Source organism: Gossypium hirsutum, chromosome D06 (assembly GCF_007990345.1).
Source record: "Gossypium hirsutum isolate 1008001.06 chromosome D06, Gossypium_hirsutum_v2.1, whole genome shotgun sequence".
Taxonomy (NCBI): Eukaryota; Viridiplantae; Streptophyta; class Magnoliopsida; order Malvales; family Malvaceae; genus Gossypium; species Gossypium hirsutum.
In genome coordinates this window covers 59,229,727-59,301,815 of record NC_053442.1, presented here as the reverse complement: position 1 = coordinate 59,301,815, position 72,089 = coordinate 59,229,727, and the positions used below count along the sequence as shown (strand labels likewise).

Below are 72,089 nucleotides of genomic sequence, written 5' to 3'. Positions count from 1 at the left end.
ACAGTAAGGATGTTGAACATGCAACCGTATATTTAATAGAAATCAGTAGTCATCGGATTCCATGCTTTGCAGAACAGAAATCAAATACATGAATTGCTTAATCTTGATAACCTTAGTTTCTTACTTTTGATCTTGTTGTAAGTTTGCTTCTATTTTTTTCTTCAAAAAAATATAATTAAATATGAAACTAAGAGATTACCAAATTTTTTTAACCTTAAACATTGTATTACAATGTTAAAATAAAAAAAGGGAAATATTGTGTAACACCCCAAACTTGACCTGGTCGTTGGATTCGAATGTGTGATACCATATTTATAACAACCCTCGCCCGACCCATGATCTGCCATAATTTGATATGTCAAATTAGGCTCTCTATTACACTTAATGAGCTTATTCTCTAGCAAATTATATGTTTTTTCATGTTTTTACTTAGTTTTTTGCTTTAATGAGTGAATTAGTGCATTTTATGATACTTTTGATACCTGAATTGGCCAAATGCACCATAGGTATCCTAATGGTTGATTGAGTGTTGTAGGGGCTAATTGGAGGCCCGAACATTAGCGAAAGCATCACCTATAAAGGGCTATCACAACATCGAAGCCTAGAACTTGTGATACCCCTAACAGTGCTGAATTGAAAAAGATCGAGGCATTTCATAGTGATATCTCGATATCCAAGCATGGGTATTGACCTACCGCCAAATGTAATGGTAGTTTTGGTACGTTTCAGCCCTTAAAAAGCTTGTTTTCTAAGCATTTTAATATATTCTATTACGTTTCCGCATTTCTTAGTTTAGATTTAATTATTAGAAAAATAAGTGTTTTATGCAATAATTGATGTTAGTTGACCTATTAGGCCAATATGGGCCTTAGGTAGTGCTAATCAGTCTATTTAAGTGTGTAGGGTGTGTATTTCTAAGACCAAAAGCCTAAGGAATGATACCCAAGCTTCCCGAGATGTAACACGTGAAACTAGAACTCCAAACTCAAGAAATTGGTGTCGTGTCACGACACACCCCCTATGTTGAGACATAGCCTTCCCTGTGTTGAGACACAGGCTGGAATGTGGGGAGTAAGAAATGATGATGCCAGTAGTAATATCTTGGATAATGTTCTCGGATTTTATATATTACTTGCACCCAAAGTGCCAACGATATTTTAAGCATAAAGCACACCAAAATTAGCCTATATAAAGAGGTTCCTGTAACCCTAATAGTCAATCAATTTTAGACCTAGACATAGTTTTCTATAGTCGGAATTTTTTAGTTTTATTTTTCTATAGTCATAATTTTTTAGTTTCTGATATGAAGACAATTACGAATAGAGATTGCTCCAGAACCGCGCTTCAATATATTTATTCATTAGCATTCTCTTTACTCTTATATTTTATTCTTTTATTTATATTTCATTTATCTAGCCAATTAACGTTTGTATGAATATTGAAATAAATTATTATTCTTTATTTCATATATTGCATGTTTAAGTTTTGGAACTGATTAATAGAATAAGGAATTATTTATCCAAATTAGGTGTTTATTCAAGTGTACTAAGTATATTAGGGAGTGATGCCCCTAGTAGAATAAGCAGACAGGTGAGACCGAGTGGATATCTTATCGAGTATAACTTGTGTCAAGCGGTGAGACTGAAAGGGTATTCGTATGCGTAAGAAGAGACTAAAAAGGTGACTTAGGTGGTAATTCTTAGTGAATATGAGACCAAGAGGGTATTTGTAACACCCAAAAACCAGCCCAGAAGTTTTGGCCAAACTTCGGAGGTCACATTAATCACCGAAGTGATCGTAGAAAAATTAAAAATTTACCACTAGAAAATTTTACAGTATTTAATTGACATAAAATTCTCAGTTATAAAATCCTGATATTTCAAAAGAAAATATAGTTTCAATGACACTTACGTGCGTAAAACACAAAATTCAGTACCACAGTTTTCAAAACAGTACTTATAATTCAAAGTGTTTAATTATAAACTCAGAAATTATTAAAAACACTATTAAAGCCTATTTTTAACCGTGACTGTCTAAGACCTCCACATACCGAGTCCAGCGTCAGGATTTAAAAATGTACCTACAAGGGCAAAGGTTACGGGGGTGAGCTATACGAGCTCAGTGTGAGTTCAAAATGTATCTAACAACGGAATTACAAATCAGAAACCAAACAGTTGTTCAATAACGAGAAGTACTTATAGAGATACGCAGAAATAGAAAGCAAACTCGAAACCAACGTCCCAAACAAACATAACGATCAAAGCACACCAAATCACACACAAAATGCTCAACAGATAAACTCGTCAATAGGTCGATACAAAAATACTTATCATCACAATCCAAAATGACAGTACACTAACACCTTAATGCCCATAGAATCAGTCATAAATGTTATGACGAACTAACAGATTACAGATAAGCAGCTCACATCCAGATGCATATGAATGTAGTCAAGTATTAAAAACCCATCCATCTAGCCAAAACACTTCACCGTCCCCTGATCACACCCCAAAAGAGCTGTTTAAGCTCATCCAACCAAACACACCTTATAGGACCTCAAAAGGCCCATCCAACACTACACACCATGTATGTGGTATAAGCCACTCATATAATAATACGCAGCAAAGCTGACGTATATACAATATAGAGCATTTCGATAACCCATTGTACATATATATATTGCAGTTTAAACTGCCAGATCAAATAATATTACGCAGCAAAGATGATGTATATGCGGTACAGTGTGGTAAACCACTGTACCGATATGTTGCAGTATAAACTGCCAAATCAAATCAGATTCAGTCTTCCTTATCTTCACAACCAACCCAAAAATTACTTTATGCAAATGCATGTATGCCTATAACCTCATGGAAAGTGAACACATCGACAGACAGTCAGACCGAAATAGACACACACACACCTAACTAACTGGATTCAGATTCAGATTCAACTATCACATTCTTAATCATTAGGTCACATCACATTAACAAGTCATTATCTCGCACAACAATCACAAATAATACATAAATCGGAGCCCAGATCGGCGTCTTGACTACCTTCACTAAAGCCTAGCCAAGGGTCTGAACGTAGAGACACATTTTCAGATTAAAAACATACACGGAACTAAAATTGGTGACTCAGGGCCACACGACCGTGTGCTCTGGCCGTGTGGAAATGCCTAGGTCGTGTGGGGGTCAACACGCCCGTGCAGGAGAAGGCACACGCTCGTGTGAGCTAGGGACATGGTCGTGTGAATAGGTCGTGTAACTCTTTGTCCATTTGTGCTAAAATAGAGTACAGGGCAGACACAGTCGTGTGAGGGTCTCACACACCCATGTTCCCACCAGACACAGCCTTGTGTCCAAAACACACGCCCGTGTGGGATCCCCAAATCCCCAAATTAGTCACATGGTCGTGTGGCACAAATTCACCCAAACCCTAATTCCCAATCACACATGCTCATGTGCCTAAAGGGCACAACCGTGTGAATATCGACTAAAATCTCTAAATCGGCCACACGACCATGTGGCACCAAATTTTTCCCAAAAACTCTGATTCCTAACTGTAAACGACCGTGTGAACTTCTCATGTATGGCCACCCGTGTGGTCACAAAACCATATTGAAAATATCCCAAAAATCGTGCTTTCACACTCGAAACACTTCCCATCCCTTGATAACCTAAAATCAAACCAAATTGAACAAATTCTAAGCATAAAACATCAATGCAGCATCGCAAATAACCGGTTACAACACACACGTGAAATGCCAACTTTTATGGAATCGACTCAATAATTTCTAAACAAAATAGAAAATATTCGAAACCCACACCTGATTCACAATCAATGACGTCCAGACACCAACTCAACAACAAATTAGCGAAGCTCTCCGAAATCCGCAAGCGAAATTATTTCCCAAAAAAAGAAAAAGAAAAAATAAAAGCCAACGAAGGAGAGGGAGTGGGAGAGGAGAACGTGAAAAGAAAGAAAGTAATAACAATAAATCATAATAAAAATCATAAAAATAAATCAAATAATTATTTTTAAACTTAAAACAAGTCTACTATTTAACAAAATAAAAATATTTCTCCAAAACACACACACAAAGATTCAAACACATGACCTAGAGATACACTAACACACAGCTAACCACTAGACCAATAGGCCCATTTTGACATTAAAATGCACAACTAAACACAATAGCTCAACCTACTCACTGACCCTAACCACAAAGCTCAAAACTTCTAACCCCAAAATCCAGGGTGTTACAGTATTCTTAGCTAATGGTGGTAAATAACTTAATTGAGAGTAATTAGCAATTTAATTATTAATTACAGAGTTAATCGATCATAGGCTAAAGCCTCGCATTGTTAACACTAGGAATGGGAAATATCATTAGGTTAGTTTAAGTTAATTAATTTAATTTGGTTAATTAATACTTTAATAGGGTTCACACTACTAACTTGTGACTCGATTAGATTAATAATCATTTTTTGTAATTAATTTAATAATAAGATTCTCCAATCTGTAATCTCTTGGGTACGATCCTTGGAATACTTACCAGTGTTTCGTTATAACATTACTATACTATAATTTGACCTGTATAATTGTGGACGCCGTTGATTTAATTATATATTTTTGGTGTGGTATTTATACTCTAAACAATAACACGTTTATAGGCGATCAAGTTTTTGGCGTCGTTGCCAGGGATTGAAGCCTTTGGTTTTACCAACAAATTCGTAGTGAAAATTGGGTAAATCTCACAACTCTTAAAATGAGAATAATGAGAATCAAATTGTTTTTAATCTTTAGATCAAAATGAATAAATTTAACCCTTACATTTTGGATTTAATCCATCTCATTAAAATAAAGAGCACAACATCTAATCTTTTTTTTCTCCATGTAATACTAGTTTTAGGAACAAACAGATTTCGAGAATCTCTTACAACCAGATTTAATTTTCCTTTGAAGAAAAAAAATTGAAAGCAATTTTACAATGGAACGGAAAGTAAGAGATTAAGATTACCAAGACGAAGCAATTTGGGTATTCAATATTTGTTTTTCTTTCCTAAAAAAAATTGCAAAGAATTTCACTTTAAAATTTTGGGTATTCGGTATTCAATTGTATTTCTTGAAAGTCTTTGAGTGCTTTTCATCAACCAAGAAAAAAAACTAAAATAAAAAAACAAAAACAAATATCAAATACTTGAGTTGCTTAATCTTGATAACCCTAGTTTCTTACTTTCAATCCCGTTGTAAATCTACTTCTATTTTTTTATTCAAAAATAAATAGATAAATATGAAACTACTATAGATATGACTCAAATTCATGATAAAATAAAATACAAGTGTGCAAGAGAAGTTCGAATAAAAGTATACTTCTTCTGTTTAATGTTGATTTGAATAAGGTGTTTTAACCTTACTGTATTACTTCTATTTTATTTTGATTAGAATATGGTTTTACACACCTATAAATAGACATAGTCTACTCCACTTGTAATCATTCCAATTCGACATAATGAATTATCTTCTCCTCTGCCCGTGGTTTTTTTCCCGAAAGGGTTTCCACGTAAAAATCTGTGTCCTTTATTTTTTTTCTTTTTCTTTGCGATACATTATTATTATCAACGTTCTATTTTTTACAGAAACTAAGAGATTATCTAATTTTTAAGCTTAAAACTTGTATTACAATGTTAAACCCGACTCGATCGCCAGATCTGAATGTGTGATACAAGATTTGTAGAAACCTTCGCCTGCCCCGTGATTTGTGATAATTTAATATGTCAAATTAGGCTCTCCATTAAACTTAATGAGCTTATTCTCGAGCAAATTATATGTTTTTTTCGTGTTTTTACTTAGTTTTAGTTCTTTGCTTTAATAAGTGAATAAGTTCATTTTATGCTACTTTCAAGACCTGAATTGACCAAATGCACCATAGGGATCCTAATGGTTGATTGAGTGTTGAAGGGAGTCATTGGAGGCCCGAACATGAGCGAAAACATCACCTAGAAGAGGGTATAGCGACATCGACTTCTAGAACTCGTGATACCCTTAACAGTGTTAAATTGAAGAAGATTGAGGCACTTCATAGTGATATCGCAATATCCAAGCACGATATTAACCTACAGCCAAATGTAGTGGTAGTTTTGGTACATTTCAGCAAAAGAGCTTGTTTTCTAGGCATTTTAATATATTTTATTACGTTTCCGCACTTCTTAGTTTAGATTTAATTATTATAAAAATAAGTGTTTTATGCAATAATTGATGTTAGTTGACCTATTAGGCCAATATGGGCCTTAGGTAGTGCTAATCAGGCTATTTGAGTGTGTAGGGTGTGTATTTCTAAGCCCAAAAGCCTGAGGAATGATACTCAAGCTTACCGAGACGCAACACGTGAAACTAGAACTCCAAACTCAAGAAATCGATGTCATGTCGCGACACACCCCCGTGTTGAGACACAGGCTGAACATGGGGCGCAAGCAATGATGACATCAGCAACCATATCTTGGCAAATTTTCTTAGATTTTATTTATTGCTTGCACTCAAAGTATCAAGGGTATTTTAGGCATAAAGCACACCAAAATTAGCCTATATAAAAAGGTTCCTGTAACCCTAATAGACAATCAATTTTAGACCTAGCTACATAGTTTTCTTTCTTTAGTTTTTTGTTTTATTTTTTTGTAGTTGAAATTCTTTCTATTCCAATGTGAAGAAAATTGCGAGTAGAGATTGCTCCGTAACTGCGCTTCAATATATTTATTTATGAGCATTCTCTTTACTCTTTTATTTTATTCTTTTATTTTATATTTTGTTTATCTATCCAATTAACATTTATATGAATATTGGAATAAATTATTGTATTTTATTTCATATATTGCATGTTTTAGTTATGGAACTGATTAATCAATTAATGAATTATTTATCCAAATTTGGGTGTTTATTTTAGAGTATTGAGTATATTAGGGAGTGACGTCCCTAGTAGAATATCTAGATAGGTGAGATCGAGAGGGTATCCTATCGAGTATAACTTGTGCCAAGCGGTGAGACCGAAAGGGTATCCGTATGCCTAAGAAGAGACAGAAAGGGTGACTTAGGTGGTAATCCTTCGTGAGATGAGACCGAGAGGGTATTCTTAGCTAAGGGTGGTAAATAACTTAATTGAGGGTAATTAGCGACTTAATTTTTAATTAGGGATTTAATCGATGATGGGCTAGAGGCTTGTATTGTGAACACTAGGAATAGGAAATTCCATTAGGTTAGTTTAGGTTAATTAATTTAATTAGTCTAATTAATACTTTAATATGATTCACACTATTAACTTGTGACTCAATTAGATTAGTAATTATTTTCTATAATTAATTTAATAATAAGATTCTCCAATCTGCAATCTCTTGGATACAATCCTCGGAATACTTACCAGTGTTTCGTTGTAACACTACTATACTATAATTTAACTCGTATACTTGCAGACACAGCTGATTTAATTATATATTTTGGTGTGATATTTATACTCTAAACAATAACACATTTAGAGATGGTCAAGTTTTTGGGGTCGTTGCCAAAAACTAAAACCTTTGGTTTTACCAACAAATTCGTAGTCAAATATGGGTAAATCTCACAAGTCTTAAAATGAGAATAATGAGAATCAAATTGTTTTTAATCACTAGATCAAAATGAATAAATCTGAACATTACATTTAATATTTAATCTACCTTATCAAAGTAAAGAGCACAACATCTAATCTTCTTCTTTTTTTGCTGCATTCAATACAAGTGTTAGGAACAAAAAGATTTCAAGAATCTTTTACTTTCGTATTTAATTTTCTTTTGAAGAAAAAAATTGAAAGTAAACTTACAAGGGAATGGAAAGTAAGAGATTAGCATTAACAAGATTAAGCAATTTGGGTATTCGATATTTGTTTTTCTTTCCTAAAAAAAATTGCAGAGAATTTCACTTTAAAATTTTGGGTATTCGGTATTCAAATATATTTCTTGAAATTCTTTAAGTGCTTTTCATCAACCAAGAAAAAAAATCTCAAATAAAAAAAGAAAACAAATATCAAATACCCAAATTGCTTAATCTTGATAACCCTAGTTTCTTTCTTTTGATACCGTTGTAAGTCTGCTTCTATTTTTTTCTTCAAAAAAACATAATTAAATATGAAACTAAGAGACTACCCAATTTTTTAAGCTTAAAACTTGTATTACAATATTAAGAGGGAAAAAAGGGGAAATATTGTATAACACCCAAACCCAACCCAGTCGTCGGATCTGAATGTGTGATACCACATTTGTAACAACTCTTGCTTGACCTGTGATCTGCCATAATTTGATATGTCAAATCAGGCTCTCGATTACACTTAATGAGCTTATTCTCAAGCAAATTATATGTTTTTTTTGTCATGTTTTTACTTAATTTTAGTTCTTTGCTTTAATAAGTGAATTAATGCATTTTATGCTACTTTTGAGACCCGAATTGACCAAATGTGCCATAGGGATCCTAATGGTTGATTGAGTGTTGTAGGGAGTCATCGAAGGCCCAAACATGAGCGGAAACATCAACTAGAAGGGAGTATCGCAACATCAAAGCCTAAAACTCGTGATACCCCTAACAGTGCTGAATTGAAGAAGATCGAGGCACTTCACAATGATATCGCAATATCCAAGCATGGGTATTGACCTATTGCCAAATGTAGTGGTAGTTTTGGTACATTTCGACATTTAAAGATCTTTTTTTTCTAGGCATTTTAATATATTTTATAACGTTTTCCCATTTCTTAGTTTAGATTTAATTATTAGCAAAGTAAGCGCTTTTATGCAATAATTGATGTTAGTTTACCTATTAGTCCAATACGGGACTTAGGTAGTGCTAATCAATCTATTTGAGTGTGTAGAATATGTATTTCTAAGCCCAAAAGCCTGAGGAATGATATCCAAGCTTCCTGAGATGCAACACATGAAACCAAAAATCCAAACTAAAGAAATCGGTGTCGTGTCATGACACACCCCCTGTGTTGAGACACAACCTTCCTTGTGTTGAGACACAAGCTAAACGTGGGGCATAAGCAATGATGACGTCAGCAATTGTATCTTGGCAAATTTTCTCAGATTTTATTTATTACTTGTACCCAAAGTATCATAGGTATTTTAGGCATAAAGCACACAAAATTTAGCCTATATAAAGAGGTTCATATAACCCTAATAGACAATCAATTTTAGACCTAGCCACATAGTTTTCTTTGTTTAGTTTCTAGTTTTATTTTTCTATAATTGGAATTCTTTCTATTCCAATGTGAAGACAATTACGAGTAGAGATTACAAACTATATTTGTTCAAATATATTTGTTAAAATGAGAATAATGAGAATTAAATTGTTTTTAAACTTTAGATCAAAATGAATAAATCTAAGTTTTAGATTTAAGATTTAATCTACCTCAATAAAATAAAGAGCAGAACATCTAATTTTCTTTTGTTTTAGGAACAAAAAGATTTTAAGAATCTCTTACTTTTAGATTTCATTTTCTTTTGAAGAAAAAAATTGGAAGCAAATTTACAACGGAATGGAAAGTAAGAGATTAAGATTACCAAGATTAAGCAATTTGGGTATTCAATATTTGTTTTTCTTTCCTGATAAAAATTGCAAAGAATTTTACTTTAAAATTTTGGATATTCGATATTCAATTGTATTTCTTGAAATTCTTTGAGTGTTTTTCATGAACTAAGGAAAAAAATCTCAAATAAAAAAATAAAAACAAATATCAAATACCCAAATTAATCTTAATAACCCTAGTTTCTTACTTTTGATACTGTTGTAAGTCTGCTTCCATTTTTTTTCTTCAAAAAACCATAATTAAATATGAAACTAAGAGACTACCCAATTTTTTTAAGCTTAAAACTTGTATTACAATATTAAGAGGGAAAAAAGGGGAAATATTGTATAACGCCTCAAATCTGACCTAATTGCTTGATTCAAATATATTATACCACATTTGTAACAACCTTCGTTTCACAGCCACCTTAAAGTTCACGAGTTTTAGCAGCCAACTTAAATGGACAAAAGCTTAAAACTTGTATTACAATGTTAAAAGAAAAAAATGAGAAATATTGTGTAACACCCCAAATCTGACCCGGTTGCTGGATCCAAATGTGTTATACCACATTTGTAACAACCCTCGATTCCGCAGCCACCTTAAAGTTCACAAGTTTTAGCAGTCACCTTAAATGGACAAGATTTCGTGATTTATCGAGCAGTAGGAGACCTCCGATGATCATAAGAATGTACTCTCGAGAGTATTATTCTTTTTCAACTTCACTCAATTCAGCATCGAGCCCACCAAAATTTCTTTTCAACCAATTCATATATATTTGGGCTCCATAAATCGTGTTTGAAACCCTCCCTAAAAGTTGCTTGCATACATCTCTCCAATTGGCTGCGACAACTAACCCATTCACTACCGACCCATCCACCGGTAACTCGAGCTGTAACTACACATCCTCGAGTGTGATAGTACACTCGTCGCATCGAAGATGGAATGTGTGCGTCTTGGGTCTCCATCTTTCCGCCAATATGCTTACAAGTGTGGGGTCCAGTTACACCCCCTACCCATACGTGCCACATGCAAAAATCTCTCATCTCTCATGTATGGTTCAATTAAAGACGATGGAGGAACGAGTAGATTACGAATATATGTCTTCAAAATCCGATCTTCCTACTATATATAAAAATATATATACAAAATATTAAATTTCAGTATAACAACAAAATATTTAAATTAAATTAGATTAAATATAAAAAAATTTCTTATCATTTGCAATTGATCGATCGAAATGTGCTTGCCATCCAAACAAATAAGAGATTTTGTCATTCCTAATTGTAATAAATACGAAATAAATTGTAATACAAAATTAATTTTAAAAAACCTTAATACAATTTTAATAAAAAAAGTTGAGAGAGGAATAAAATTGAGTGAGAATTAAGTGAGAATTTAGATAAATTTGAAAGAGAATTGAGAATGTGTGAGAGAGAGTTGAGATGAGACTAAATTGAAAAAGAATAAGAATTAGGGGTTTGTGTAGGAAAAAAAAGGGGGGAACGTTGTGGGGGGGTTAAACGGCCTTTGAAATAATAGTCGAGGGTAGGGGGAGCTGTTGGGATTTTGACAATTAGGGTGCGGGGTAGCCATTATGAAAAATGTTTTTAGTTGGAAGCGTTTTCAGCGGATTGACAGAAAAGTGTGTCCAGTTTATGGAGCTAGAAGCGTTTTCCTACAAACTCGCTAAAAACGAGTTCAGCCAGAGGTATTTTCGTTTTTTTTTACTTAATCTAGTAATTTAAAAAGAAAAGGGCATTTTTCTATATTTCACCCATTAAAATGAGAGAGAAAAATATTAAATTAAATTAAATTAAAGCATTTTTGAAAAAAAAAAAAGAGTTTGTCTAAATTGGAACAGCATTATAGGTTTGGTAAGAAATGGAAACAAGGACAGGTTGGCCACTTTATTGAAAATGTATGGAAATATGCCACAGAACTTTTTCTTTTTCTTCTGTTTTCCCCGGAAAAGATATCTGAAGTTGATATTCAAAGTTGTTACGGCTTTCTTTTTCTTTTTGCTCGGCTGTTAGTATCAGAAGACATTGTTGCATATGCAAAGTGGCCAAAGATTTGGATTGAAAAACAATCATTTCTCAACTGAATCAAATGCAGACAACTTCAAAATCGCCTAGTCTTTCCAGGGAGTGGAACTGAACTACATCATAACAATTCAAAGGGGCAAACAACCTGGAACTATTAAAAACATATTTACAGACAGCACACAAAATTAATATCTAAGGATATCTCTTGTAAGAATAAAAGAATCAATGCTCTCTAGTGCCTATGCCTAATACATGAACACCCCCCTTTTTTCACTCGCTTGTTGAAGGAACTCCTCCAGCTCCATCATCACCAGAAGGTGCAGAGCTAGCAGGTGTCTCACTCTCTGGTCTAATCTCTTCTAGCTGCTGGAGAACCTGATGAACTTCGGGTCTTGCCGATGGCGATGGGTCCACGCAATGTAAACCCAGTTTCAAAGTGTTGAGCAACTCATCACCAATGGAAGATGCATCCCTCATTAACTCGAGATCAAACACTTCATTTGTCCACTCTTCTTTAACTATTGAGGCAACCCATTGTGGCAAATCCACTCCATTCATTGCCTCTCCGGGGGACTTCCCTGTTAGGAGTTCTAATATGATAACACCAAGGCTATAGGCATCAGTTTTTGTGTTGGCTTTCTTGAGCTTCGAAAGCTCCGGTGCTCGGTAACCTAACGCTCCTGCGGTCGCAATTACATTTGCATTTGCAGCAGCTGTCATTAGACGAGAAAGGCCAAAATCTGATATTTTAGCACTTGTGTCCTCATCAAGTAAGACATTGCTTGATGTAAGGTTCCCATGGATGATGTTTTCTTGAGTGTGAAGGTACATCAGACCTCTTGTAACACCCTTTGCTATTCTCATCCTTGTTGGCCAATCAATGGGTGTCTCAGGCCCTCGAGCTGCCACCGGGAGAATCCAGAATAGAACACATCATTAGCTGGATGAAAACTGCAATATATACTTAATTAATCAAAAAATTGTTTATTAGTTTGAATTTTACTTACCATGAAGGAATGTTGCAAGACTCCCTTTAGGCATGTAATCGAAAACAAGAAGCTTCTCTCCTTTAGGTCCTAAGTAATAAGCTCTCAAAGCCAGAAGATTGGGGTGCCGGATTTTGCCTAGCACATTGACCTCACTTTCAAATTCTTTTTGACCTTTGGTGATCTTTTCTCTCAATCTCTTCACTGCTACCTGGTTCCCATCCTCTAATGTGGCCTTATAAACAGTCCCATAGGTGCTTTTCCCCATAATCTCAGCAGTGGCACATAGAAGATCATCAGCAGTGAAAACCATGGGCCCATCAAAATGAACTAGTTTCCCCCCAGCTTCTCCACCTGCTTCAACTTCACCAGCTGAAGGTGGAATTCCCTTCTCACCTCTTGCAGCTGCTGAAGCAGCAGCAGTTCTGGTTGTTGTTTGACCCTCTTTGGCTTTTGATGTACCCCTTCTTCTGATCAAGAAGCAAAGCAAAATCAAGCAAACAACAAGGAGAACTATAAGAAGGGCTCCTGCAGCAATTAGGATTATATCTTTGGTACTCAGTTTTCCATGTTTATGTCTTGGTTCCTCAGAGGGTGATGAAGGTAGGTTTTGGGAAGGTGCTGGTGAAGGGCATAGAGATGACCCGCTATATCCACATAACTCAAGATTCCCCACAAAAGAGCTTGAGTTGAACTTTTGGGAAAGTGGAGCTGGAACAGGACCAGAGAGGTTGTTATATGAAACATTTAAGGTGTTAAGACCTTTAAGATTTGCAATAGAAAATGGGATTTGTCCACTGAGCTTGTTCTCTGACAAATCAAGTTGAGTCAAACTGGAAATGTTCCCAACAGATGCTGGAATTGGACCACTCAATTTGTTTCTCTTCAAAACAAGAACAGAAAGGTTATGCAAACCGGAAATAGATTCTGGGATTTGGTCTTCAAGACCATTGCCTTGCAGATTTAAAACAACAAGAGAGGAAAGATTTGAGAGACTAACTGGCAAACTTCCATTGATTGCATTGTTAGAAAGGTCTAGATTTCTAAGCCTAGAAAGCCTTGCTAAGTCATTTGGTAAGGGTCCAGTAATCTGATTGTGGCTAAGAGACACTTCTTGTAGCTCACTCAACATTCCCAAAGAGGCAGGCATGGTTCCAGAGAGGAAGTTATGGTCAAGGGTTAAGTATCGAAGTGGACAAAAGCGTTTCTTTTGGGTTGCATTTGAACCCCAAGAATCTGGGATTGAACCAGAAAGGTTGTTGTGTTGAAGGGCAAGAAAAATAAGAGAAGTAGAACGAGTGAAACTAACAGGGATCGATCCTGAAAAGGAATTGAAGCTAAGGTTGAGTCTATAAAGCTTAGTAGAGTTCACAAGACTCTCAGGGATTACCCCAGTGAGTGAATTATTACTAAGGTCAAGAGTTTGAAGCAAAGGGCATGAACCTAATGTAGCAGGGACCGAGCCTGAAAGCCTATTATTGAATAATTGAACACCTCTAAGATCAGGAATAATGCCTAATGCACGAGGGATAGAGCCTTCAATGAGATTATCATGGAGGCTAAGCTTACGAAGAGCTTGAAGCTGACCAATTTTCTCAGTGATTCTCCCACCTAATCCTTTCCATGGAAGTTGAATAACAATGACTTGACCTCGAGCACACTTGATACCAGCCCAACCACCAGAACAAGCACCATAGCCACTATCGTTCCAGCTTTTCAAGAACCCTTTGGGATCAATTAGCTCTTGCTTAAACGCTTGAAGTGCATGGAAATCCGCTGCCGTGACAACAACACCATCCCAACCCCCCTTATCACTGGAGACCGGTTGAATGAAGAAACAAACAAGAAAGAAAATGTGGGTAAAAAGAGAAATACCCTTCCATTTCTCCTTTGTATAATGTGAGCAACAATCTTGTTTTTGCGTTGCCATTAAGGAATGAGTGGCAAAGGAAGAAGAAGAAGAAAGAAAGAAAGAAAGATAGGGAATTATTAAGCAAAGGTGGTAGGCATGGAGAAGGGAATGAAACAGGGGAAATAGGTGAAGTTAGGGGTTTTTTTGTAGTAGAAGAAAGGAACGAAAAAGAGTTTCCAAGGGTGGGGTTTTTTTTTTAACTGTGAAAACACCACGTGAAGATCTGTGAAAGAAGAATCTTTTGGTATTGGGACAAAAATAAAAATAAAAATAAAAATAGGAGACAAAATGTCTGATGAATGTAATAAGGGAGCAGAGGCTCTTTAAGCCTAACGGCTAGTTTCTTTTCTTATGTTTTGGTTTCCCATTTATCAATGTTTTTTTTCAATACGTTTTGAACACAGTTGAAGTACGTGGGTTGTTTTATTGCTCTTACCGCTCCTTCTAACGGCTATCTTTCTTTTTTTTTTTTTTTTTGAAACCGGTCCTACACAACGGACACCTGACATTGGATTATAATTCTATTTTGGTCTTCTTCAATACCAACAAACATGGATGCATTAATTAATATTAATTATATTTTTTGCTAAATTTTAATTTTACAGAAAAGAAAATTCTAACTTTACAATGGTCATGATGTTGCATCCAACAATAATAATAACATTATCTTTTAAATTTGAAAATATATTGGATGATTTGATTTGTGTGTTAAAATTTGGAGGGAGGTGAGGATTTTGAGGAAGTGACTTTTGTTTGATACGAGGTTACGATATTGATTAAGATTTGATCTATTATGTTTATATGAGGGGTTCCGTATTTAATGTAAGAACCGTTAGATTTGAAGTCGATTTATGTGAGAAAAAGGACACCCATCACCATTTTTTTCGGTTTTGAAGTTAAAAGTAGAGAAAGTCCAACACAACTTTTAGACTTGTCCTTAACTTATCATCCTCCTCCTCAACATTCAAGATAAGTTCTTTTTTAGGGTTTTTCCTTTTTTCTTTTAAAAAAAAACCTTGTAAATAGGGGAGGACCTTTTAATTATAAAACAATATCGTGGAAAATACATTCTATGTGTGCTTTTTTTTTTGTTTGGTAAACTAAAATTTCAAAAATAAATTATATAAACAATTAAAAAGTTTTAAAAATTAAAAAATACAAATAATTTTAAATACTTTTAAAAATATAAGTTTTCTAAAAGTTCAAAAAGTGTGTTATTTATTCCATGGATGATAACAATATCTCTCTAAACTTTAAGTTTTGTTCGGTCCATATTATATCAAATTTGAACAATTTTTTATTTTACATCAAATTAATTATGTGTCAAAAATATTTTTATGTAAATTTAATTATCATATTAATATAAAATGATTTTTAAATAATGATATAAATTTTTACTCAATTCAAATTAAATTAATTATAAAGTATATAAAATATTAGTATAAAATAAATTTATTATTAATAGATTATACTTTTTTTTTTTTGCTCCAAGAAGAAACCATAAAGCATTACTAAACAAAAAGATCTCACTACATAATAATCCTAGCCACCTCAACACGTACAGTGGGAGGTACGAAGTTAAAAAAAAATTTTGAGTCGAAATTAAATTGTAATTTTTACGATAATAAAATTGTAATTTTATAATTTTAATAGTCTATATATTTATAAGTTTTAAAAGATTAAATTTATTTTTTATTATTTTTAAAAGAGTCAAAGTATAATTTTACCTTTATTAATTTTTAAAATTTTAAATAGTCTAAACAAAATTTTTTCTATTTTTAAGGATACCAAAGTCTCTGTCAGCCTCCTTAACTAGGACAAAATGAAGAACTAGAAGATAAAGATCCACATAGAAGGGATTTACAAAACCGCTCTACAAACCTAACGAGCATGTCTGCATATCGATTACCCTCCTTAAACGTGTGCTTCAATTGATAGTGATGAAAGCCATCAAGGAATGTCCTGCAATCATGTATCAGAGAATGGAGTAATGGGTTAGTCAACTTATGAATACGAATTAAGCTTGTAACTGAATAAGCATCAAATTCAACAATAATATGAGAGACGTTATTATCCCTTACAAGCATAAGACTATCTCTTATGCCCCAGAACATGGGATTTGCTTATATGCTCCAGCAATCCAATCCCCATTATTGTCCTGAATAATCATTCCCTTTCCAACTTTCTCCGGATTACTTAAAGTAGAGTCATGCATATTCAATTTAAGCCGTTAAAGGCAGTAGAACAATAATGGGAATTGAATTGTTGGAAACATAGTATTATCCCTAATCTCTATGTATTCCACCTATTACCTTGCTCATTTTTATAAACAAATATTTTTATTAATTTCAATACCCACTAATCTCTATACTAATAAAAAAACTTAAATGAGGAAAGTTTTGACATTGAGAATCTCTATTTTACCTTTTAAAAAATGTCTGTTTTTAGATATGAAAATTTATTTTTAAAAAAGTCACACATAACCACACAATTTAATGAATTAGAAAAGAAGAAAACAACTAATGCAAAGCCCCGATTGAAAAAAAAAACAAAATTATTCGATTTGAATCTCATGTGTTGGCCTGATAGTCAGGGTGTTCATTGCCCCAGGTGTAGTTTGAGTTCGAGTCGCGCTAGTCACGTTACTATTAGGACTTTACCCTCCTCTTATAATTCACCAAAAAATTCATTCGATTTAAGAAAATGCTTAAAATCAACTATATGCCTAAAGAAAGAAAAAATGAAAAAAAATCACATTTGCATACCATGTTAATCACATATTCTTTCAAAACCTTTCTTTTTCGATTCTCTCTAAGTGTTTTAAATAGTTTTGTAAATAAAACATTCTTAATGAGATTGTAACACCTCAAAAATCATAAGGCTAGAATTAATAAAACATTTAAGAAAGAAGCCTTAGTCTAGGGTAAATTCTCTAGAGAGCCAAAGTTCAAGACCTACTCTTTTCATTTTTCCTCTTTTATTTTTCAACAACTATGAAACAAACACAAATTGGTACATATATTAAAGGTGGTAGCGAATAACTAAGTATGGGCGTAACGCTTCTAATTTCCTCGTTGTGTCTATGTTTGATTCACACTAAAACTACTCCCCCACTTTTTATTTTTCAATGTCAGCAAAAAAGAGTATTTTACCATTTACCCCTTAAATTTTTAAACCCTAACAATTTAATCCATTTTCCTAATTACATGTGCATTTCTACTCCTTTTCAACCCTAATTAGAATTTCTTTTTTCTCCTCTTTAAATGCATCTTTTTCTGTTATTCCCTCATTTCTTTTTCATAAAAATCTTCATCTTCTTTTGCTGAAAATTTTAATTTGATCCCGAGTTTGAAACCGAGTCCCGTTCAATCCGTTCTTCGTATTGATTTCTCTTTTTTTTTCAATGTCAACAAAAAGGGGTATTTTACCATTCAACCCCTTAAATTTCTTAAACCCTAATATTTAATCCATTTTCCTAATTACATGTGGATTTCTACTTCTTTTCAACCCAAATTAGAAATTCTTTTTTCTCTTCTTTAAATACCTCTTTTTCTGTTATTCCTTCATTTCCTTTTCATAAAAATCTTCATATTCTTTTGTTGAAAATTTTAATTTGATCCCGAGTTTGAAACCAAGTCCCATTCAATTTGTTCCTCGTATCAATTTCTCTTTTTTTTTAATGTCGACAAAAATGAGTATTTTACCATTCAACCCTTTAAATTTCTGAAACCCTAACCATTTAATCTATTTTCTTAATTACATGTGGATTTTTACTTCTTTCCAACCTTAATTAAAATTTCTCTTTTCCCTTATTTAAATACATCTTTTTTTGTTATTCACTTATTTCCTTTTCATAAAATCTTCAACTTCTTTTGTTGGAAATTTTAATTTGATCCCGAGTTTGAAATTGAGTCCCGTTCAATGTGTTCCTCGTATCGATTTATCGTAACGTCATCAATCTCGTTTCTAACGTGCCAAGATCGGTAAGCATTATTGTTTCTAATTTATGGAACCCTAGAATTCTTCAATAACACCGTTCTTAACAATATTTCAAACCAATTTCGAATCTTTTACAAGTTCTCCAAAAAATCTTGATAATTTCAATAAATCTTAAACGTCGATATTAATTCTTGCATATTTTTTTATCGAAAGACCCATTGTAGGTGTCTCGAGCCAAACTTGGACGTGAGGATCATCGTGCGAAACCCTTAAAGTCAGGTGTGTGTTCTTTTATGAGAAAATCGAGCCAAAACCGAACCTAGCGCAGACCACACGGGCGTGTGGGCCGCTAGTGAGGACTACACAGCCCCATACACGACAATGTCACCCTTGAAAATCTAGAATGTTTGACTTTCACATGGCCTAAGACCCCCCACACGGCTTGCCACACGATCGTGTCTTGTAAGTTAATTTTGCAATTTTCACACAGCCTAGCCACATAGTTGTATACCCCTTCCACAAGATCCAAGGCTTCCTACACGATCTAGTCACACAGCCGTGTGTCCCCTGTAACTTAGAAATTATAGTTTTGACCCAAAATGTTATGTGTTGGTCAAATTAATCCCTGAATAGGTTCCAAATTATTTTTAGTGAATTAAATTATGCGAATAGGTCCCTGATGATATGAGACATGCTAGAATCCATGATTGATCGATTTAATGTGGTATTTATTTATATTTATAAATATTTGCATGAATTATGAATAGTATATATTACCTTTGTATATATATACTTGCGATCGTATGAATGACATGCCTATATTATTATTCATACTAAATACATGAATAGCTTGAATTGGTACTGATTGGTCATGAGTTAGATTATTTAATATGCCTTAACGCATTGCATGGGTTGAGTTGTTATGAATGGAGGAAGATCAAGCAATATATCTGCAAGAAAAATGGCAAGTTTAGAGCATAGTTGTGCGACAGTTCTTATCTGTAAATTGTTGTGTATTCACAGCCAAATGGAAAATTCCATTTATGGGTACTGTTGTGAATCCACAATCAAAGACTGATTCCAACGGCAGGTTTAAGCTATAGAATCTACATGCAAAAACCAAGTTTTATCTGCAAGACTTTTGCTGCGAACCTATAGCCAAATGCGAATTCCAATCGCGAGGACTTGTTATGTGTCCACAGCTAATGTAACCGTTGTTATCTGCGAACCAGTAGTGGTTTATCCACAATGTGGCGTAAGGAGTTCTGGGAACTCCTACTGTGGTGTGTAACGGTGAGGTACGAATTATTCTATTTAAAACCCAAAATTGTATGACATCATTTAAAACATGTGCATACAAATCTAAAAATTATGTTATGATACATATGCGTGAATCAATATACATATGTCTATACATGTATGAAATATGATTATTGTACAATTTTGATGATTTGATTACCTTGAAAACAGTTATTGTGATTTCTGATATATTAGAGATAGTTGCATTTGAAAAATCGATATTATGACCTAAATTGCTATATTTGATTATTCTATGCAATGTTAATAAATGTGTCCTAATGAGTGTTGAATTGATTTTGTTACAATGGACTCACATTGAGCATCAAAGCTCACTCCCCCTTTAATTTTGTCCTTATAGATAACCCACCAGGTTAGGATGCTAGCACGACATTTAGAGGGTCTCGGCACAATCCATTTTATCTTCAATTATTTTAGGCTTAATCTTTTGTTTATTTTATTATTCAAAGATTGTGATGCTTTATTTGATCAGTGGCATGAGATTTAAGACTCCGAATGTTTTTATTGTTGCATGACACTTAATTTTGATTTTAATTAGGACATTAAATTTTTACTATTAATTGAACCCCAGTTTCTATTAAAAACCCAAGTAAATATCATCTTTTCCGCAGCTAAAGGATAATTAAAAAGTTAAGCAATAATGGATTGACATCTAAATTAAGTTTTCTATTAAACTAAATAAATGTTTTAAATCAACTACTTTAAAAAATTACGATAACCCTGTTAGGCCATCTCGGTGGCTGATGTAGTCTTTCAAATTCGGGTCTAACGTCTAGGCCAAGTTGGGGAGCTTACAGGGATTGTTTTTATAATAGCTTCTTGTGTCATTATCAATTGTTTTTACAAACTAATTTTGCATTCGTACGATTAGTTAATTTTTTATTTTATTTAGTGTCACCAGTGTATCGATTCGGTTAAAAATTACAAAAATATCATTTTATAATTAAAATAAGTCATATTATTAGAGGGTAATTTAGTTTTTTTTCCGAAAACGTCAATAAAAAACTTACATATGGTGAGATTTGAACCCATATTGTTTACATCAATAAAATATTAATTTCACCACTAAATTAAATATTTATCTTGATATAATATTTACATTTTACTTGTATTATGCATATTTTATTAACTTCTAGTATTGATAATGTTGTTGATTGAGTTGGTGTCACTAATCAACTCGACACAAACTCAAGATTGATGACCACACAATAATAAACAATTTAATGCATTTAATATTCTTAATATGATATATTTATATGTTTAAACTTCATTTTACTCGCAATTTAATCTCTCTTTTTTCATTTTAATATCATACATATTTCATATATTTTTATTAATTAGTTTCAAACCATACGTTTTATTATTTATTGTATATTATTTTTAAATTAACATTCGTGCTTTAAATACATAGTTTCTGTACATATACCAATATGAAAGAATTTCTAGTATAAATAACAGTCCACTTTGTTTTTTACTAAAAGTAATGGTGCTTTTAGCTTTAGTGAACTTCTTTTTCACTGAAAGCAATGTTATTCTTAGTTTTAGTCCACTATGTTTTCTTTAAAATTTGTGTTGATTCTTGTTTTCTTTGTTTTCTTTGAAAGTGGTGGTGGTTTTAGTTTTTTTGCTTCTAATCATGTTTTAGTGTCACTAGTCGCGGATAAAAAACTATGATGAATTCACACAAAGCATTCCATGGAGGTTAACTAATTAAATGGGGCTAATTTAAATCACTCGAACTAGTTCAATTCGTGGAACACATGGAGATGCTCATCTACTTGAAGCCTTGGTGACCCAATGAAACACTCTAGTGAAACTAGAGTTACCAGGGTAATTGTTATAAATCTTAAGGGATAAAGATGTATAGAGTTTAAATCCATTAGGACTCACATATTGTAGATAGACATTGATCACCTTTGTTGATGTAATTCAATCTATATCATTGAATTTAGTGGAGCTCAACTATAAATAGAGACATTCTCCCTCATTTGTAATCATTTCATTCATATTTTTAAATATATTTGAGAGCATTTACTCAAACACTTGGTTTGCACTATTTTTATGTGGTTTTTCTATTTGTTCGTGGCTTATTTCTCTTTCAAGTTTACTTTCACTTTGCTTTTGTGCCTTGGAGAATTTCCCTTATGAATTCTCACTTTTCAAGAGTTAGGCTGACTTAGGCGAATTTGAAACAAAAAGAATCACCTAAGGCTGCACAATTTTCCAGACTAAAGTTCTAATCTCATGACAATTGGTATCAGAGCTAGTGTTCGAAGGTGTTGGTTGATATGACGGAAAGAGTAAACAAGCAGAATGTCACAATGGAAACTTGTGCTAAGAAGAACAGAAAAAATAGCAGATCGAGAGATATGTTGTTGGATTTTGAAAGTCGTGTAATCCATTTGATAAATCTATAGGTGAAGTGAAGGAAACACTCGAGGTAGTAGAGGGACGCATTGATGAGTTAGACCAGATGAAAGAGTAGTTCAAGGAATATATGACGGAGGCCCTTAATTCCAATATAGATGCATTGCAAGCGCTCTTCAATACTACTATAGGTAAGCTAACGAAAAAGAATGATGCTCTCGAAGCAAGGATGATAGCTATAAAGGAAGAAAATGAAGCCATAATGATGACTTTGAACACAAAAATTGAGGACCTTAAGGTAGAACTCGTTGTTTGTAGAGTGGTTGTGGGTAAATGAGTGTTGGGTGTGACACTGATCCATAAAATTGATGTCCCTAAACTGGAGAAGTTTAAGGGGGCAAGGTTCGCAAGGAAAGTGGACAACTTGTAGGAAATTAAACAATACTTCCGTGCCATGGGTATGAAGGATGATGATGGTAAGGTAAATATTGTTTCCATGTATTTTATTGATGTCGCTCTTTTGTGGTGGCGTTGTAGGTCCACAATTGAGAAGCGAGGTGAAATCGAAATTGAGACTTAGGAGGAGTTCTAGAAAGAGTTCAAGGATAGTTTTACCCACAATATGCCAAGAAGAAGGCTCGAACTAAGTTGCTTCAATTCTTGCAACAATACACAATTAAGGAGTATGTGAAGGAATTCAGTGAATTGATGCTCCAAATCACGAATCTGAGTGAAAATGACACATTTTTCTTCTTTATGGATGGGTTAAACAAGACTTCGAGCATCAAAGGGTCCAAGAATTATTAAAAGCCATGATCGTGGCATAATCCTTAATCGAGCTTGTTCTGAGAAAAGACAACTTTGAGTCTTCCAAGCCCAAAGATAAGGGCAATGGTGAGGGAGATGAAGAAGGAAAAATTGAGAATAGTGACGAAAATGGTGGTAAAGTGAAACCACATAATGGAAAGCAGAAACCCAACAACAAATCGAAAAAGTCGGTGAAATTCTTCCTTTATGGAAATTTACATATGGTAAGGCATTGTCCGAAACAACCTGTGTTTTTTTACATCAAAATGGATGATAATCTGGACAAAACATCGATGAGTCTTGGTTCGTTGAGTTTTGCCAAAGTTAATAGGGTTAGGCAGAATAAAAAGAAGCCAATGGCGTGTTTCTTATGTTGTGGCCCGTATAAGATGTGTGACTGTCCAGAACGATCCAAGATATCCGTGATCAGTAAAAAAGTTGAAGGGAAGCCAGAGAGTGAGAATTTAAAGCTTGGGTCAATGATACTCAATTCTGGAAGAGTGAAGAGAGATCATAGGTAGAAAGGGTTGATGTTTGTGAACATCGGCATCGTAGATCGTAAGAGGAGTGCTCTTGTTGATACGAGGGAATCAAACTTGTTCATATCAGAGAAAGCCATGGATAAACTTGGTCTTTCAGTTAGAAAATCGACCAAAAAGATCAAGACTATAAATTCCAAAGAGGTCCCAACTGTGGGAGTAGCACAATGAGTTTAGCTACAGATTGGTCAATAGAAAGGCAAGGAAGACTCCAAGGTAATTCATTTGATGATTACTGTTGGAAAAACGAGTTTCGAAAACGTAGCAAAAAATAAAATTAGGGAAAATATAGTTTTAAAAATTTTTCCAAAACAAGATCTTGGTTGTGATATCTAAAGTAATAAACACATAATCAAAATTGTACATTTTCAATTTGTCTATGATGAGCGCTTCAACTGAGTAGTCTTCTTCGCTTTCCTCAAGCTCACGTCTACTGAGTGTGAGCTCGCTTCGAATCAGAAAAATTTTCACAAAAATTGCCAATGGAGTAATTTTGCAATTTCTCTAAACTTTTGGGTCAAGTTGTAACTCAGAGAAATATATCTAGAAATTTTCTGAAATAATCTCTTCAAAGAATTTTCTCCCTACAACTTTCTCTTGAATTTATGTGTAAAATAATGATCCAAAACTCTCTTTATAAAAGAAAAGTTTAGAAAGCTCAACTATGATTAAACTTAATAACTTGAATATTAAATTAGTATAATGATAAATATTAGATTAAATTTAACATTAAATCTTATTAAAATAATAGAATATTTAACTACAAGATAAACATTAAATTAAATTTAATATTAAGATAATCACTTTAATATTAAATTAATAAAATACTATTAAGATAAATATTCAATTAAATTTAACATTAAACTACTAAAATAATATTATTTTTGGAATAGTTAATCTAAAATCATATTCTCTAGTAAAGTCTTAAAAGGAGTGTAACTATTACACTACTCAACCACCGAAGATCAACTACCGCTGGCCACTGGAACATCGTCGTTGTAGCCACCGACACTGCCATGTCCAGTGATGTAGGTGTGACACCTTTACGACATCCAAAGCCGGTTCGATTACTATAGGTTCAGTCCGAGTCAATGATGACCCAACCAGTTTGGTCTAGCCATCGGTTGGACCGTCAGCCCAGTTTCACATACACAGCCCAATTTGACTAAATTTTGGGTCTTGGTCTCGGTTTTAGGCTCCCGAGCCCAATTTATGATCTTTGGTCCAATTTTCAAGTTCAATTATCAATTGGGCCAATTCTCTGACTTGAAAATTAGTTTCCAAAAATATCATATTAATTTTAATTAATTTGATTAATTTAATTTTACTTGATCAAAATTAATTTTCCTAAAAATCACTTAGATTTTCCAAATTAATTTTCTAAGAAAATTCTTTAATCAAATTCTCTAATTGAACAATTCTCACAACCACCTAATTTAATTCCACATCGAATAAATAGACTCAATTAAATTATTTCCAAAGTCGTAAAATTTTCTTCTGATTCAAATGTAGTCTGATCAAGCTTTTGTTGAGCTAGCGGAGGGACCAATCAGACATATACAATTAGGCTCTAGTAATTTCAATTATGTCCAAAAGCATCATTCTTATCATTTACAATTTACTTAATGATGGAGTCAGTCCACAAGAAGTACCATGATTGAAAACTCATTAGTGTATACTCTTTACAAAAGAAATTCATCCAACTACTTTGCCCAATGACCTCGTCATGTGTGTGTTACCCTCATATGATATCCTTGATTCATTTGAGTTAAATCTGTTCACTTAATACAATCCTATTTTATCCCATTGTCACCATTGTGTCTTCTTAATGATTAATATGATCACTGTCAACGAATAACTGTGATAAATTGCTCGTTCGAGAATAAGCAACCCATGGCCACGTTTCATATTTATCAATCCACACAATGCCAATGAGAGGATATCATTAACTCTTTAATTGAGTTATGAATTCCACTATTGCTAGTAAAGCCACGTCATACACAAGTCATGTACCCAACATACCGGCTATGGGCTTAATCATCTTTAGAACATAAGCATCCACTTATATCAAAGCATATGAGTGGCATACACCTGGTCAGTGACTAACTCAAGATTACGAACTTACTTAGATTATCTACTAAAGTAAGTTGTATTTCTCCCAATGTAAATGTTCTTACAATGCCTCTTATCTTTAGTTTGAACTTAGACAATCAATGAACTAATATTTGCTTGTCACAATTTCTCTATGTATGCAAAATATAAAAGAAAAAAATACAAAAGACATAATAGTGAAATGTGAAATTAACTTTATTTATTTATTCATCGTTTAAATAAATAGAAAACAATTATATGTTTACTATAATATGGACACATTTTCCAATAATTACGACTTTGTTCTTAGCTTGACTTTTCTTGACCATATTAATGCTTTATTGGTTCCTTTTGTCGATTGTATATGTATCTTAGATACTCAACAACAACAATGTATTTGTGTCAGTGAGTCAAAACGTAAGAGGTGGGTGGAACCAAGGTATTTTCGGCAATCCAACTAGTCTAGGATGTTCATTGTGGTAAGAAACTTGAGTTGGTAGATCGGAGTGCTACAAAGACCCCCTTAGAAATGCTAGAGGGGCAGAAAACTGATATGAAGCCTGTTGAGTTATCAGTGAGGCTACCACCTATGAGAGAAGTGAGTTGTGCATTAGACTTTGTGGGAAAAGTAGTGATGCAATCTTGGTAGTTAAAATGAGAAAATGCAATGAGTGAGGTATATCTTAAACATTTTCCTAGTGTTTTTCATAATGACTTACCATTGGCTTGGCAAAGGCACAATGGTCCTTTCAGAGTTCTGAAGCAAGTAAGCCAAAGGACTTACAAACCAAAGTTGGCAGGAATACTCAAGGTTAACCCAATCTTCAATATGGGTGTGCCAAAGCTTATTTGTGCGGATAAAGGGGATTCCGATCAAGGCAAGTCATAATTTGGGCAAGCAAGAGCGACGAGCTTCTGCAAACAAAATGTACTAAGGGGAGGAATGGTTCAAGTTAGGAAAAGACGAAAGTGGAGGCAAATTTTTCAAGGGGCAGAACTAATTGACAAAAAAGCTAGTCAAGAATCATCTAAGGCATCAAGATAGTTTGAAGACGAGTCAAACTAGTGTCATTTCGAGTACGCAACGAAGGCATCACAAGAATGGGTGGGGAGAATGTCATGGGCATGGATCAAATCTTGTGACAGATTCACACAGAGTGTCTCATGGAGGTCAACTAATTAAATGGGGCTCACTTAACCCAATTGAATTGGCTCGATTCATGGAACACATGGAGAAACCCATCTACTTGAAGCCTTAGTAGCCTAATGAAACACTCTAATAAAACTAGAGTTACAAGGGTAATTATTATAAATCCTAAAGGATAAAGTTGTATAGAGTTTAAATCCCTTATGACTATCATCTTGTAGAAAGCACTAATCCATTTGTTGATGTAATTCAGTCTATACCGTCGGATCTGGGGAGCTCAACAATAAATAGATGCCTTTCCCCTCATTTGTTATCACTCTATTCATATTGTTGAATATATTTGAGAGCATTTACTCAAACACTTGGTGTGTGCTATTTCTTGTGGCTTTTTTGTTCCTTTGTTGCTTCTTTCTCTTTCGAGTTTGCTTTTGTTTTGCTTTGGTTCATTAGAGAATTTCCCTTGTGAATTCTCGCTTTATGAGAGTTAGGTTGACTTAGACGAATTTGAAGTGAAAGAATCGCCTAAGGCACGCAGTTTGCTAGACTAAAGTTCTAGCCTGGTGACATTAGCATATACATGAATTTGCCAACACTATGATGGTGTTCACAAAATATGACTCTAAGAAAGGGTGTAGCCAAGGAGGCAACGGCCTTTCCCCCTGACTAAGTGGTATAATTATGATTATATTGCATCCCAAATGCCAATTATTCAATTTAATCCCTTTTAGCTTTTATTTAAATGGAACAATTGTATTTTTAACCTTTTTTAAAAGTTTAAGATTTAATTTAAGTCATTTTAATACAATTTTTTTAACTTTGGCCTCCCAAATAATTTACTTTTATCTCTCCCCCAATCACATACCTCATGACTTTGCTCCTGACTCCTAGATGTTAAGGAGGATAGGCCATTTAAGACTTAACTCTTTGTGTAACATTAATGTGACAGGTCTCTTGGGGCTTTTGCCAGCAGTTTCTTAGTTGATTAGTGTTTATTATGAAAGTGGTTGTAACACCCTTAACCCGTATCCATCACCAGAATAGGGTTACAGAGTATTACCATAAAATCGTAAGCATTACCATAAAATCGTAACTTTAAAACATACATTTCAAACCTTAACATAAACATGTCATAAACCATATCGTCCCTTAAACGAGCCTTCGAGGCCTTAGAAACACATTAGAAACGATTCAAGACTAAATTAGAAACATTTGGAACATTTATGAAAAACTTAGAACAATTGAACTAAAAGGGTCACACGGTTGTGTGGCAGGCCATGTGACTCACACGGCTGAGACACACATCAGTGTCTCAGGTAGTGTAACAATCAAAATAAGGACACAGTCGTGTCCCAACCCGTGTCCATGCCTGTGTAACTCTTTGAGTTTGGTCAAACAGCCAAGCTACACGCTCGTGTGTCAGGCCGTGTAACGCTCGAAATGCCCTCACACGCTCGTTTGCCAAGCCGTGTGCTAGGTCGTGTAACTAGCTGACTTGGATGCCTTTGAAACTTACAAGGGACACACGGCCGTGTCACATGGTCATATGTCACACATGGCTGAGGCACACGCTCATGTCTTAGGTACTGTGGACACGAAATTTGCCAAAATGAAGCCATTTCCATCACCCATTCCAAACATGTACCTACAAGCAATTTGCAGTCATGACCAAATCACCAAAACACACAAAAACATATAGAATATGACCAATTCACTAGACCATTAATCCATTCAACCAATATGCTAATAAGGCACCTCAATCATAATCAATCAAACATACCTAAACATATACATAATTGACCATATTTCATTCATTTATACTCAACTAGTTCATTTCTATCTCAAAACATAACATAACTTGACCACATTGCAATTGTACCATCACTAACCAAATTGGCCATTGAAACATGCATCAACTTAATCATATTAACACACAACCACAAGGCACCAAAAGTTCCATAATCCAAAGTAACATTTACATGCCAAACATATCAACTAGTCATCAAACACAAATTCACATATACATGCCCTTATAACCTTGGCCAAAACATCAAAATCTACCGATATAATCGCTAGATAGTGTGATAGGTCTCCGACAAGCTTTTGAACCGATCGAGCTTCTGATAATCTATAAAAAAAGGAAAGAAAACTACGTAAGCATATAATGCTTAGTAAGGTCGTAAATCATGAACATAACTCACCATTTTAATGCATAACTTTATAATTTAAACATGATACAATTCAACCACAAGCTTGGCACAAGCCTAAGCATCATCAACAACACATGTTAGTGCATCAATTCATAATTCACTTGAATTAACATAAGATAAGTCATTATACATGAACAACATCACTTGAAATCATCAAATTCATGAACATAAACATACTTTCATTGAACATTTCATTTTCATTCCTATTCATAGTTTTCATGACATAAGTCATTGGAATACTTATCGTTCCTTCCCTTTTAATACCCATTAAACCATTTAGAATAACATCGGATACATAGGAAAGCTCACACAAAGTGTGCAAAACATATGGTCGTAACCTTTCCTTTTCCTCTTCCTTTACATTATAGCTCATACGAGCTGTAGAATGGGTCTGCTTACACAAGATGACGATTGGAATGTAAGCTATACAATGCATCTCACACAAGCTAATGAGCATCTGCAACAATTGCAGGACCTCAGCCATTGGTAGGACATTTAAGACTAGCACCCGAAACATGGTAACCCTAATGACATGTCATTTGTATCCTATATATTCCTAAGGTTCAAACAGGGCTCGATAATCATCGTAACATTGTTGGATTTCCACCATTTATTTATATGATAAGTAGAAAAATGAAATATGAATCAAAATAACATTAAAAGATTATTTAAACATACGAACTTACCTCGATTACAAAGACGTCGAAATAAGATCAATTAATCTAAGGCTTTAGCTTTTCCTCGATCTAGATCCGTACGAGGTTTATCTTGATCTATATCAGCAAATTCAATCTATTTAATACTCATACTATTTAATTCAGTCCAAAATTTATACTTTTGAAAAATTACACTTTTGCTCCTAATATTTTAACTTATTTACACTTAGTCATTATGCTCGTAAATTGAAACTTAAGCAATTTCATCCACATTTTATGCTAGCCGAATGCACTACAGACATCTACCAACACATATAAACCATCATTTTACAATTTCATCATGTACTTTTATCATTTTTACAAATAAGTCCTTAAATAACAATTTCATCAAAAATCACTTTCCAAAACTTGTTTATTTATCAACAAGGAATCATAATCTTTCATTAAACTTCAAAAATCATTCAAACATGTTCATGGAAAACCCTAAACTTTTAACAGTTTTACAAATTAGTCCCTAGGCTAGCTAGATTAAGCTACAACGATCCCAAAAACATAAAAATCATTAAAAACAGAATCGAAATTGTAATGCCCTGATTTATTTAACTTTTTTTTGTGAAATTTGTCACAAATGTGTATCTGATTCAGTGGCTAAATGTTGTCATTGTGTGTTTGAGGTCTTGAGTTCAAGTCCTACTTTTGGAAAATATGTTATTTTTAATCCTAGCCTATTCCTGGGCCGTTTGGCTTATATTTTATTTCTAGTCAAACCATATTAGAATGAGTCTGCTGGTTTAAGTGGTAAGGTGTTAGCTTGCCCAAAGGTTTCATGTTCGAATCCTCGTGTGAGCTTAGATGATAATTGTTGCTTCGATTGTCTGACAGAGGTTCGGTGGAGTTAAAATTCTGAGGTAGTTAGATGTAGATTGAGGTGTCGGATTTGGTGGGATTATGTTGTTAGTGGGGGAGTTAATAGATGATTTTAATTTTTTTTCCAAATTTTAATTAATTAATTTTGTTAATATTAAATTTTTTTCCAAAAAAAAAGTACCTTCTTGATTTCACGTTAGTTTTCTATTCTTTTTTCCTTTTCTACACAATTTCCTTTCTTTTTCTTCTTCCTTTCCTCTTGCGTTTCAAACCAAAAATCGGGGGTTACCCTTTTGTCGTTCAACCTCATCTTTTGTGCAAATCTCTATTTTGTTGGTTTTGGTAAGCTTGGGTAGGCGTGGTTTTACTATTTCTTAGTTAGTGTTTATTGGGGATTCTCGTTAAATCTCGTCAATTCTTGTTTAGGGGAAAGGAAAAATACAATTGGTGTTTCTTCAGCGAATTGAGTGCCGGGTGTTTCTGGTTCATTGTCAGTAAGTGTACGAATACATTTGACGCTATTGTAAGACTATGTTTTGGAATGGTTTCGTGTGTAAGTTTCGTAAATTTTACTAAAATTGGGGCGTTGTAATGCTGTTTTTAGGTGTCGGCGGTCTCTAGATTGCTTTTGCATCAGAATTGAGTCAAGTGTGTAACAAAAACGTGAGAAACTATCATTTGGCGAAAGTCGCAAAACTGGCCTATCGACGTAACACAAGATTGTGCCCGGCACGGCCGTGTGACGGGCGAGTGTGTGGCCGTGTGGGTCACATGGCCTAAGCTAATATGGGCGTATGGGCCGTGGGCCAAGCCATGTGGGTCACACGGGCAGGGCCAATTTGGGCGTATAGGCTACACGGGTTGGTGAGCCTAAAATTCAGTATTTTTCTCTAGGGTCGCACACGTCATTCCGATCTATTGTGGGCCTTTTGTAGGGTCGGTAAGGGCAAAATAAACCCTAATGCATGAAATCTGCTATTCTAATAGACTGGTTTGAATACTAAGAAGTACAATATGTATGATCTAACTGTTCTGTATAGACATATGTAACATCTGTATTCGAGCATGCGAGTCATGTTAATTCTGATATATCTATTGATTTGTTATCTATATCTGTGTATAGGGTGGAACATGTATATGTGGAAAAAGTATTCTGTGAGGTGACATTTCGCCAATATACTAGCAGCATGGATGCGATTTATTCTGATAAGTGTCTTGTGGACACTATGTTATATGTAGGGATGGTGGGTGTTTTATACCCTACGTGGTGTGTTGGGATGGTCGACGTTAGTGTATAAAGAATGGGGGTAGGACCTTGCATATCTACATGATTCTGTTATAATCTAATTCTGTTAAAGATTTAGGTCCGTATCTGTTTTGTTATGTGAGAAATCTGAGTTTACATGTATGTATGTTTCCATTGAGTTACACACTGAGTTTTTGAAAACTCGCATCTTTTTGTCTGTCTGATCAGGTAATCCTTAGGCATAGGCGGGTCGGAGTGACGAAGGCTTAGCAGTGACCACTAGTACGTGAACTGTTTTACCTAATAGTTAATTTAATTTTCTGGTTTTTCTCGAGAATTTTGTAAATATGGGACTCTCTGAACTTTTGGTTTTCTTTTATTTTTTGGATTTGATTAAGATTCATGCGATGCTCAACAAAACAACTATTTTACGCAATCGAATGTTTGAAAATACAAATTGGGTTTTCAAGATATAACGACTTCTGAAAAACTTCCGCTGCAAATTATCGTTTTACTTGAAAGAGAAAACAATTGATGGTCTTAATAATGAATATAACGACAGATTCTTTAAAGTAAAAAGGTACAATGTTTTAAAAGAAAAGACAGATTTCTAAATTTCTTCGTAACACTTCCAATTTCGACTATAACGTCTAAGCCGGGTTTGGGGTATTACAGAAATACATATCATGCAAGTAAAAATGAAGTAGTCGAACCCTAGATATTCTCCCCCTAGAAGAATCGATTGAAGAAGAAACAATTTGAAGATAATGACACTTTTTACTTATTAAAATTTATCTTTATTTACCATTTTACCATTTTGCCCTTTAAAAACATTCATAATTTCAATAAAACCAATACTTGAATATCCACTAACTATATAAATGGTTTATTTATCATCTAAGTCCTCTTACATTAAATTTTTATAGCTATTTGATACCGCTAACTTATAAAACTCTACTTTTTCACCTTTTACGATTCAGTCCTTTTCACTTAATTAAGCATGCAAATGTCAAAATTTCTTAACGAAATTTGTATACAATCCTACTAACATATCATAAACATTAAAATAATAATATATTAATTTACTCGTCAGATTTGTGGTCCCAAAACTTCTGTTCTGGTTTTGCTAAAATCGGGCTATTATAGTAGTTGATTAGTGATGCATCTCTAAAATTTTTTGAATTCTTCTAGTATTGCGGTTACTACCAATTTGTCATTTTTCCTTTATTTGAGCTTTTTTTTATAGATAGTAACATTTATGCATCAGATTGTAGTGTTTTATTTATTGCTTGTATTGTATGTCATATTTATGTAAATTATAAGTATTTTCTTTTAAAAAATTAAAAAGATCCATATCCTTTTTTTAACTGTAAAACTTGATACTATCAAGTATGGGTGAGCGAAATTCGATCGACTCGAAAAAATTGAAAAAAAATTGAATTTCAAATTATTCAAATCGGGTTAATTGAATTCATTGAGTTAATCGAGTCAAGTTGAATTATTTTTTTCGAATTTTGAATTCGAATCAACTTGAGTTTTCGAATTTGAATAATTTGAATAAACTGGATATTAAACTACCCCACCCCAACCCCAACCCCCTTTACCCCAAAAATTAAATCCCCCACAAATTTTTTTATCCCCCTTACCTCCAAAAGTTTTTACTTTGTCTCTCCCTTTTACTCCCAAAAATCAAAATCCCCCAAAAAAACTTTGATTTCTCCCCCTTTATCCCCAAAAATCAAAATTCTGTTTTTTTTTCATTTGTTGCTTTTATTTGTTCACTTCAATTTTTTTTTGTATAATCATTTTTAAAAACTTTAAAGAAAAATATTTTTTTTTAAAATTACATAAAAATAAAAAGCACTAAAATCTTTTTTTAATTTAACTCGAACAAATATATTTAATTCAATTTGATTCAAATTTCATCTCACTTGAATCAATTTGAGAAAATTTCAAATCGAGTTAGGATGATAAAATAAGATTCGTCAACTCGATTAACTCAAAATTTTTTCATTCAATTCGGTCGAACATTCACCCTTACTGTCAAGATTTAATAATAAAAAGATATTAATGTATTGTTTATATATATATATATATTTATGTATACACTGTGAATCGTTTTAATTTTATCAATATTTTAAAATATATTTTATATATTTACATTCTAATTTTTAGTTGCTTAATTATATATATACAAATATACTTCAATTAAGCCCAATAAAATATATATTTATATGCAAATATCAAATTTAAAATAATGCATCAAATTTTATAATTTAATTTAGATAAATTATCTCCTTAATCACTTTAAAATAATGTTATTTATATTTTGGTCACTTAATTATTCAATTTAATCACCATTAGGAAAATTATCTAAATTAAAATAGTTACTCACCTTTTCCCTTAATGGAAAGATAATGTGATCAATTTTTTTAGATAAATCTCAAACTATACATGAACTATGGTTTAATGTGCAATTGTATATATGAACTTTGATTTTATGCAATTTTATACATAAAATTTTGATTTGATCTAATTCTTGTAATTTATTAACACAATTATTGATATGATATTATTTTATGTTTTTATCCAATATAAAAATATTTATATTTATCCAATACAAAAATAAATTAATGTATTTATTTTTTAAAATTTGTATGATTAAATCACAATTAAAATTTTAAGTATACATTTGAACTACAATTAAAATTTTACGTCTATAATTGCACTAAATTAAAATTTATGTATAGAATTACACATTAAATCAAAATTCATGTATAATTTTGAGTTTTTTTTTCACCTGTTTTATTTATTTTCCATGTAATTAAAACAATCTAAATTGAAAATAAATTCACGGTGCCTACTTTACCAATCTTTTAACGGGTCAAATCCACCCACCACCACCATCGTCGCCGCAAAATCCAACCGAGATATATCCTCAGCGTTCGGTCCGCTCACATTGACCTGCTGCTGTTGTTGTTGATATCGTCCCAATCTCGTTTCTTAACCCCACTACTGCTGCCACTTTGCTCATCTTTAGAGTTGTGGTGATGATGGTAGTGATTTTCTTACTGTTGAAGCTGGGGATGGTGATGAAGATTGAATTCTCGTACATGAAATGGAGGTGGAAGAGAAAGGTCATGTGATGATGAAACTGGATCCATGCTATATAAGACTAGTTTTTTTACAATCTCGAAGCGATCTCAACTTACATACAAAAACAGGAATCCAAGACCAAAAACAGTGATTAAAAACACGCAAGAAAATAATAAAAAGCTAGCCTTTAGAAGAATTAAAGGAAGATAGTGGAAGCAAAAGAGACTAAAAGAGCATATATGTATATATATACACACACAATAACAACAGTCAACAGAGTGCTTGGATTCAACAACTTTTTTTTTTTTGTCTGTTGCGAAGCGGTCATCCATGGCGAACTCAGTTCCTACACAACTGCGAGTACACCAAGACTGTGAGCTCACCATAACTGCAAGCTCATCAATAGTGCGAATTGCGAGCTCACCAGCATTGTGACCTCTCCAGAATTACGAGCTCACCAAGACTGCAAGCTCACCAAACTTGAGAGCTCACCTGCGAGCTCCTTTGCAAGTTGCCAACTGAGGCGGAAACAACAATAATTTTTTATAAGATATTTTTGGTTGCTGATTAGATTGAAATCAGCCAATGAAAAAACAAGTTAAATTAATCAAGTTTCAAGATTTATCAAGTTATAATTTTTTTTATTTTCAACTTATTTAAGCATAGATGCTTGTGTAAATTGATATGTTGGGAATGAAAAATTAGAAGTTTATAATTCATATATTTTGTATCTCAATACATTCCTTCATTAAAAAATCCAACATTTTCTTGCTTTGCTTTGTGGGTTTTGATCTTTGAAGTTGTTTAATGGAGTAGTAGTAAGGACACCACCATCCTTTGGTTTCAGCTGAATTCCATCATGGTTTTGCACAAGATTTTGGGATGTTATGGAGAAATTAAAATAGAAGATGGAGGGTTTAGGGTTAGATAAGTTGAGATGGATATAGTCAAACAAATAGAAATGCACCAAGATTTTGACTAAAGTAAAACTCAAAATTCAGTAGTATTGAAATTATACAAATAGATGGATATGGATAATATGGTAAAAGTACCATAAAATCCCATTTTTCTATTGAAGAAAAATAAGTACATTATTCTTGTTAAAATTTGATATTTATATATAAAGTATAATAACAAATTTAATCTTCAATTTTTATATTTATTCGATTTGACCCCTATTATTTTATTGGAAGTATATTAAAATTTTTTTGAAACTAATACGGCTAAAGGGTCAAAAAGGCCTTAGTATAATTTTATTGGGTTGGTGTTGTTATTTTTAATAAAAAATATAATTTTAAAAAATATATAACTTTTATTATAATTTTTATGATTTTTAATAATTTTTAAATTTTAAAGAGGACTAATTGATTTTTTTAAAAATTTGACTAATTCTTTTTTACCCTTTTAACCTTATTAATTTCAAAATTTTCTAATTTATTTCCAATAAAAAAATAAGGGTCAATTTGAATAAATGTGTAATGGTTGAGAGTTAAATATGTAATTATACCTTATATATTTTGCTTACTCATATCCAGCGCTAATTTACCTTTTTTAAAATAGAGGAAATAAAATTCAATCCAAGGTATAGGGCATGGGGTTTGTAGTACTTTTACCTAGCTAATACCATTAAGCACCGACAACCATTGAAGGCTCTTCATCATACAAGACAGGTCATATTCGCAATAAGGGGCCAATTGAGACAGATGTGCACTTGAATTCTAGAGTTAGAGATGGTTGTAAACTTTCTTGACATTACGAGTTTGACGTAGACATGAATAGGTTTTGAATCAGTCAACTGAGCCACATTCATGGTACAAGGGTTATAAATAACTATTTGAATGTGGAACAATGGATGGTAACCACAATTACAAGGGTTAAAAATAACTATTTGAGAAGTGAAATTGGAATCATATCACGGTATTTACAGCCGATGCCTAGTATCTACCCAACCATCCAGCCAAGAAATGCAGATGTGAGCAGGAAAATATTCCTTGCAACCACTACATGCAGATCCTGTACTCATTACACTGCTTATGCTTAACTTTATTGTAGTGAACCATACATATATTCATCTTGAAGCCATGCGTACACACCCTGTTGGCCAGTAACACAATGGCTAGCGTCCATAGTCATTGTAACCTCTTTTTACCACCCAAAGCATGAAAACCGACTCTTAGCATAGCTAATGAGGATGTTCATGTTAAAGAGGGAGAGCAACCAGAAGAAAACAATTTCTATTTTAGCTGCTTCACTATAAATAAACCCCAAGTCTGCTCTAACAATAGCCAGCAGAACCATGTTTAAATGCCACAGAAATGATATTACGCGCAAAGAATAGAGACACTGTGAACATGGAAGACCAAAAAACAAAACCCTTCGGTCAGTTCAGGCCAATATATGGTATGCAGCAGGGTGACATGTGGTCGTATTTGAATTAAAATATTCCACTAGCAGTGTACCAAACACCAACACTTATTTATGCCTTAAAACATTAACATTCTAATAAATCAAGAAACAAAACCTTCTTGCATCTTGCCAAAGACTTCCAATCTAATCATCAAATACTTAGTCCGGAGGACAGGGCTGTCAAATTAGGAGTTATTAGCATTACCGTACATTTTTCTAGCTTGCTTCAGCCATTATCATGCAAAACAATGACAATAGTCCAATAGTGGGATGACAAGTTGAATGCTATTATATTAAAATCATTAAGCTCATCAGTAAGCAAACTATTACTCTTAATCCTATCTGATAAACTCACAAGCAGAACCCCCACAACCAAGAGGATGACAACAGAAATTTTGAATCAGTACTAGCAATATTACATGATAACAGATACTTAAACAACACCGAGTCTCTTATCTCATAAGAAATGCCGATTTCAAACAAAGATGGAATGGTTTTAACTCCAATTCTACAGAAATTTAATTACTAGAACAAGTTGATTGATGACACCCCTAAACCAACCATAAACCTAATCATTGATAACGTTAACCAACCAAGCTATTAATGCCCCACATTCTAGTAAACTAGAATCAATACACCATTGAATCTTTAAGGAGCAACCAGAGCTACAGTAAAGGCCAAGCTGGCTAACTAGCTTGATTTTGACCCCAACTTTTCAACCAAATGAAACACAAACGCACCAAATTAGACCTCCATCAATCATCAATCCCCCACCTATGACACTTGCACTTGAGCATGACTATCGAATTTGAGTGCGTCCTACATGAGTATGTTCAATTTTTCAAAACCTTTTTCATATACTTGGAGGGTTATATCTCCATATCCATGTCTAAACATTTATCGAGCAAAGTGCAAGACAAATGTACTACAAGAAAAATGAAGACTCAAAGCAACATAGACCTCTATATTCACTAACAAGTAACGACCAAAACATGACTTTCTACAACAATTAGTATATTCATATACCTAAGAAATATTTGACCGGAAATTCCCTCCAAAATTTCATAAATTCCTATCACTGGCCTCAGAAATAACTATCATAAAGCCTCATCAATAAATAGGAAATGAATACAAATACAATGATATAGTAAACAGTTTAAAACAAAATCTAATCTCATCAAAATCAAAATCAAAATTTGAAAGAAAACTAATACAGCATCCAAATCAAGACAATCTAACTCGTAATTCAAGTTCAGATCCAAATCTACATACAAAGAACAGTAAAGCAACAATTGAATATTTTAATCTAAGATGGAAAATGTAAATCCTTTTGATTTACCACAAGCTAAGGTAAAAAAATCATAAGGACATCCTGCTTGAAAGCTGTTGTTCACACGCGAGACGCAACAGCAGGGGCTGCCGCAGCGGCAGCAGAGGAGGCGGCGCCACCAAGGAAAGAGAGGAATCCGGTGTTCGCAGGCTCCTGATCGTCCAAGAACAAGTCCTCTGGAACCCTAAAAGCACCATGTATGCAAACGATAGCGACGCCAACCAAGAGCGCGGAGATCAAGAGCGACCCAACACTGGTCAAGAACACGACGAAGACGGTCAACACCACCAACGCGCCAAGCGTCTCACGATCGGAGAACGTACGGCCGAAGATCACGAGAGGCTGATCCGACGGTCGGAAGAGGTAAAGGAAGACCCAAGCGGCAAGGAGGCCGAGGAGGACGAGGAGAGAGAGGGGATGCGATAGGATAGAAAAGGCGAGCACAACCACTAGTAGAGTTATATAATTGACTTTGAAGTAAGAGAGGTTTTTGCGGATCCGGGAATAGGCATCAGTTAGATTATCGGGACGAGCCATGGCGGACCGATCAATGAGTTCATACCATGGACGGCGTTGGGAGAGTCCTTGACGGATCGAGGACGTGAAGCGCGAGAGGAACGCCCTAAACGCGGGCGTGGCTATCGGGGGCTGTGATTGGGTACCACCACCGGCCGTAGATTGAGACGTCGTCATCGGAATGGTCGCGGGGGACGCCATGGGTCGCGAGTGAGATCGGTGGAAAAGGTGGCGCGTGGGATTCCGCGGTGTTTGCTGGCAATAGCGTTTTGAGTGTTTACAAGGTGGTTACGCTGTTTGTTTATTTTTGTTGTTATGATTATGATTCCACGGTAGATTGGTTATTTATTTCATTCAAGTGAACGGTGTGATGGAATTTCAAGTGAGCTCATCTGCATAGGGATACAACTTCATCGTCATCTTCTCACTTACTCGGTTTCCTTTTCTTTCTTTCATTCTTACTCGGTTTGACTAGTTGGACTTTTAAAATTAATTTTTACCTTTCAAAATATTATATTTAAACTTTATTTATACTAAAATTATTTAAATTAAAAATATTTATTAAATATGGTTTAATCACTTTGGGATAGAGATAGGTAGTGGTCATGTCCGTTATTGACATTTTTGGGTCTTAAGTGTAATAATAAATTGGATTTTTTTTTAAAATTATAAAATAAAATACAATAAAATAAAATCATATATTAATAATTTGATTAAAATAATATATTTTATGACATTAAGCGAAAAATATACTTTTCTAACAAAATAAAAAAATATATATTTTTCATTCAATCTACTCCTATGTCATAAACTACAAAAACACAAAATTATAAAAAAAAGGAGGTTCTACGAGCATTCTGAGATGTAAAATCATTAATGATAACATCAACATTAATGTTTTCCAAAAAATCTTCTCAGTTGATAAAATTGCCAAACCATTCAACTGTTCTTGTGACATTAATGACCTCAAGTAAGTTTTGATTAACTTTAGCTTTGAAAATTTTCTTTCAGCTGATGCCACAGTCACAAGGACCGTTAAAAGAAATTCTATAAGCAATTGAAACATTCAGATAGCAATCTGCATATTTGACAAACTCAAGAATTTCAATGGCTAACATTAATTCATTTAGTAAAGTAAATTGCAACACTTTCAATTTAGAGAAAAGATCATTTAAATCAACATATGATGAATCACCATGAGAAAAGGTAGATAGAAAAGTAACACAACATTCTCTCAATTCATTTTCATCCAATGACTTTAACTTGTTTGAATCAAACAAAAACCCAAAAATACTTTTAAATGTGTTTAGTTGCTCAAATATGCTCTTCAAAGAAGTAATTTCCATGTCTGGAATAACTAAAAAACAATCAACTCTAAATAATTTATCAACCAACTGAATTTCTGCATCCTATTGGTTATTCTCTTCAAATTGTTTTTTTCTAATAACACGATGCTTTGTTGGAAGGGTAGGCTCTACATTCATATCAAGTGCAATACTTTTAGTAATATTCATACTAGAAGTAAAACCTTCATTTCTATACTTTTCAAAATATGACAATACATCTTCTAATTGCTTTATGGTGGGTGTCAGTGCACATAAACTTAGATTGCAATTTCTTGCTCAACATATTTATAACAAAAAAAATATCATACCAAATTACCATACCAAGCAAAAACTCAAAACTCCCAAGTACATTTACCAAACTCTCCGACTTTGCATCATTACAAGATTCATATAATTCCGACAAAGCCAATCTTATTTGGGGAGTTTGAAATCTAATAGCTTTAACACTTTTAATTCAACTCTCCCAACGAGTATTAAATAAAAAATTTACAGTTAATTTAGGGGCATTGTCAAGCAAAATTTTCCATCTTTCTGTATAACTCGAAAATAATGAATATATGCGTTGAATAATTCCAAAAAATGAAATAGCTCTGATGCAAGAATGTGTCATATCACTAAGAGTAAGATTCAGACTATGACAAGCACAAGGCAAATATAATGTTCTCGGGTTTATTTTAAGAAATCGCTTTTGAATACCTTTGTGCTTCCCTTTCATATTTGAGCCATAATCATAACCCTGACCCTTTACATATCAACATTAAGATCAAGAGACTTCAAAACATCTTGTAATTCATTAAAAAGTCCCAATCTAGATGTATCATCCACCTTTAAAAACTCTAAAAAGTAGTCATCAATTTTTATTTTATTAGTTTACATAATCACATATTGTACTATTAAAGTCATTTGTTCTTGATGACCAGTATTAGGGGTACACTCAAGAATTATAGAAAAATATTTTGCCTCTTTGATGATCTTAATTATAGAACTTTTAACACTACCAGCCAAAAGGGAAATCAACTCATTTTGAATTTTATGCCCAAGATAATGATAATGAATTTCACAGTTTTGAATGCGTCTAACATGATCTTGCATTATCATATCAAATTTTGCAATCGTTTCAATCAATCCTAGGAAATTACCGTTGCTATCTTGATAGAGTTTTTCATTGGATCCTAAAAAAGCCAACTTATGAGTAGCAACACATTTCACAGCTGAAAATATTCTAAGTAAAACTTGCCTCCATCGCTCTTTCTCTTTCATTATTTGTTCTTGAAAGCTTTTATCAATTGTTTCATTTTTGTCCAACCTTACACTTATTTCATTCCAAGTATTCATATTAGTCATATGCTTAGTACCGTTTTCATGTTGTTTGAGCCTCACACTAATATGCCTCCAATCACTTAAACCTTCATTTGCTAACAAATTTTTGTTACTAATAGATTTGAACAACTTACAACAAAAACAAAACACTTTATCAACATGTTTGGAATAAACCAACCATTTTCTATCGCTAATCTCACCATTGCTCAACTTCCTTGAAAAATAAGCTTATGAAAAATGTTTATTATTATAGAGACGAAAATCAAGATTCATTTCTTTTATATGCCCCTTTTCAATTAAAATGTCTCTTGTTTTGTTATCAAGATTAGCCCAATTTCTAGGATCATAAATATCCAAAGAAGGAATTGTTTGTTCTTCATCAATGCTAATATCAAAAGGAATTGTTTGTTCTTCATTAAAACCAAAATTTTCAATATTGGATACATTTGGCACATCATTAGGCTTATTTAGATCATTAATTTCATCACTCTCATTGACTTCATTATGCAAACTTTAATTTGATTTATCCAAATTTTTATTAAAAACTACTTTTTAAAAAACAAATTTATCAATAGCACTTTGTTGTGATTTTTTTAACTCTTCATCACGTTTTCTCTTTTTCCTTTTTTTTCATTTCCAGATAAATGCTTTTTAGGCAACATTATATAAAAGATAAATCATATACTCAAGTAACACAAGAAAATAACACTTGATAGAAGAATTCCAAGTTGAATATTTGCTTTCACATTTGCTAATTTCAAAAGTCAAATCGAGTCACTGGAATTCTGTAAATATAATTATAATAATCAATTAAAAATAGACATTGTAATTAACAATATCCAATTATTTGTGAGGAAAATGCAACTAAAAAATTAAATAAGTAACAAAAACAATTAAAATTCCAATCACATAAAGTCATAAAGAAAGGGTATGTAGTAGTATACTATACTATGGTTCATCAAAAAAGGAATTAGGGGGAGAAGCTAAATATAAGGATGGCTTAATAATTTTATTAGTTAAAAACCAAAAATGTCATCAAATTAAGAATGAAAAAATTACAAGAAAATAGAGGAAGGAGGGAGAATTATACTTGCAACAATGGTAGATTCGACAGACCGAGGATAGGAGGCTCTCAATCTCTCAAATATAAAGTAAAAATTAATAAGTTCAATTGATTGATGCTAATGACCAATGAATGATGTATTACTCAAATCAAATTTGGCCCTATTTAATTTGTAGAAAATTTCTCCCATTGCCATGGTTATGAGAAAATAAAGAAAGTTGAATGCTAGTAACGGTTGATTTTTTGAGGAAACTTGAAAAAAAATCAACTTTAATGGTAGAAGTTGGAATTTGGGAATTAGAGGAGGTTTGGAGAAGCCAATAAGTTAAAAGATGAAGTATTTATGGCTAAGAAATGAAAACCCTATGTAAATTAATTTATTTTAATTTAAAAAAATTCCACGTTAAATAAATAATTTTTTTGGGCCCTGGGCGGTTGCACTTCAAAACAACCTTCAAGTGCAGCTGCCCAGGGCCGACCCTGGTCGTGGTCATTTTATTCTATAAACGTTTGAGAGTTTGCAATACAAAAATTAAATTATAAGGGTATCAGAGCTTGTGTTCTAGGATGCTTTCTCATGCTTAAGTTAGTTAGGAGGCGGTGGTAATTAAGGAGAATGTTCAAACAGAATATGAGTTTGCTGGAAAAAATCCGGTTTAAAAATAAATTTCTATCATAGTAGAAAATTAAAATTTTGAAAATTGAGTCAATTTGTGATATTTATAACAATAAACTTTTTTTGAAAAGTACATGTGCTTTACTCTAGACAGATCTTAGACATTCTCGGCTTTCAATCGAACGACCTTATCTGTTATTCTTGTACCACGAATCACTTCGAATGTGGACTCGAACAATCACAAATCGAAGACAGAACATGAAATAATTTTCTTACCTTCAGTAGGAAAGTTAGTCTCTCTATAGGAACTTGTAAAATTGTTATCCTAGAAAATATAATTTATACTTAGAAATAAATTCTCACTATTTTCAGGAAGAACAATAGTATTGAAAAATTATGTACAAATTGCTATACCAGTGCCATTTATTTATCAAGAGATATAGAAGAATCTTGGTTGAACTAGTAGAATACAAATAATACGTATATGATAGAAAAACAAGTCTCCTAGTTCTACTACGAGAGAAGGGCAGCTAACCCTAGTTAATTATACTAGGGTTGTCACCCCTCATACTTATTATGAGGGACTTCGGGCCTTTCTTGTACTGGGTCCAATTATATATGCTTCCTAGACTTTTAACCCAACTTTTTATAATTTAATCCAACCCACTACATGTTTTTCTATTTCCCAAAATAAAATATTATTTATTAAATTAATTTTAATTAATTAATTTTTCAATTAAATAATTTTCTTAACCCAATTCTAATTTCGTTAAAGTTATAACAACTTTATTATAAAAGAATTTCAATGAAAATATATTTAATTTTCATGTTCAAAAGATTCACAATGATCAATTAATTTAATTCCATTTTTGAACTTCAATTATTTACTTAAATAATATCTCAAAAAAACTTAAATTAATTCTCAGGTTATTTCCACACTTAATGAGAAGCCACATTCATTTTCTAATGCCACTCATTCATTTAACTTTATCATTTCTATCCATTTATGTTATTTTTTTATTCTAAATGCAATTCATTTCTAATTTCAACGAGCTAGTAGAGGAACCGATTGAACATATGCAATGAGAGCTCAAATGATTTATAATTAATGTAACACTTTATACCCGACTTGATCATCGGGTCCGGGTATCAAGTGTCTCAATTAACCCAATTTACTTACAGACTTAAACAATACCAAATTATACATCCATTTTCTACTATTCAACCTTAATTCCATGGGTAATAAAATTTCAAATTTCAAACCCCTATTATATTCTTTAACATACAAGTACTTAGTTCTTACTGTCATTCTACCATATTAAGCATGAATAATTATTTACAATTTATAACTTGAGAATTTACTACAGATACACTTAATTAATCCCCGAGGCGTAGCCTCTAAGGGTGCCCCTCTATATGCATGAAATAGCTACTGTGCCCTTCGAGAGATTTTGGCGGTGTCTAGCTTGGTCCCTCCACATTAACCTCTAGTCATTCATTTATCCTGCATACAAGACAGTACATGTATAAGTTCAGCTAAACTTAGTGAAATCTTGTACATCAATATTTATGGGAAACTCTTAAATTTTCGGAAATGTAAGATTTTATGCATAGAATTAAAACTCCTTGTGTGTTTAAGGAGATTTTGCGGTTTGACTAGCGTTGCCAATGCCCATACTTCCGCTATATAACTCATTAATAGACATGTCAACTAATTTAGTACTAAATGTACTCTTCCCGGTAATCCTTTTCTCGGACTTAATTCTATCTAGCTTCAACTCAAACTTCCATTTTACCTTCCTGATTTAACTCACCACTAGATAACCATATGTGCAGCTATGTTGACTTGTTTCAACAACTAGCAGACATGCAGACATCTTGCCACACGATGGACTCTTTCCTAACCCCTTTCATTCCATTTTGAACTTAATTTGGACTTACTCTATTACCCCAACAATCATCTTCTTACGACTTAGCCTGTGTAAAAGCCCAGCTTTTAGGGAAAACCCATTTAATAGTACTCTCATTTGAGGCCTTGAAATTTAAGACTTGACTGATAAATAAGCACCTATTTCCTTATGGACTTGAACTTGCAAAATAGCCTCATAGGAACTTTTGCACTTTAAACCACTCTACTAAGATATTCCCTATAACTGATAGTTCTCGATGGACTAATTTTTTCTTGGGTTTCCCTTGGCGGACTTCCACATTAGATAGTCCCAAATAGACTTACCAGCGCTATATAGTTCTGACGAACATCCTCTTTCTTTGTAAATCTCTCCCGAACTTTATCAATCAGTCAGCTTTGGGCGGACATCCCCTTCGAAGTGGTCCTTGGTAGACGTACGAATTTTCTAGCGATCTCTTTATCAATTACCATTTAGGATTTCAAATTTGATGAACCATTTCGTAAACACTTAGCCAATGATGGTTCTACATCAACTATGGCAGACTTTTAATGACGAATACTTATTTAAGAATACCTTGAAGGAAATACCCCTTCCTTTCACATATATCACGTTTAAAACGTTTTTACTAGTTCCAATTATCTTCACATTTTTGCGATCCTTTATTTAGCACGCTTACCCGCGTTTTTAGATGCACCATGATCATCTTGTCAAACTACTCATCGTGCAAGTCATACAATAACCTCCCTTTTTATGCCCTGATAAGCTTCCCTATTCACTATCCTAGCATACTCCAACTTTATGATACTATGTACCTGTTCGCCACTAGATCAAGCCATGGCTAACCATGAACTTTTGATTCTGAAGAATCAATAAACCCCTTTTGAGGTGTCACCCTGTAGGATCTATATACCGTTTACACGGTGTCGCCCTGAAGGACCAGTAGATAATCGTCGTCGCAGTGTCACCCCAAAGGACCAGTAGATAACCGTTGCCACGGTGTCGCCTCGAAAGATCAATAAATAGCTGTCGTCAAGGTGTCGCCCCAAAGAACCAGTATATATCTCTTCCACGATGCCACCAAACTCCCTTGAATTCCCTATCCATCTGCCCATTCCTCCATTACACCAATTTTTCCTATCTTCAACTAACTGGTCAAAGTAACTCTCTCCTTACTCCCTCATTTTTTAAACGTACATTTCACGTAAGTCATATTTATTACTATAACATTTAGTATTCCATTTATGCATGCATAGCATACTCATTCACAGTTATCACACGCAACCATGGAATTCAAACAGAACTTATAACAGACATTTGAGCACAACAACACAAACAAACACCTGAGTGGAGTATAGAAACTTACCTTAAACCCTTCGTCCTCACCTGTTCGGAATGCCGGTACCCCTATGGCGAAGCGAAAATTAATAAAAAAATAATTTCGGTGATCCAACCCATGGATCCATGTGCGAGGGACGAATCGGGGTGAAATAATGGTTTCAAAATTACCGTAATTTCAATCTAAGTAGACAGCGACGCCTCGGCAATGAGAATTCTAATCTACTATCGAACCAAGCCGCAACCTTTTGTGATTCTGACCTCTACGTATCCACCCGGTTTGACAATGAATGGAAGAAACCCTCAAAACTGTTTTGGAGAATTCTTCGCTTGACGGCTGCTAGACTTCAGAAGCAAAATTTCAAGATTTTATTTCTTAGGGTTTTTTAAAACTCTCACATGCTAACCCTCTTATAATTGGTATATATATAATGAATCATAATTCATAAAATTTTTATCCGAACATAATAATCATAATTAAAAATAAATAAATATAATAATATTTTAAACCGAAAATTATAATTACATTAATTATAACAAGGGTTTCGGTAAACTATATTTATTTAAATTTATATACGAATCAAATTCATATATTAATAGAAATATGTTCTCATTATGTGTACAACAATCTTGTACATATAATATGTTCAATATTTGATTACCCAATTAAATTAATTCTATAATTAATTTAATTCATGTGACAACCAAACACAATACCAACTATGTTTTATTCCGTTCATTTCAACCATAGGGTGTGACCCTGTAGGTTTTTGTAACGTTAGCAGTAATACTAGAACGATTCTAATGTTACAAACAATGAGTGGCATCTAGCAATGCATCATTGTTACCTAATTTACAAGAAATCATGATTCGACATAACCTTTTTGCGATTAACGTTTCATGCATTAATCATTAAGTCCTTTATCTCTGGATTGGACACAAGTCATGGAATAGTCACACTTGCATAGTCCATCCCATGTTCCTTGATATCTTGATTAGACTATGATATATAAATAAGTATGACATCTCATATCTTAACTTATTTGAGCATGGCCATGCATTTCTAGTCTCACTCAATCAAGTGGCCTAAGATATTACTCCCATTATGTAGGAGGGACTTATCATATATTGATCAACCATATCCCTCTACATAGATTGTGGTATATCCAACATCAGCCTTTATAGAACAATCAGTTACGATGTACGTTTGACTGTATCAAAATATACAACTCACGATGTTGGGATAATGATGATCTCAAGTCTGAGGATCATATACATATTAATCACTATGAGTAATGTTGTGACAATTACATAATAATCCAAGAAACATAATCATAGCGGGTCAGTCTAATATGTTTGTTCTCTAACACACATATTCATGCATTGATTTTGACACTCCATATCAATGACAACTCTTTATCATCAATCAACTACATGTTAGTCTTAATGCATTATTGTTGTCCTAGTCAACAATAATACTTGACTAAGGACCTTTTAAGATTAATCATATTATTCTCAGGACATTATTATAAAAAAGTTTATTTATACTCGCAGAAAAGAAACTGAAATAATAATGGTAACTCCTTATATTGCCTTATATTAATAAACATAATAAATCAAGTATGTTATTACAACTATCTCATGATTGATCTTTGGGCATACTCTTACATCACCAACTTAACTTGTCCAAACGTAAGAGCCTCCTTTGTCTTGGAAACTAAGCATTACAACCAGATATACCAGTTAACCGTAGGTGTTCAAACCTTAGAACCTCGAATCCATTATTATATAGAAGCTTTCAGGAACCCTTACTTCTCTTTTCCTCTAATTTACGAGTATAGAGAGACTTAGAAGCTTACCACTTACTGGATTCTCTACTTTCCAGATTCGAGTCTCACATTTATCACCCCATACAAGGCTTTCATTAACTTTCTCTTCTTCAGAGCAATCGAAGAAGACGATGCAGATGAGAAGAAAATATAAACGAAACTGGGAAAGATTTTTCCTCTATTGGATAAGGTTCGTCACCTAAATATAAAACCCTTCTCACACGATCACCAAAGCCCTAATTAAGTCTTTCATCGACAACCATTTTGTCTCCCACTAAGGAACCAGCCAGTTCCATCTCAATTGAACCAAAATTAGATCTCAACTAATTACCGATCAACCACTAAAATTTTTAAGTTTTCTAGTAAAGCCCACCAACTTACCATTTTATTTAATTATCTCTCAACTCTCCTTTAAATTCGGGACTTTTATGAAAATCAAGTGTGACAATTAAGTTCCAGCTTTTCATCTATTAGTTATAAACTCATTTAGTCATAAATTGATTCCACTATACTATCGTGACTAAGCTCTCCCCAATTACATACCATTACAAAAACTACTCGATCAGTGCTCGTCTAATGACCTTGTCATAAGTGTGTTATCCTCATAGGATATCTTTAATCTCTTTGGGATAAATATGTTCTCCCAATATGATTCTATTTTATCTCATGGTAACCATTACATCTTCCTTCATGAAAATCCAATTACTATCAAATAGTAACCAAGCCATTTATCTCAAAGATAAAAGACATGTGGTCACGTTTACTTTTAATCTATCATGTAATTTCGATGAGAGGATATCATTTACTCATTCATTGAGCTATGAATTCTACCATTGTGAACGATGCTACTGTTGGATCTAGTGCCCTAAGTGTAATATTTTCGTCAATGTACACTTGTAACTTTTTGAAAAAATTAGTTAATAAAATTATTCATGAATTACATTAATACTTTGTATAATGTCCTCACATGGTTTTTACACGCAAAGAAAAATGGGAAAATGTTGCTCATTGGTTGTCTAATGTTTAAACTAATAATAAGCGGTAACACGTGGTCGAATCGTGATATGAAAAGACAACTTGTATTAGTAGACAAACCTAAACATGTCCTTAGTCTAATCAGAAATGAGCAAACCGATTGAAAGACTAATATGTCATTTATCAAGTGCAATTGGGGAGATGTTTTGTCTTGGGCATCGAAGCGGATGACTCCTAGAAGATAAAGAAGATAAAGACATAGATGTGATTGATTGGAATGTTAGTACATCGGACTAGACCCAAGAAGAATAGATCTTGTATCCGTTTATGGATGTATTCACATGTGACATTCATAGTGTGGCATACCTAAATCCTGAGTGGATGACATACTATGTATGCGTGACTCGTACACTTTGATGTAAGTAAAAGCCTGAGTTTGAATAGATAAGGAACCGAAAGCTAGTGTGTTGGCTGTACGACTTCTGCAGTATGTAGCATCATTTACAACAGTGGAATTCATAGCCTGAGACATGAGTATATGATATCCTCACATTGACAGTACATGATTGATGAAAAGTAAATGTAACCTCGGGTCGTTCGTCTTTATGATGAATAACCTGATTACTATTTGATAGTAATTGACTTTTCATGAACGAAGATGTAATGGTTACTATGAGATAAGATAGGATCATACTGGAAGATCGTATATTATCCCAAAGAGATTAAAGATATCCTATAAGGATAACAAACTTATGACAAGGTCATTGGATGAGTACTAATCGAGTTGCTTTCGTAATGGTATGCCATTGAGGATAACATAGTCATGATACTAGAGTGGAATGACTTTGTGACTAAATAAGTTTATTATTAATAGGCAAACATTTGAAACTTAATTACAAATCATTTGAACCTCAATTGCATATGTTCAATTTGTAACAGCTTAAAAGTCAGTGGTGTCGAAAATGGTTGTTTCGAAACCTCATATTCGATGAGTGAGTTCGTAAATATTAATATTTAATACTTATGAGTCTATTTTTGTATTATATGGAATTTTGGTCTGATGAATTTGTTAATTGAATAGTTAATTAAGGTAAAAGTGTTTTGACCTTGAAGTTAGTGGTATTAAAAAATAAGGTATCGTGACCTCGTTTCTGTAAATCGAGCCCATAAATATTTTCAATAAATATTCATGGAGTTATTATATAGGTTAATTGAATTTTGGATAGGTAATTTTGTCGAATTAGTGACTAATTAAGGTATAATGACTAAATCGTAAAAATTGTAAAAGTTAATCGATATAGATTTTTAAGTTTTCAAGGGTCCAATTATGCAATTGGACCAATGTTTGTTTATTTTTGGTGGATGATGATGTTTTCATCCATGTTAAAAGGCTTAATTATGCTTAATGATAGATTAATTAAGGTTTAATCTAAAATATCTAAAATATCTTAATATTTAAACTATATAAGTTAATTAAAGAAAAAATGGCATTTCCATAATCTTTTTCATTTTTCATTTCCATGGCTGAAACTTAGAAGAAAAAATAAGTTTTTAACTTTTCAACTTTCAACCTTTGATTGGTAAGTGTTTTCAAGCTCGTTTCTTGCAATTTTTTTGTTTTTCAGATCCGAATGGCTTGATTTATCTAGCCTAGGAATTAAGTTGTGAAAATTTTAAAGCTTTGAAATGGTAGCATTGATGGTTCTTAAAGTTTTGGATGTTATTTGTGTAACACCTCAAACCCAGCCTACACGTTATCGCCAAATCCGGAGATGTCACGAGGTAGGGTTTTTCAAAAATAGAGTCGTCTCGTCAAATCATTCAAATTTCATAATTTGTAATCATTTATAACTATATTCGAAAGTGTTATTTAATTCAATTATTAGTCAAAAAATAATTTACAGCGGAAGTCTTAAAACCATCATAATTTGAAAATCCAGTTTGTGTTTTAAGAAAAACCTTTGTTTTTCTAAAACCGTGTTTTCTGTCATGCAACGCGATGAAAGAGTCAAAAACGCATCCAAAACCAAAATAAAAACCAACAGTCCGGAGAGTCCCAAAAATTACAAACTCCCAAATAAAACCATATTTATAAATAAAAACCATTATTTACTAAGTAAAATGGTTCTCGATTAAGTCGTCACCGCTGAGCCTCCATTGCACCGACCCGTCTAAGCCTGTGGATTATCTGAACAGAACAGACAAATAGATGTGAGTTTTCATAAACTCAGTGTGTAACCCAACAGAATTAGACAAGCTAACCTAAAGATATCATAGACGCAGTCAGATCTAGATTCAGATTCGAACTTAAGTCCTTTACAAATACAGTTACAAATAACAGAACAGATATACAGAATCCTACCCCCATCCTCTACACACCAACTCCTACCATCTCATCACACTATGTGGGGTTAAAAACGCCCACCCATCTCTACACACCACATTGTGTCATTACGACACATATCAGATAATATGCAGTCATGCTGTCAGAATATAGGCGATGATCGCCATACAGAACACTTCCTCCACATATACAAATCCTACCCCAACATAATTACAGATTACGGATACAGAAATATAATGCTTAACATGCTTATATACGAATATCAAATATATAAATTTAATAGAATAATTAGACATGCATAACTGTGTCATACTCAGAGCAGAATATCAACTATCAGATTACATAGTTTTAGGGTTTGGTTAGCCCTTATTGACCCTACGGTAGGCCCACAGTCGATCGGAACAACACGTGCGACCCTAGGGAAAATTTCAAAAATATGGGCCCACATGCCCGTGTGGCTTGCCTACGTGGGTCCACACGCCCAAATTGGCCTTACCCGCTGGCTCACATGGCCTAGCCCAAAAGCTACACGACCGTGTGGCATGCCTGTACGGGCCCACATGCCCGTGTGTCCCACACGACCACACTCACATTACCACACGGGCGTGTTTTACGCACGGCCATGCCCTCGTCAAACACACGGCCACCTACATGGACGGCCACAAGCCCTGTGGCGTTGACAGTAGGTAGTTTTGGCTTTCGTCGAAACCTTATTTTTCGCGATTTGGGAACACACCTATTATGATTTTGATGCGAAACCAGCACCGAGACCACCAGCACCGAAAATCGACAAACCAAAGTCCAAAATCAATCATAATTCACGGTTAAATCGAAATCACCAAAACTGACAACAGTTCAATTCAAACATTCATCAATTACCCCAACACTCCGAACGATTTCAATTACAATTTCGCGAGAGGAGAGCCTCTTTCTTCCCAATTCACTGCTGCCAAAACTCGAAATCAACAACAAAAATAAAGGAATAGCATTGATTTGAACAATTAAAACGATTTCCCCAACCCACATGAAAACACCCTTTACACTTACCAAACCGCGCAAGGACACCGAAGAACTAAAAACCGAACTTGAATGACAGAATTGCGATGGAATTTCAAAAGTAAGAAAACAAAAAGAATTTTGCCAGAACACAAACAAAAATGAACGTAAAAAATTTTGGGAGTTTCCAGAGAGAGAAAAAAATATCAAAAAGAAAACATAATATGATTATACCAAATACCTCGAATTTCTCCCCACTAACCTACTAACAAACCACTTGCTCAGAACCCCAACTCCCCTAAAACTTTAACAAACAACCGAGAAAAAATTAACACCCTTGCTCGTGCAGGGATTCGAACATAAGACCTCCAACACAACAACCCCTTACCACTCAAACCAGCAGGCTCATTCTGATATAAAGTAGCAGAAAGCCCACTCAACAAAGGTAAGGCTAGGATTAGAAAAATAACAACATTTGGCAAAGGTGAGACTTGAACCCAATACCTCATACACACACCTAGAACACTTAACCACTAAAGTAGATTCACATTTGTATAAGATATTTACAGAAATAGAAATAAATTATTCAGGGCGTTACAACTCTACCCCTAATAGAAATTTCGACATCGAAATTTACCGGATTAGAATAGATAAGGATACTGTTGACGCATCGAGTCCTTAGGTTCCCACGTGGCTTCCTTAATGCCATGATTCTGCCACAAAAACTTGACTAACGGAAAGGATTTCCTCCTCAGAACTTTAATATCACGATCTAGAATCTCAACTGGCTCCTTCTCAAAAGTCAAATCCGATCTAATCTCAATCGCCTCAACAAAAATAACGTGAGATGGATCAGACAGGTACCGCCTCAACATCGAGACATGAAACACATTGTGGATATGGTCCAACTCTAGAGGTAGCTCTAACTCATAAGTGAGCAGTCCCACACGCTTCAAAATCTCGTACGGCCCAATAAACCTAGGGCTCAACTTACCCTTACGACCGAACCTCAGAACTTTCTTCCACAGAGAAACCTTTAAAAAAACGAAATCACCCATATCATACTCAATATCTCTCATTTTCAGATATGCATAAGACTTCTATCTATCAGAAGCCGCATTCAGACGATACCGAATTAGTTTAACCTTACCTTCGATCTCAGAAACTAACTCTGGGCTCAAAACCCAACGCTCACCCAACTCAGTCCAACAGAGCAGAGTATGACACTTACGACCATACAAAGCCTCGTAAGGTGTCATTTGGATGCTAGACTGAAAACTGTTATTGTAGGCGAACTTAGCTAGAGGCAGATAATTCTCCCAACTACCTCGAAAATATATTACACAACTCTGAAGCATATCGTTCAGTATCTGAATCACCCTCTCAGATTGACCATCGGTCTGAGGATGGAACACAGTACTGAAGTTTAGTCTCGAACCTAGAGTCTCGTGCAATTTCTTCTAGAACCAAGAAGTGAAGTAAAGATTTCTGTCAGAAATTATCAAAACAGGAACTCTATTCAATCTTACAATCTTGGCGATATAGAACTTCGCTAACTTCTGCAGAGAATAGTCTATCCGAACTAGAATAAAATGAGCAGACTTAGTCAATCGATCCACGATGACCCAAACAGAATCCTTCTTAGTAGGTGTCAAGGGCAACCCACTAACGAAGCCCATATTTACTCGTTTCCATTTCCATAAGGGAATCTTAACGGGTCGTAACAAACCCGAAGGCAACTGGTGCTCAGCCTTAACTTGCTAGCACGTCAGACATCGAGTAACGAAATCTATAACCTCACGTTTCAAACTCGGCCACCAATATAGTTCACGGAGATCTTGATACATCTTATTACCACCGGGATGCATAGTGTATGGGCTATTATGAGCCTCCCTCAGAATTGACTGCCTCAAATGAGAATCATTCGGCACACAGATCCTACCTTGAAAACATAGAACTCCATATTTATTCAGCCCAAAATTTGAAGTACTACAACTCTCAATCTGACGAAATCGCAAACCCAGAGACTCATCCCCCAACTGCTTATCCCGAATCTATAACCCTCCAAACCCAGCCTAGACGTTATGTCATATCTGGCAATGTCACACGATAGTGTTTTTGAAACCTCGTTGTTACGTTGAAAACATTCCATGTTATTATCTTTAGTAAACCTTTGTTAGAACTTAAGAAGTCGTCTTTATTCATTTAAAACATTTGTTTTGAAACATCCCTCATTGTGGAAGCTTTACTAAAATAGTCTAAGTGATCATGCATTTAGAAACTACTTTAACTTTTTAAAAACTGAATTTCCTACGAATAGTAGGTATAAATCCATAAAGTAAAATAAATAAATAAATAAATAAAAACCCAAAATTTAAAACCAAAGTCCCAGAGGGTCCTTAAAATTACAACTCAAATAATCAATAATAATTAAATCATGAAGTCCTCCGTCGCACCGATCCGTCTAAGTCTAGGGATTACCTGTGCGCATTAAACAAAAAGGGTGAGTTTACGTAAACTCAGTGTGTAATCCCGCAGAAACAAACAAATAATCAGTATTCACAGTGCATAGTTGAATAGTCTTGGGCCTAAGCCCTTGTCAGTATCAGTGACAGTTTGGGCCTTAGCCCATCACATTATTAGTAGCAGTAACAATTATGCAGTAGAAAAATCCTACCCATCCAGCCTCTACACACCATCTCCGTCCAACCCTACACTTCATGTGGGGATATAATCAACCCACCCATCCCTACACTCCAAGTAGTACCGAATGAGGCACAAGAAAGTAGTTTGCAGCTAAGCTGCCAGTAAATTAGGCTTAAAGCCTTTCAGTACACTTCCTCCGAATAGCAACCCTCAACCTAATACAATGCAACTCACAATGGATGATATGCTATTATGCAATTTAAGTACATATATTTGGTTCAGATATTAACATGCTCAGTATAGATATCATTCAGTTAATTTCACACATTTAGGGGTTTAAGTAGTGCTTACCGACCTTACAGTAGGTTCACAGTCAACTTGGGCGACCCGTGCAACCTTAGAAACATTTCGATGAAAATGGGCCCACACGCCCATGTAAGCCCGTGTGGCCCACTCGACCCAAATTAGCCTTGGCCATGTGATCCATTTTTAATGTAACCCATGCTAGCTAAATATTCATATATGTTTTCACTATTTACTTATATGTTCATCCAAAGTTGTCTACTTGAGTTATTGTCTCTATATTATTTATATCTTAAGCTACAGAATTCCAAATTAAGATCCACTTGATGTTTTCAAAACTAGACTCAAATACCTTTCACCATAAAATTTTTAGATTTTATATTTTATCAAATAAGTACAGTAAAATCTTCAAATCTATCCCCATTTTGCTATTTGACAGTTTCAACCTTTCCTTCCTAAAAATTATTTATCTCTTAGTACAGAATTCGGATGATGTTTTTGATTGTTTCTCTCGAAAATATACTCGTTAAAGATTTAAAAATATAAATTTAAGACCCTAATTATTTTTTTACAATTTTTGATGATTTTTCCAAAGTAAGGACAGGGGAACCCGAACCCATTCTGACATTGTTTCACAAAATTCATTATATCTCATAACTTACAATTTCATTGCTTACACTATTTCTTCCATGAAAAATTAGACTCAATAAAATTTAATTTCGTATTTTATTCAACCTCTAACTCAATTTCCACTATTTTTCATGATTTTTCAAAGTTAGACTACCGCTGCTGTCCAAAACTATTTTAGTGCAGAATGTTGATTTCCAAGTTTATAACACCTTTATTTCCTTTCTTTACAATTTTTCGCATCATTTTCTCTTATTTCTCGATAGCAAGCAATTTTTACTTTTCGCCAAATCTCATTTTCTGCATTTCGGGTACATACCTGATATCGATTCTAATGCGTAAGCACTCCTAAGCCTCAAGAACCTAAAAATTTACCAACAAATCTCCAAATTAATCACTTAATTCGTTTTTAATCAACCAATTTTGGAAGGAACTCAACTAAAAACCTAACAAAACCCTTACCTCGCTTGAGTAACCACGACTTCGCACAATCACAGCATCGATTCAAAACCACCAGCCCCTTAATTAACTCCTAAACACCAAAAAGGAATCCCCCTTTCAAAGATTAACCAAGAAAGATTAACAATAGACAAAACCGTTACTTACCAAAAACACGCAACCAATTCAATTGGAAAATAAAGAAAGAAATGAAAGGGGAAAATAATGGAAATTTCGGGAGAAAATAGGGGAAAAATCGGCAGATGGGGGAAAAAGAAGAAGAAAACGTCAGAAAAAGTTTAGGTAATTGGAGAGAAAATCAAAACTTTACTTTTTTTCTACAACAAAAAGATAATCAGATTATTTTCTGATAACCTCTCCCCCATTATCTCCTAAAATCACTCTTTATTAACCCACTAAAATACAGACTCAGAATTTTAGCCCAACACAACTCTTAGCTGAAATTGGAACAAAAATACTGTCTCCACGCCATCACAGCTAATTGAACACAGGACCTCCTTCACACCAACACTCCACTTATCCACCAGACCAGCAGGCCCATTCTGTTAATTATTTGTCAACTTTTACTTAAAAGCCTACTGACCAAAGATAGGGCATAAAAATACCAAAATTTTCCCAAGTCCTGGCTTGAACTTAGGACCTCTCACACACCTAGAACACTTAACCACTGAAACAGATACACAGTTGTGTCACACCTTCGCAAGAACAAAAATAAAAATTCTGGGGTGTTACAGAATCTTATCAATCCAAGCCGGCTTAACTTGTAACTCGGCTAACAGACTCCTATCATTAAACAGACTAAGACGAGCAAACATCGCCCTTAAATCAGTCATCGCTCTACGACTGAGAGCGTTGACCACCATATTGGCCTTACCAGGATGATACTCTATCCTGCAGTCACAATCTTTGAGTAGCTCAATCCACCGACGCTGTCTAAGGTTCAAACCCTTTTGAGTAAGGAGGTGCTTGAGGTTTTTGTGATCAGCGTAGATAGGCACCTTTCACCCTACAGATAGCACCTCCAAATCTTTAACGTAAAAACCACAATAGCCAACTTGAGATCATGCATCGGATAATTCCCCTTGTGTGTCTTAAGCTGACGAGACGCATAAGCCACAACTTTTCAATCTTGCATCAATACACATCCTAAACCGGCGTGCAATGCATCACTGTAGACCATAATTTTTTTACCAGATTCAAGTTGTATCAGTACAAGAGCCTGAGACAGAATAGACTTGAGCTTCTCTGTAACACCCCTTACCCGAGACCGTCGCCAGAATCAAGTACGAGATGTCATCCAATTTAACTTACCAATTCGGAGCATAAAAATTTGCTTTTAAAATTAAATTCACTGTTCACAACAAAACTGTCCACCTGCATGACTGTCACTAATTTAATCATAAATTGAGTTACAAGATTTGAAATTTAAATCCGTAAATTTTACCTGAAACTAGACTCATATTCCTACTTACCATAAAATTTTCAGAATTTTTGACTTATCCAATTAGTACAGTTTATTCATTAAAGTATCCCCTGTTTCACGGCTCAACAGGTCTGACCTCTTGGCACTAAAAATCAATTATCTCATTGGACAGAATTCATATAAGGTTATCGTTTGTTTCTTTTGAAAATAGACTCACTAAGGAATATAGAAATATAAATTATGACCTATAATTCTTTCTGTGCAATTTATAATGATTTTCTAAAGTCAGAACAGGGGACTTCAAAAACCATTCTGACCCTATCTCACTAAAATTCAAATATGTCAAAATACAGAATTCCTTTGCCTACACCGTTTCTTTCATATAAAAATAGACTTGATAATATTTAATTCCATATATAATTCACTCTCTAATTCCATTTCTACTATTTATGGTGAATTTTTACATTCACGTCATTGCTGCTGTCAAAGAAACTGCTTCTTTGAATTAGTTACCATTTACACATACATAATACCAAAACATAATCTTTACTAACCATTTCAATAGCTAATCTTAGCCATATCATATGAACATACTCAAAATAATTAAGACTCTATACATGCCATAGTTTTAAATATTTTGAAAAGCACACAATACCGAGATGATTATGATAGTGTGATACGAGCTCCGACGATCCCCAATTCGATCAAGTTCAAATCACTATAAAACAAAGGAAAAGAAGGAAGGTGTAAGCTACTAATAGCTTAGTAAGTTACATGTAAACAATAATTACTCATTTAATAATTAACACTTTTAACATATAACTAATCAAAACATTTCCTAGCAATTTCAATCACTTACACATGCATAATCTTACCAATTCACTTGCATATACATTTTCACACTTAACATTTATCACTTATGCTCATTCTTTTCAAATGTACCTGCATACACACTTCATTTCATATTCACTTTAACTCATTATTAATCCCGTTGAACACTCGGAATATACACAGATACGTAGAGATTTAGCACATAAGTGCAACACTGTTATGTAGCCGAAGCTACCACTGCTATGTAGCCGAAGCTACCACTGAAATGTAGCCGAAGCCACCACTGAAACGTAGCCGAAGCTACCACTGATCAATAACACTGGAAATGTCCACGGGCCTGCTCACACAAGTTGTCAGGTGTCTGCAACACATGCTAGATCACCCAGCACCCGGGACTCACTGTAACATTGTAACACTGATCTCTAGTGACATGTCACTTGTATCCACTTCTATTCCTAAGTTCAACCGGGAATTTACACTTAACACTTTATTTTCAACACTTTAACACTTGAATAATTCATGAATAATTTTCCTTCCACATTGAATATTAATTCACATATCAAATATAATTCACAATTTATAAAAGTATAACTATTATTTACACGTAACTTACCTCGGATGCAAAACGACTATTTTTGTAATTTAGTCGATAACTTTCTCTTTTCCCCGATCACTTCCACTATTTCTTCTTTCCTGATCTATATTAACACAATTTAATACATTTTATCAACATTTCATTCAAATACAATTCATACACAACATTTTGGCAAATTTACATTTTTCCCCGAAACTTTTCAAAAATTCCACTTTTGTCCCTAAGCTCGTAAAATAAAATTCACTAAATTTTTAAATTTCAAACTTCACTAAATCATATTTCATGCTCATAACAGCCCTCAATTTCACAAAATCACAACTTTATGCACACTTTACCATCTTTCACAATTTAGCCCTTTTTCAACATTTTCATTGAAATTCATCTAGTAAAACTTGTAATTAACACTTCAAACATTCATTATCTAACATCACTAATCAATTTTCAATTATATCATGAATGAGTCAATTTTTAAAATTTAATTTCATTTAAATTAAATGGTAGAAACATGAAATTCAAGCTTCAATAAGCATAAAAATACGAAAATAATTAAAAACGGGGCAAGAAATCACTTACAATTGAGCTTAGGAAGATCAAGAACCCTAGCTATGGTGACATGAAAATTTCGGCAACAAGCTTCTGATTTTTAAGAAGATGGACACTTATTTTCTCTTTATTTTGTCTTTTTCTCAATTTGGACAAAAATGCCCTTAACCTATTACTTAGATATTTTTCTAGAATTATCCTTTTGTGTCCATATCACTAATTTATGGTCTAATTGCCACATAAACACTTCCAATTTCATGCAATAATTCAATTAAGTCATTTAATCACTAATTAGACACACTTTGCATTTTTCTCGATTTAGTCCTAAAAATTCAATTAGGCACTAAATCATTAAAATTTTCTATCCATATTTTCACACAATATTTCAATCAATCAGTAATTAATAAAAATTTATAAAATTAAATTATTTCACTTCGGATTTGTGGTTACGAAACCACTATTCTGATTAGGCCCTATTTCGGGCTATCACATTCTCAAAGCTCGATTGTTGCGCATCGGTCCAAACAAAAGGAACACCCTTGCACAGAAGCTTAGTCAAAGGAGCTGCAATAAAAGAGAACCCCTCGACAAACAACCGATAATAACCCGCCACACCTAGAAGATTGCGGATTTCAGATACGTTCTTAGGCTATTTCCAATCAAGCATAGCCTCAACCTTTCTAGGAATAACTTGGATCCCCTCAACAGAAACTACATGCCCCAGAAAAGTTACTTCGCGCAACTAGAACTCACACTTGCTCAACTTAGCGTAGAGTTGTTTCTCTCGGAGTATCTGAAGCACTACACTAATATGCTAATCATTGATCTTAGAATAAACCAGAATATCGTTAATGAAGACCACGACGAACTGATATAAATATAGCTGAGAGACTCAGTTCATCAGATCCATGAATGTAGTCGGAGCATTCTTTAGACCAAAAAGCATAACTAGGAACTCGTAATGTCCATAAGGAGTCCTAAATACAGTCTTATAAACATCCACTTCCTTAACTCCCAGCTGATGATACCCTGAACAAATATAAATCTTTGAAAACACTGAAGTCTCTTGAAAATGATCAAGAAAATTATCGATCCTCGAAATTGGATATTTATTCTTCATAGTCATTTTATCCAACTGCCGATAATTGATGCACATCCTTATGGTGCCATCCTTTTTCTTCACAAATAGAACAGGTACCCCTCATGGAAGCACAATAGGGCAGATGAACCCACGATCCAAGAGTTCTTAAAGTTGAATCTTAAGCTCTACAAGCTCATTCGGTGTCACACGGTATAGAGCAACGGCACCGGTGCTGTACCTGGTAGAAGCTCAATGCAAAACTAAACTTCTCAATTTAGAGGTAAACCCGGTAACTCCTCAGGAAAGAAGTCTAAAAAATCCCTTACTATTCTGATATCCCCGATAGAAGAGTCCCTAGAAACTGAAACACTAATAAAAGCCATATAAGCCCCTCACCCTTTTCGTACAAATTTTTCAGCCACAAGAGCAAAGATCACATTGGACAGATAATCTCGACCCTCATTGATCACAACCACTTCCTTTTTATCCTCGGTCCTCAGAACAACCCTCTTAGTCGCGCAAACCAAACTAACTCGATGCTCAACCAACTAGTTCATACCCAAGAGTAAGTTGAACTCCCCAAACGGAAGCTCCATCAGATTTTCTAGAAAAAAAAGTGTTCTATTAGTGGGCTCTTAATAGTAGGCAATTTTGGCTTTTGTTGAAACCTTATTTTTCGCAATTTGGGAACATACCTGTTACAGTTTTGATATGAAACCATCCCCGAGACCACCAGTAGCTAAAATCAACAAACCAAAGTCCAAAATCAATCATAATTCATGATTAAATCGAAACCACCAAAACCGACAACAGTCCAATTTAAACATTCATCACTTACCCCAACATTTTGAAAGATTTTGATTATGATTCTACGAGAGGAGAGCCCCTTTCTTCCCGATTCACTGTTGCCAAAGCTCGAAATCAACAATGGAAAGAAAATAATGGCATTGATTTAAATAGTTAAAATGATTTCCCCAACCCAGACGAAAACACCCTTTACACTTACCAAACCGCGCAAGGACACCGAAGAACTAAAAATCAAAATTGAATGACAAAATCGCGATGGAATTTCAAAAGCAAGGAAACAAAAAAATTTTTACTAGAACACAAAAAAGAATGAACGTAAAAAATTTTAGGAGTTTCTAGAGAGAAAAAATATCAAAAAGAAAAAATAATATGATTATACCCAAATCCCTCGAATTTCTCCCCACTAACCCACTAACCAACTAACAAACCACTTACTTAGAATCCCAACTCCCTTAAAACTCTAACACACAACCGAGCAAAAATTAACACCCTCGCTCATGCAGGGATTCGAACACAAGGCCTCCAACACAACATCCCCTTACCACTCGAACCAGCAGGCTCATTCTGAAATAAAGTAGCAGAGAACCTTTATAAGCCCACTTAACAAGGGTAAGGCTAGGATTAGAAAAATAACAACATTTGGCAAAGGTGAAACTTGAACCCAAAACCTCATACACACACCCAGAACACTTAACCAGTAAATCAGATACACATTTGTGTCAGATATTTACAAAAATAGAAATAAATTATTCAGGGCATTACAATTTGGTTAGATTTTGAGCTTAATTATAAAAAGAGACTAATTTGTAAAGTGAAAATTGTTAGTTTTAGACATAAGGATTAAAGTGTAATAATTTTGAATTTGGCATGAATTTTTTGTAATTATAGGTTTTGGTGGCCTATAGAAGGATGAAATTGAGATCGATTTTGAAATCGAAGCTCAAATTTGTAAGTTATGGCATTTTCGATTTTAGGGACTAAATTGAATAAATTAAAAAAATGTATGGAAATTTTGTAAAATGAAAATGAAAATGTCATATGCATATATTTAAGTATTATAAGTTATTTAGGATTGATAAATTGAAATGATTACCGTATAGATCAAGATTTGAATCAACCAGTAAGTAATCAAGAAAAAGGCAAAATTATGGATTAGCCCCTGACACTTCGCTTACCATTATTTTTGGCCAAGTGATAATTGGATTGATTTGTTAGGAAATGTTTATCTGATGGCACTCTGGTGCCTTTGATTGCACATTCATGCCCCTGATTTGCACTCTCATTCCCCTGTATGCACTTCAGTTACCCTATTTGTTTTATCAACGTTCCTTAGGATAAATGAACTGTAATAGATAAATAATTTCAATACAGAATAATACGTACATGTCTATGGTTGAATTTGTAATGATCTTGGTATGTTATTAAGGTATTGAGTTACAATAGAGTTACATTTACTTGAAATGTATAAGAATTGAACATGTAATCTTATCTTGTGGAATTGTTGCCACGATTAGGTTTAGATTGGCAAGTTGTTTACATATTATTTATAAATTCGTAAATAAGGTAAGTTAACATTCTATGCTTATGAACTTGCTAAGTATTTTAAATAATTACTCTATTGTTGTTTTCCTGTGAAGTAGTTATCTTTTGCGGAATGTGAAGATCGGATCAACTCGGAACTCACACTATCCAGCCTTCAATTCGATAGTATTTTATTTGTTCTGGACTTGGTTATGTGGCATGTAAATAGGCAATGTTATGCTCATATATGATTACTTGGATATGGTAGCTTTGATATTTAGATAATGCTTGTATTTTGATAGTCTTATGTGGTGAGCTTGTATGTGCATTAATAGAATTGTGGTAAGATATGTTTGAAGCAATTGAATGGTATATTTTAAATATGTTTTGACTGAGTTTGGAATGTTAAATGTGAATGAAGAACCATATTTGAATAATTTATGAATACATAGGTTGTTATAATCATATATGATTACTTGGATATGGTAGCTTTGATCTTTTGATAATGCTTGAATTTTGATAGTCCTATGTGATGAGCTTGTATGTGCATTAATGGCATTGTGGTAGGATATGTTTGAAGCAATTGAATGGTATATTTTAAATATGTTTTGATTGAGTTTGTAATATTAAATGTGAATAAAGAACCATGTTTGAATAGTTGATGAATACATAGGTTGTTATGCTTAATAAAGTGTCAAATTAATGTGAAATGGCTTGAATAATCTTCTTGTTGGTTAAAGGGATGTAATGGTATATACTTAGGTTGGTTTTTTCTAGGTCTAATTGTGCAAATATGCATCATTTGAGCTAATGGTATGTTTTGGCACGAAATAGGTACCAAAAGACCAAAATTTACCAAAAATAGGGTTTTCGTCTTGACGTGAAATCCTCATAATCGAATGTTGAAAGACAGTATGTGACATCCCGATGTCAAGTGGTCCAACATCATGAAGTCACTATCTTGACGACATCACGAAATGGGAATGGCTCGTCACAACGTGAAGTTCAAACTTTCAAAACTTTGCAATTTGGTTCTAATTCATGCCCAGGTAAGAGTGAATGTTGGATTTAGTTTCGATTTTTATTTGAAGGTTATCATATGATTACAATTGTGGTAGGAGCAAATGTTGCATGATTAATTTTAATATCTTCTGTTACGATTACTGTGATAACATTTCGTAACTAGGGTCTGGCGACTAGGCTGGGTAAGGGGTGTTACACAATTGGTTCTTTCGCTAGCTTGTTGAAACTAGAAATGAATTGAGTGTTTGAATCGAAATGAAAAGAAATAGAGAAATAAAAAACATTCAGGAATGATTATGGTTGTCTAAACCATTTTTTTGTAAAAATGGGGTCGACTTGGATTTTGAAAACGAAAACGAACAAGGGAGTCGCCACCAATCCTTTTTGATGAGGTGTGATCAGATCATCTCGAAAAGTGGTTATTTTTAATAAACGATTTGATTTTATTAAAACAACGATTTTGGTCCACGAAATTTAAAAAAAATGGGTTCGGGAGTCGATTACGTACGAGGAAGGATTAGCACCTTCGTAACGCCCAAAATTGGTATCTAGTTGATTAATTAATGTCTTAGTGTCAAAGATCGAAAACTTTAAAGAAATTTAAAATAAGATCCTTTATCGAAATGCAAAAAATATTTGAAAAGAAAAAGGGCATACTTCACGTTAATCAAGAAAAAAATTGCATCTCGTAAGTTAAGACACAATGTCTTGAATTCACAACACGAAAACAAATGCCAAAAATTTGCTTATTTAAAAAGATATTTAATTATCTCGGGTCTAGAAAAAGGATCATGCCCCGTAAGTTAGAACACAATCTTTTGTTAATTCCCAAAAAAGAGCATATTTCACATTAATCGAGAAAGAGAATTGTATCCACTAAGTTAGGACATAATGTCTTGAATTCCCGATGTGCGAAATGGATGCCAAAAATTTACTTATTTAAAAGATATTTAGCTATCTCGGATTAAAAAAAAGGATCATGCCCAGTAAGTTAGGACACGATCTTTTCTTAATTCCCGAGATCGTTTAAAACTTGAGTTTGAAAAGATTCGTGTATTTAGATTTATGGTGAAAATTGAAACCCCGTAAGTTAGGGTACGACCTTCTCGAATCTAAACATGATATTTTGCTTATTCAAAAATCATAATTTATGCATTGAATAAAATTAATCTAACATGAAATAGTAGAAATGAAACACGGTGTCAATATGTGTACAAAATAAAAATGAATACGATGATGTAAAAATAATACGAGCAATAGCAACGAAAATAAGATAAATAAAAAGGACAAATCAATAGCATACAAAATAACAAGTATATAAGCAAATAAAAGTAAAACATTCTTTTAAATAATAATGAGAATGTAAATAAATAAGTAAATAAAGAAAATGAATAAAATTATAAAAATGTAAAAAGATATATGTATGTACATATATATATAAATTATAAGATATAATAAGAAATATATATAAGCATGTATATTTATATTTATGAAAATTAAAAAATATGTATATAGATATATATATAGATAGGTATATAAAATATAAAATATAAAAAATATGTATGTATATTATAAAAATATATGCATGTATATATATATAACAAAATTTAAATTTTAAAAGGTATAAATAAGTAAATAATAATACAAGATTAATGGTATAATATAATAATGATAATAACATTAAAATAATTAATTAAATAATAAAATAGCTAAAATAACAAGGAAATGGACTAAATTGTTCTAAAAACGGAGTATTTGAGGCGGATTCGAAATAAATAAAAGGAAAAGGACTAATTTGAACACCCGAATAATAGGGAAGGACTTAAAGGGTAATAATCCCCACCCTCCTAAATGTGCAGGTTCAATAGGGACTAAATTGGAAACCAAGACAAATTAATGGGGCCAAATTAAAAAATGGAAAAACTTGATTGTAAAACAAAGAAAAAAGCGGAAGGGCTAAAAGTGGAATTAGCCCTTCCGAAAAAAACATGCGGATCCTCCTTACAGGTCGGGTCAACACGCGAATCCTAAGGCCAAAACGACGTCGTTTCATAGGCCTATTTAAGTCAAATTTAAAAAAAAAACAACTTCATCTTTTCCATTTTCAAAAGAAAAATTAAGGGTTTTCTCTCAACCCTTCCTTCCCTCCGATCCTAGCTCCGGCCAATGGCCGTCGTGCCGGCCATCAGTCTCCGACATTGGTGTCGTTGCACACAGTGGCCGGCGAAAGTACAAAAGTCCCATTTTTTAGATCTCAACCCCCTGAGTTCAAATCTAGCCCCAAAACACCCAAAAACAAAATAAAAGGACTATCAACCCTCTCAACAATGGGTTCTGTCACCGAAGAAGGAGCCCTTCGACGACCCAGACGCGGAACAACTCCGGTGAGTCCCTTCCCCTTTTCTTTTTGCTTTATTTTCGTACGTAAAGATAAAAAAAATAAAAAGAACAATAGTGAAATTGAAATTAAAACGGCAATAGGAGTAAACCTTTTTGCGATTTTTTGATTGAAATTTTCTTTGTATTCGACAGTCTCTAAAAAAATACTAACTTTTTATGGCTCTTTTATAGCCGATTTGAACAATTTAAAATTATTTTAAATTGCCATTTTTCTTTTCCATATGTTGCTTCTGCTGCTGTTGCGTATTCTTTTTTCATTTTGCAACGTGGTTATTGCAGGTGGCAGAGTTGGTGGCTGCCAGAGGAGTGGCGGTGGCAGGTGTGCCACTTGCGCTGATGATGTGATGACGGCAGTGGTAGTAGAGGGGTCAGAAGAGGCGGCTAGGGTTAGGCAGTAGGCTAGGGTTTCAGTTTTTTTTGAAAAGTTTTAAACATTTTGGGCCACTGGGCCTTCATTTTTTGGGTTGTAATTTTAATTGTTTTTGGGCTTGCTGTATTTGTTTTGCTGGTGTGGGCCCGGGAAAAATTTGAGTTTTACAATGGTTTTCTCTGAAATGGAGAAATGGAATCATTTGAAAATGAATGTGGTTTCCTTAATGAAAATGGAAATGGAAATGAGAATGATTCATTTGCAAATGAACATGGATTACTTACAAATGATAGGAAGAAGAAGTTTATGTTTTTGAGCTATTTTAAAGCCCGGAAATGAAAATAAATCATACGATCATAGTGAACAAGTTGAATGGTGAAATATTAAATATATTTTCTTGGAAATTTTATTAGGGGAAAAATCATCATAATTTTACTAGAGGTAAAATTAGGAAGAGAAAATTACTTAATTATATATTGAAGTTTATTTTTTGGGAAATAGAAAAACAAATATTGAGTCGGATCAAATTATAAAGTATTGAGTTCAAAGCCTAAAAAGTACTTGTAATTAGACCTGATATAGAAGAGGCCCAAAAGCCCTTTATGTTAATAGGGTGGACGGCTAACCCTAGTTAATATTAACTAGGTTTGTTGCCCCCTATATCCTAGTAGGACTAGGATTTCGTTATTCTATTTGAAATAAACTTCTCTAATTCAATAAAGGTTCTACCTTCTTTACCTATAAATAGATGGCATTGGTAGGGTCATTTACACAACTTTAAGATATTGTTACTCTACCGAAAACTAGAGAGAATTTATTCTCAACTATTAAATATATATTTTTGAAATAACAATTCTATCAGTTTCTATTTGAGAAGAGAATTTTTCTTTCCAGTTAAAAGAAAAAAATTTCTAGTTTTGTGTCTTGATTCAATTGGTTCGAGCCCACACTCGAAGCAATTCGTGGTACGAGAATAGCGGAGAAGATCGATTGGTTGAAAGTCGGGAACGACAAGGATCCGTCTATCAGAAACACATGTATGATTTTGGTCTAGGTTTTATTGCTATAAATATTACAAACCGGGTCGGTTTTCAAAATTTTTATTTTTCGTTGTGCAAGAAAATCATTTTCAAACCGGATTTTTTTCAACAACTACATACTACAGAAGCCATATACCCAACGCACCAACTTTTAGTTCCTTATCTATTTGAACTCGGGCTTTTACTTACATCAAAGTATACGAGTCATGCATACATAGTCCATCATCCACCCAAAATTAAGGATATGTCACACTATGAACGTGACAAGAGAATAAATCCATAAACAGATTCAAGATCTATTCTACTTAGGTCATATCCGATGTACTGCCAATCCAGTCAGCCACATCTATGTTTCTATCTTCTGAGAGTCATCCACTCTGATGTTCAAGACAAAGCATCTCCCTAATTGGACTTGATAAACAATCTTAGTCTTTCAATCGGTTTGTTGATTTCTGATTAGACTAAGGATATATTTAGGTTCATATACTAATATAAGCATTTTTTTTCGTATTACAATCCGACCATGTGATACCCCTTAGTATTAATTAAACATTAGATAACTAATGAGCTAATATTTTCTTTGATTTTTCTTTGCATGCAAAAACCATTAAGGACAATGTACAAAGGGGATTAATGTAATTAATGTATAATTTTATTAATTCAATCTGTTCAAAAAATACAAGTACACAAACGAGTATACTACACTTAAGGCATCAAATCTAACATGGTTAGCATATGAGTTCATACATTAGAATAAATATACTTGGGTCTTGAATATTAGGAGTGCCTTATTGTAACATCTCTGAAATCCCTAAGACATAAATAGTGTTATTTTGGGAATATATGTGTTAGGTTTTAAAAAAAAAAGTAAATGAAATATGATTTATTGGTGATAGAAGAGAAGATAATCGATTATTAAAGAAAGTTGAAACAACTGATATGTTGAGAGATTTTAATCCGAGTTATAGACTAAATTATAAGGTTGTAAAAAGTATTACGGTCAAGTTGTAAAAATTAAAAGTTAAAAAGATTAAATTGAATTTGTGGTGAAAAGAAGAAAGACTAGGATAACAATTTTACAAAAAATGAATAGAAACTCAAAGTGAATTGTAGAGATTGTCCAAGGGTAAAAAAGCCATTACACAAACTAGATAATTATGAAATTATGGATTTAAGAAAATATGGATATGTTGGTATGAGTTTTAACCAAATAATTTTATGGGAAATGGAGAAGAAATTCTAGCCATATGATTTAAATTGTTATTGTTAGATTTTTGTAGCATTTCATATTATTTTCTTTATTAAATAATTAAGATATTATTAGAGATATTTATTAAAATATATTCCTATACTTTATATTTTGATAAAGTTTGAGATTGAAATTTATATTGATGGGTGTTGGATCCATAAAAAATAAATTTTATGTCCAAAAACAGAATATAAAATTGGTAATATAGGGAGTAGGGTCAATCCCAAGAAGATTGGTTTAATACTGTTTGAATTTCTCACAACCAGGGTAGTTCATGGGCAGTTTCGTTTCCACAACTCTTGTAATCCTGAGTAAAATAAATAAAAGAAGAACACTGCAACAAAACAGGTTTTTAGCGGTGTTTTTTTAGGCCTATAATGCCACTAAAACTAAAGCACCGCAAAAAATGCCGCTATAGACAACGCCTCTAAATTTTGCCGCGTTTATGTGAAAAAAACGCCGCTATAGAACAGGACCTTTAGTGGCGCTTTTATAAAACACGCCGCTAAAGAACATGACCTTTAGCGACGCTTTACCCACAAACGCCGCTAAAAACATGACCTTTAGCGGCGCTTTTATCACAAACGCCGCTAAAGAGCATGACCTTTAGCGGCGTTTTTATCACAAATGCCGCTATAGAGAATGACCGTTAGTGGCTTTTTTTTCACAAACACCACTAAAGAACATGATCTTTAGCGGTGTTTTTATCACAAACACCGCTAAAAGTACCGTTCTTTAGCGGCGTTTATGAAAAAACACCACTAACTTTGGTAGTTTTGTAACATTCAAATTTCATCCATATACAACCCTTCCTATAGCATGAAATCCAACCAAAAACAACAAATCTAAATGATACTTCAAATTAAACGAAAGATATATGATATAAATTGATAACTGAAGTATAATTCAAAATATTCTTACAATAATGTTAAAAGTTACAATGTTAAAAATACTCTTACAATAAGAAAACAAATGTCTAAGATGGCGGATTTTGCGACTGCTGAAACTTCTTCGTCATATTCTGAAGCTGTAGCTGAAGTGCGTTGTACTTTCTGCTCTACTCTACTCACTCTACTTCCCTCGCTGTTGTCTCCACTTTAAGTTGTAACTGGAGTTTTTCATATTTTATTTGAACCTCGGCTTCTCTCGATGCTACCTCAGCTTTAAGTTGAGCAGTTTGCTCAATTTAAATGAAAATATCCCTAGTACTAGTACACAATTTATAACTGTTATAAATTGATTTTTTCATACCTAAAATGTGCGTGTAAAGTGTATACGAGTGACAGGCAGAAGCAGGGAACCTTTCAGGAAAATGGAATCTAACCTCATCAATCAATAGAATTGAACCATCACTAATCTTTCCAAATTCATATTTTGTATCTACCAAAATCGGGCCACGCTCCAAAGCTACATGCTGCATTGTTATAAACAAAATCATTCAAATTATAAATTCGGCTCCAATAAACCATTTAGTAGTTACTGATTGATCAATAACAAGTGCAAGTGGCAATACATAATTAAAAAACTCATCATATTTTAATAACTTATATGGTGAAAGTGTTTGGCATAGAAAGCACAAATAGACACAAACATTCAAAGACACCAAAGATTGCTGTAAATATGTTGTGATGCTTGACATGAGAACATTTTCATCACCAACAGAGCATGGATGAACTGTACAATGGTGAGTAGTAATAAAAAGGTTTCTAACTAAACTAGGGGAGTTTAACATAATGGAAGCAACTCGCAAATGCCAAAGTCGCCATTTTCATCTCAATCAACAGACTATCACAACACAAAGTACAATTAAATATTTGTTTTCCTTCTTATTCTAATCAATTCATTTTATAAAACGGTGCCGTTTTGTTTAAAATCAGACCCTAAACATTAAACCATAAACCATAAACCCCTAAACCATAAACTTTAAACCTTAAACCCTAAGTTCCTAACCCTTAAACTATAAACACTAAACGCTAAACCCTAAACCATAAACCATAAACACTACACCAAACCATAAACCTACACCTAAACCCTAAATATATATTACAAGGGACAAAAATAATTAAAAAAGAATCTTATTGCTTACTTAAACCCTAAAATAAATTAATTTTTTATCATTTTATCAAAAACCCTAACCTTTAAACCCTAATAACCTATCCCCCAAAACCATGAACAAGACCCTAACTATAATATAATAAACCCTAAACCATAAACTCTAAACCATAAACCCTAAACTCAAAACTCTAATCCCAAAATAATAAACATTATATCATAAACCCTAAAACCTTAAACCATAAACATTAAACCTTAAATACTAAACCCTAAAATAAAATGATTTTTTACGACGTTTTTGATAATGCCACTAAAGCTCAACAAC

At 33.7% G+C, this 72,089-nt stretch overlaps 2 protein-coding genes across 2 annotated transcripts; both read right to left on the bottom strand.

Moving 5' to 3' along the window:
- Positions 1 to 11,658: 11,658 nt before the first annotated feature.
- On the bottom strand, positions 11,659 to 14,821 carry LOC107900543 (probable leucine-rich repeat receptor-like protein kinase IMK3). The gene is made up of 2 exons (XM_016826169.2): positions 12,639 to 14,821; positions 11,659 to 12,533 (listed from the first exon to the last, which is right to left on the bottom strand). Exons 1-2 carry the CDS (start codon positions 14,545 to 14,547, stop codon positions 11,902 to 11,904), a joined length of 2,541 nt encoding a protein of 846 aa, XP_016681658.1. The 5' UTR covers positions 14,548 to 14,821; the 3' UTR covers positions 11,659 to 11,901.
- Positions 14,822 to 38,388: 23,567 nt separating this feature from the next.
- On the bottom strand, positions 38,389 to 39,545 carry LOC107899839 (PRA1 family protein B1). The gene has a single exon (XM_016825588.2). It carries the CDS (start codon positions 39,259 to 39,261, stop codon positions 38,605 to 38,607), a length of 657 nt encoding a protein of 218 aa, XP_016681077.2. The 5' UTR covers positions 39,262 to 39,545; the 3' UTR covers positions 38,389 to 38,604.
- Positions 39,546 to 72,089: the final 32,544 nt, after the last annotated feature.

Coding starts and splice junctions, on each gene's coding strand:
- LOC107900543 (XM_016826169.2), bottom strand. CDS start 14,547: ATGGCAACGCAAAAACAAGATTGTTGCTCACATTATACAAAGGAGAAA. Junction 12,534..12,638: donor TCTTGCAACATTCCTTCATG/GTAAGTAAAATT, acceptor TCCCGGTGGCAG/CTCGAGGGCCTGAGACACCC.
- LOC107899839 (XM_016825588.2), bottom strand. CDS start 39,261: ATGGCGTCCCCCGCGACCATTCCGATGACGACGTCTCAATCTACGGCC.